The sequence below is a fragment of the Phodopus roborovskii genome, unplaced genomic scaffold (assembly GCF_943737965.1).
Source record: "Phodopus roborovskii unplaced genomic scaffold, PHOROB, whole genome shotgun sequence".
NCBI lineage: Eukaryota > Metazoa > Chordata > Mammalia > Rodentia > Cricetidae > Phodopus > Phodopus roborovskii.
This window is the reverse complement of record NW_026125059.1, coordinates 776,656-845,111: the sequence shown is the minus strand read 5'-3', so window position 1 is coordinate 845,111 and position 68,456 is coordinate 776,656. Positions and strand designations below refer to the sequence as shown.

Here is a 68,456-nt window from a genome sequence, read left to right as displayed (position 1 = left end):
CCCTGTAAGGACTCCCGACAGATTCATTGGAGCTGTTTTTAAACAGTACAAACTGAAGCCTCCAATCTGAAGCATCCCATCTGACTCTCCCGTCACTGCTCATCAGCTTCCTGTCAACATTAACTGACACCTGATACGGGCTGCTAATAAAGTGAAAGTCTCATCTGCCTTCAGCTTTGTGATTCCATGGTGAAATATGAACCATGCCAAGGCAGCATGCTGTGGCGGGAATATGTCAAGGAACAAAATTGCTCACCTCCTATCCTGGAAGCAAAAGGAGAGAGAGAGAGAGAGAGGCCCAGGCCTCCCAATCCTCCTCAAGGGCACATTCCACCATTCTAAAGGCCTTCTCCTAGACCTCCCTTCTAAAGAAACCACAGTCTCTCTCACCTTAGGGTCCAAGTCTTCAAATACATGGAGCTTTGAAAGCGTCCACCATCCACACACACTACAGTGTACATCATCGTGGCTGTGAGACTCAGCCACACTGTGTCAGATGCCATAATTTGTTTTTGTGGATGAATATTATCCCACACAGTTTTAAACCTGCTACAGGCAAACCTGTCATAAACAGGTGTGCGTGTGCCATGTGTCATAAACAGGTGTGTATGTGCCACGTGTGATAGTTCTGAAACACAGGGTCAAAGGTGTCGGTGTACTGCTTCTTGAGTCTGAATTCAATCCCTGTAAAGGTGGACAGGATGTATACCGATATCCCCATTGGACCCAGGCAGAATCTATTCCCCAGGCAACAGTGCCCAATCATGAGCAGCCAGAAGCCCTTAGTGACTGGCGACTGACTTCCCTCACCATGCATGGCCTTCGCTCCTCACACGTCTGGGTTCCCTTCACTGTATACAGAGCTTTGGGAGGTGACTCTGGGCTCTGTGACATTTTTGAAGATGGTTGGCCTTTGTTCGATTGACATTAGGCCACCAGACTTCCACAAACTGCTTTCCAAGGTGTTAGAGCCACCGTGTGACTCCTCCTGAGAGCCAATCAGTCTCCAGCCTCCATCTCCCCCATAAGTTCTCCAGTGGGCTTGCATTGAATCTGTGCTGGATGTATCTAGGGCAGGCATTGCTATAAATTGAGGTCCTTTATCAAATAAATAAATAAACAATCAAGGAGGCCCACACATGCTGGCAGAACCCATTGCTGCTCAGTGCCGTTTGCTTTCTAGAACTTCCTCTCTATTCGGCAATGTGGTGGCCTTAGCCTGGGTGAAATCCAATGATTCACACACTTGAGTATTTCTCTGTCTTAGTTCGCAGAACCCTAAGACTGTGAGCAGCTGGAACGTGAGAGCAACTAGTACCTCCAGGTCCCATCTCATAGCCCACATAGCAGATGCTCCTGTTGGCTGGGGGGAAGCAGGGAAAGCATGTGCTTTACTAAGGAGCTTCTAAGCTATCAGCCAACGAGAAGAGTAAAGTTTCCCTAGTGATCAGAGGCGCTGAACATCTTTTCACATAATGACTGGCTGTTTGTCCATCTCTGGAGAAATGTCTAGTCAAGTCCTTGGCCTAGTTAAAATTGAGCTATTTACCCTTTTGTGTGTGTGTCAAGTTTTGATAATTCTTTGTAGATTTGAGCACAAGTCCTCTGTCAGATGAATGATTTGAAAATAGTTTCTTTTAGTCTATAGGCTGTGTTTCAATCTCTTAACAGTATGCTCACAATGTGGTGTTTTTGTTTTCCCCCCCAGCATGGTGGAGTAGCCCTGCAGGCTCAACAGATACAAGGCTGACAATGTGAGGCTCCCTTTGACCCCAGTCTTTGAAAAAGCAATATTGATGATATAAACTAAGTTTTTAACTTTCACGTAACCTAGTGTGTACATATTCATCTGGACTGGCATGCTGTTTCTAAATTGGCTGGTCCCACTCACAGTCATACTTACCCATTTGTGTATCTGAGTTATAGCAATGATTTTATTTGTTCTTTGAGAATTGTTTTTTGTTTTGTTTTGTTTTTATTTGTTTGTTTTCTTTTTTGAGACAGTGTCTCAATCTAGGTTATTAGACCAGGCTATCCTGGAATTCACAGAGATCTACCTGCCTCTGCCTCTCAAGGGCTGAAATTAAATGTGTGTGCTACCATGCCTAGTTTATTCTTTTTGTTTGTGTGTGTGTTTGTTGGGAGACATGGTTTCTCTGTAGCTTTGAAGTCTGTCCTGGAACTCACTTTGTAGCCCAAGCTGGCTTTGAACTCACAGAGATCCACCTGCCTCTGCCTCCCAAGTGCTGGGATTAAAGGCATATACCACCACCATCCAGAACCTGATTTATTCTTTGAGAATTTTATGCTATATGCTTTGATCATGTTGACCTCTCTGTCTCAACTCCTTATAGATTCTTCCCCTCTTCCCTATCCACCCAGCTTAATGAACTCTCATGTTCTCTCTCTCTCTCTCTCTCTCTCTCTCTCTCTCTCTCTCTCTCTCTAAAACAAACAAACAAAAATTTGAATCTAATTTGTATTGGTCAACTACTCCCAGGCTCAGCGACAGCCCAATGTTAACAGCACCTTACCAAGAGTGGACTTCATGCCAACCTCTCATGCTCCATGCTTAGATTTTGCCTGGCTTGAGTTACACATGTCTGTTACCTGGAACAGTCTCCACATGCTGTCAGGGTCTCATATGTGCAACTGCCCTTCTGTGTTTTGGAAACATTGTTTCCTAACTCTAACCTTGTGTATCCACCACCTCTTGCTCTTACAATCTTTCTGCCCCTACTCCCACATAGGTCCCTGAGCCTTGTGGGGAGAGGTGTGACATAGATATCCCATTTAAGGTTGAGCATTCTAGAATCTCTTCTCTGTACGATGACCAGTTATGGGTCTCTGTTAATTGCCATCTACTGTAAGAAGAAACTTCTCTGATGAGGGCTGAGCCAGGCACTGACACAGGCATATCATATGTCACAACAATAGTTGTGGTGATGCTTTGTTTTTGCTCTAACAAATAAAGCTTGCCTGGAGATTAGAGTGTTGAGCTAGCCACTAGTTAATCATAGAGGCCAGGCAATGGTGGCACATACCTTTAATCCCAGCTCTTGGGATCTCATGCCTTTGATCCCAGTACTTGAGAGACACAGGCCTTTAATCCCAGCACTAGGGAGGAGGAGAAAAAAGGAAGTTGCAGAAGTTGCATGGCTAGGCAGAGAGAGGAATATAAAACAGGCTGAGATAGGAGCTCTTCTCCTTTTTTGTCTGAGATTTACTTGAGGTAAGAACTCTAGTGGCTTGCTCCTCTGTTTCTCTATCTTTCAGATTTCACCCCTAGTATCTGACCCTGGGTTTTTATTATTAAGACCAATTAGAATTCAAGCTACAAATAGTGCTGCGTTTTACCCTAAGGTCCATGTCCTATCTAGCCTTAGGTGTGCTGTTGATTTGTTTGTTTTGTTTGTTTCTTTGTTGAGATAGGGTCTCAATGCATGGTCCTGGCTGGACTTGAACTCACAGAAATCCACCTGCCTCTGACTCCTGAGTTCTGGGATTAAAGGAGTATGCTACCAAGCCTGGTTTGTAGTTGATTTTGTGTAGATCAAGGTTTGGGGATTTATTTGCTTGTTCTACTTTTTCTTTTCATGTGGGTGCTCACTCCTCCCAGCAACATTTGCTGAAAAGATGGCACCTATTTAGTCAAGATGGCACACTCCTATGGTCCCAGAACTCAGACCACTGGTAAGAGTTGGGTAGCAAGCCTGGAGACTAACCTGAGCTGCATCATAAGCCCCATCTCAAAAAAAAAAAAAAGAGAGAAAAAATAAAAGATGATTCCCCCATTGAATTGCTTCTGCAGCTTTCTCAAAGCACACTAATTCATTCGCCATGCTTTTTCTAAACTCCATTTGGTTTCATTGACTGGCAAGTTATTTTGTACTAATCAACACCTTCACTATCTTGCCTATTGTTTTATAGCAATTCCTAAAATCAGGTAGTATTTGGAAGAACAGTCTCTTCATAAACAGTGTTGGGACTACTGTGTAAAAGAATGGACCCTTACCTCACACCATACATAAAAATCAACTAGAGGAGCCAATGAGATGGCTCAGCAGGTATAACACTTGGCACTTGACAGTGCAAGTCTGATGACCTGGGTTCAATCCTTGGAACCAACTCCACACAAGCAACATGTTCATAGTATCAGTATTCATAACAGCCAGAAGATAAAACAATTTGAATATCCATCAACATATTGAACTATATTACATACAGTTAAATATTTTTTAGCCATTACAAGAAATGAATTTCTTTTGTTTGTTGGTAGGTTTTGTTTGTTTTCTGCCTGCATGTATGCCTGCAGGCCAGATTACAGATAGTTGTGAGCCATCATGTGGATGCTGAGAATTGACCGGGACCTCTGGAAGAGCAGTCAGTGCTCTCAACCTCTGAGCCATCTGTCCAGCCAAAGAAATGAATTTCTGACGCTAGCTACAATGTAGAGGAACCTTGGAAACATTTTGCTGAAACACAAAAAAAGTCCAGGCAATCCTGGACAAGAGCTCAGAGCTAGGACCCAGAGGCACAAACCTCTGTAGAAACCAGGGACTTAAGAGTTCTAGGCGCTCTGTTTGAAGGTTTATGGCTCTGGGCTTTACTCACCATCAGCCTGGTGCTTGGTAGCTTTCTAACCCTCTGCTTCCAGGAGGAGTTAAATGGCTACAGCAGGTGGCAACAAATGGCACTAAGTAGCATCTTCTAGTATGACAGCTGTCACACAGGCTTTGAGTAATGGACTCAGCTCCACAACAAGCATTACACCCCTAGCCTAGGGTGTCTGTCTAGGGTCTAGCTTTTGGTATAGGGTATCTGAGACCTTGGGCCTTGATGGGTCTCTGGAACATCTGCAGCTACCCAGGCATGCAGTTTCTCTTCTGTCCTTGTCTATCAGCTCTTACCCTCTCTTACCTACCTTTTACTTTCAACGTCTTTCATGGTCTCTACCACCTCTCTTTTCATTGTTTCTTCAGCTCACATTCATCATGGTACATGCCATCACCAGCCCTCCACGCTGCAGCCACCTCTGCCGTGGCCTTTGCACTATTTCCAGCTCAGCTCTCTCCACCAATGGTGATCAAAAGTAGGCCAGAAAAACCACCGGGAGAGAAGCATTTTATTGGGCCCTGTATTATTAACACCAGGTGGCGGCATCTCCCTGCCAGACTACAAAATCAGCAGATAGCCTGCACCTAGAGCTACAGAAGGGTTCTGGCCAAGGTGTGTGCATCAATCACAACATTCCTTCATGCAAATAAAAGACTGGGTCTGTATCAATTCCAAGGTTATTCTGGGATACCAGGGGAAGTGTCCACTTTGGGTCTCCATGCAAAAGTGTAGTGTCACCGTCCTCATGGCATCTTAATCTTTTTTCAATTTTCCCTGGTCTTGGGACTTCTCTCCCTAACTACCAAGACCATGGGCCTAAAAGTCTCAAATGTACACCTAAGAAAAAAACTTTCCCCTAAGCTCCTTAACTTCCGGTCTGTCTGTGCCAGTGGATTTCAAACCAGCTACAGACTGCTCCAGTAATTCCCCAGCGCCAGGCGTTCCCTCAGAATCTACATCCTCGATGGATCCAAGGTGGCTAACCCCAGTTAATCCAGCCTCACAGACTTCTCCAGTTTGGCCTGTACTTTCCCTAACCCTAGATGGTCCCACAACAGCAAGTGAAACAGCCTGTTCTTCCTGACCTTGGCCAGCATTCCAGCTTTCTTGGGGTCCCAATAACAACACCTCCATGTTCTCAGGAAGCAGTCCTAGAAGATTATGTCTCCCCTTATCATTTATTATCAACAAAAAGGCTGGGTATTCAATCTCAAACCATTGGACAAAGGGCTGAGGTGCCTATTTAACATATCAAAGCAGATCTGGCCACCAGGTTCTCCCGCTCCCTCAACCCCTTCCTGGTGTAGGGAATGGTGGCATACTCCCCCCGCCCGCCCCCCAACCTCACTCCCAACTCTACAGCTGAGGGTATGGGCTCCTCCTTCCCCAGAGGCTCTTCCCTGTATAATCCAGACATTTTGGTTACCTGATTTTTTTTTTTATACCTTTGCCCTCTTGGCTGCTGTACCTGTTCCTCTCTCTCTCTCTTCCTCTCCCTTCCCCTCCCCGCTCCCCTCACTTGGCTTAGGATCATGTCCACTCTGAACTCTCCCAAACATCTCTTACTCTGTCTATACTCTCCTTTTAATCAACGATAAACTTTCTCCTCCACCATATCTAGGAGAAGTCATGTCTTTTCTTCTTTCTCCTCCTCCTTCTTTTCCCACTCACCTTATGTTTCTTTTGCCTTGTGTTTTTGGCCTGCTTGTGTTTCTACCTTTCCAAGCCTGGAAAATCCTGCTTGTATCTTTAACAGCTAAGAGGTAAAAAGCATTTCAGGTTGTCTGCTCCCATCTGCAGACACATACAAATGGGTATGAAAATGTAGAGCACTAGGTTCAGCCTTACAGAGGTTCAAATACGTTTTGGGTGTGAATACTATTGAATTTTTATTTCATGCTATTCTACTTTAGAGAAGTAGCCCATCCGCACCGGACCCAAACATGTCTGTTTAGAAGTTTCCTCCAAAACCTGTCCTGGGTCAGGCTAGTCACCTGACTGTGACAGGAGAAGGAGAAAAAAACAGAACAGGCCAGGAAAAGACACTTGAACTTGAGAATGACTAAGAAGCAAACTTTTCCCATTTTGGACTTTATGAGTCATGCTCAGCACAAATGTAATTCATTTACATTGTCTGTCCTCAATCTTCCTAATGTTGCAACTTTAAAACAGTTCCTCCTGTTGTGTTGACCCCCCCAGCCACAAAATTACTTTCATTGCTACATTGTAACTATAATTTTTGTGTTATGAACCGCAGTGTAAATATCTGATATGTAGGATGGTCTTAGGTGACCCCTATGAAAGGGTCATTTGACACCCCCCCATCACAACCCACCACTGAGTTGCAAGGACAAGCTTGAAGGGGAAGGTCAACATTTATACATACATTGTCAAATTTAAGCCTAAAGCAAGTAATCCAAAACAAGTTTAAAGTAAACTTAAAATTTGCTTAAAGTAAGATAATTTTCAAAATCAGGTATATTCTAAAAATTGGTTATAAAAATCAAACAATTCTATTATGTATTATCATGTTTTCAAATACTAGTTATGATTGTTTAAGGTAATAGCCTGGTTTTTTAAAATCTCACTTTATCAAACTGTTTCTAACCAAGATTTTGTTTTACTTAAGATACTCTTTTGTTGTTGTTGATATTTAAAATAAATATACAAAGTTCATTTTACGTAAAAGCAAGGAATATCACTTACATCTCTCTGTTCAGATTCATTCCTTAGCTGCTGACTTTAGCTGACTTCTCTTACAAGGCTTCCTCATGTAGGAGCCTGATGAAACCGCTCATTACCTTATCCTTCTACAGTACATGGTCCAGTCAGTTATACAACTGGATTTAACCTTATGTTAATTATATATTTAACCTTGTGTTATATTGATTCATGCTGACATCGATGTGTAACTTTGTCTCTTAATGTTCTCCACAGAGTTGTGCTGTTTTTACCTCCTGACTGATGTTCTGCATCTTTGCCAACTGTTAAGTTTTACCATGGCCCCTCTTCTGAGGAACTCAGAAAAGCACTGAGAACTGCAGCTCCCCCTACTTATCAGCCTTGAAGCAGTTACTGAGAGATCAACACCCCCAAACTTCTGAAAGCAGTTTGGGTGGCCTCTAGAAGGGAGGCTAATAGGCCATGGGCCATCCAGCTCATCCCTCTTCTTGCCACTCTGGACACTGATTTGGGGACTCAGAAGTTGTACAGCTAGACTGGAGGCTTCTTTGGATCAGTTCACCTGTCTGTCTCACCATCTTAGATCAGCTTGACATCCTTCAAGGCGAGCTGACTCCTTGACATAGCAGTACTCCAAAATTTCTCCAACCTTTCCAGAAAATCTCTCAGTTCTAATCTGTAACCAGATTGTCTGCTTATAGCCCTCTAATAACTGTTTTCTTCAGGAATGCAGGACAGCACTCAATGGTCCATTGTAGCTGATCAAGTTAAGACTCTTTCCTGTTAAGTCACCAGACTATGTCTTCAATGGGCCCAGAACCATCCCCTCCGACAAAGGCCCTCCGTAGCAGAAATCAGCTACAACACTCAATGTGAATAAACATGGTCCCATCTAATATTAGACCACACCTCTCCTTCTGCCTTCCGTTTCTCTAGAGCTGCATTTTAATAATCTAACAGTTTAGAGGCCAGAAAGGACTTGGGTCTCCTGGATCTGGAATTACAGGCAGTTGTAGTCCACCCAACACAGGTCCTGGGAACCAAACTCTGGTCCTAGAGAAGAACAGAAATCAGCCTTGCCTACTGAGTCACCTCTCCAGCCCAAGGATTTCGTTGTTTTTGTCAGTTAGCTGAGATTGTAAGGTTCTATGAGGCATGCCGCTTAGATTTAGGGATTAGGGGAGCTTTAGCAGTTAAACTGAAGGGCACACACATTCTGACCCCATGTAAACACAGTTTGTTGTTTCTGATATCCCCTTTGAGATGTCTCTAGGACAGGCACTGTTTCCGCAGACAGTTCTGAGTTTACCAGCTGTATTGAAACTGCTCAACTCTCAGGCAGCAGGAAATGGAAACTGGGTCCTAGGGTGGAGGGGCTCCTTTCCTTTCCTGTGCTCCCATAGTTTTTTCCTGTCTCTATCCTAACCCAAGTATCCCTAACAGCTGTTTTTAAAATCAAGCATTCTAATACAATACAATCTACAAATATGCTAACTTGATATGTACGTGCTAAGAAATGACAGTAAGAAAATTACAAGCCTTTGTTGTCTGTAAATAAACCATTGTTTGCATCCCCAGAATTTAATAAAAGCTGGGTAGGCATGGCAATCACTTAGCCCAGCACTCGAGAATCAGAAACAAAAGATCCCTGGAGCAAGCTGATTAGCTAGAATAGCCAGAATTGACCAGCTACACACACACACACACACACACACACACACAGAGAGAGAGAGAGAGAGAGAGAGAGAGAGAGAGAGAGAGAGAGAGAGAGAGAGACTTCTTGAAAATAACTAATTTGTGTTAATGTATGTAAATTTGACCTCAGTATTTAAAACTGGAGTGGCACAGTTCTCTACATTCTACTTAGGTGACTTTAATTCTACTTCCAACTTAACTTGTTTATATCGTTAAAACACCTGGCATCTCTCTAAGTCAGCTTGGAGGTGTTAACATCTGATTGTTGCAGTCCGTGCTCATGGGCTCCTTCCAGTTCTCTTCTCAGCACATAATTAATTTATTTTTCTATTCCTAGGGGCTGCAAAGTTGGCAAACATGAGGACCTGAGTTTTATTCACAGCACCCACTTAAAAAGCAAAACCCAAGTCTCAGTGAGACACTGTCTCTCCCTCAAAACCCTTGGTTTTTAAAGATAGAGCTTCCAAGTATAGCTTTGGTTCTCCTGGCTGTCCTGGCTGCTGGAACTCGCCATGTAGACCAGGCTGCCTCCCCAGGCTGGGATTAAATTAATGCACCACCCAATTTAGGAACCTCTCTCTCTCTCTCTTTAATTAATTTATTTATATTTTATGTATGAGTGATCTGCATGTATACTTGTACACCTGAAGAGGGCATCAGATCCTATTACATATAGTTGTGAGCCGTGCGTGTATGGTTACTGGGAATTGAAGTCAGGACCTCGAGAAGAGCAGCCAGTCCTCTTAACTGCTGAGCCATCTGTCCAGCCTGGAACCAATCTCTTAAACAACAGTTCCTCTATGCTATTCTGGACTTTGCACGGTCTGAGGCCATGGGGCTCTTCAGTTTGTCAATTGCCCTCATCCTCTTTGCCATGTGAGGCTCCATGGGGTCACAGCTTCAACTCTGCTAGTCCTGGTGCTAGAGTGTGCTAAGCTTTAACATTAAATTAACCTCTCTCTCTCTTTCCCTTTCTCTCTCTCTCTCTCACACAGACATCTCATCTATCTATCTATCTATATCTATCTATCTATGTATCTATCTATCTATGTATCTATGTATCTATGTATCTATCTATCTATCTATCTATCTATCTATCTATCTCTTGGTTTTTTGAGCCAGGGTTTCTCTTTGTAACAGCCCTGGCTGTCCTGGAATTCACTCTGTAGACCAGGCTGGCCTTGAACTCACAGAGATCCGCCTACCTCTGCCTCCTGAATTGTAGGATTAAAAGTATCCCCCACCACCACCCGGCCAACATTTCTCGTTTTGAAAAAGAATGACATCCAAGGTTGACCTCTGACATACACACACACATAATTTTTTTCTGCTTCCGACTAGATGTGGTTGATATCTATAAGCACATTGATTTTTGGGTATGGACTTTGCATTTTGCAACCTTGCTGTCCTCAAAGATTCATTCAATTCTCTTCTTCATAGATTCCTTGAGACCCTCTACAAAAATATCACATCTATTACCTGTTAATAGAGATAGTTTCACATCTCCATCTACAATCTGCATGCTTCTCGTCTCCTTGCTTTACTTTTCTGGCTAAGATGTCTTGTGAGTATGGAATAATTATGGCCAGAGTGAAGAGTCCCATCCTGCAACCAGGCCAATGCAAGTCTGGCTGTCAAAACTTCACCCACACTCCTACTAGACTGAAGATGTCCCTTTCTGGTGGCGGCGAGCATTTGTCACGAACTGACACTGGACTCCATCCAGCCCTGGTTCTCCACTGTAAATGTTTATATGTGGTTGCTGATGCTTTTTTTTTTTTTAAACAATCATTGCTTTATGAGATAATGCCAACATCTGTGTAGTCTCAGAGCTGGTGTTTCCTGCTTGTCACTTCCTGTGTGAACTGAAATTTCCCTGGTTCTTTCCTGCTGAGTTAGCAGGATAAAATCCAAAGGTTTTATCCTGTAGTTCAGCATTTTTGATGATAAACATCTTCGGTTGAAATTCAGAGCACTAGGCTATGTGTGGTGACACATGCCTATATTCCTAGCATTCACAGGAAAGAACAGGAGTTCAAGGTCATCTTTGGCTACAGGACAAGTTAGACACTAGACTGTCTCAGAAGAAGAAAGAAAGGAAAGAAAGAATCTAGAACCTTGAAGTAGAGGCTTGGGATAACCTTTCCCAAGGCTAACCATTATTTTTAGGTGGACATGGTTTGTAGATTTCCCAGCCTTTATGACTTGTAATATTTTTGCAAGTACATGTATAAGTGATGTGTGTGTGTATGTATGTATGTATGTATGTATGTATGTATGTATGTATGTGGTGGTTTGAAGGAAAATGGCTCCCAAAGGGAGCCTATTAGGGGGTGTGACCTTGTTGGAGGAAGTGTATCACTGTGGAGGTGGGCTTTAAGGTCTCATATGTTCAAGTCACTCAGTGTTTCAGATCACTTCCTGTTGCCTGTGAGTCAAGATGTAAGAACTCTCCTGACCCAGTGCCCAAACCTTGCAGATGCTGAGGTCTTCAAAATCCACCAACCAGAGCAAAGCTGGTATTCTCTGACCTCATCCTTTCTAGTCGGCTGGCATACACTCTACCTGTGGTAATTCATAGAAGATGAATCATAAGTCAGCTTCTGGCCAGATCAAGCAGCCAGTGAGAAGCCACACTTGAGGGCTCCTAACTCTGGCTTTCCAACATGAGCCATGACCCAGGGACAGGCCATTAGCTGGAGCTTAACGGTGATGTAGCCAGCTTCACTAGGCACCTCGGAGGAGATAAGAAAGGGCTAGGTGTCTACTCTGAGGTCACAGCAAGCTGTCTGCACAGAGGCTGGGGACTAGCTGAGGACTGACTAGCATGGGTAGAGGTCAGAGGACAATTTTGTGGGATTATTTCTCTTCAACCACCTTCATGTGGGTTCCAAGGACCTAACTTAGAGAAAGATTATCCATGCTCCCTTTGGCAGCACATATACTGAAACTGGAATGATTCAGAGATTAACATGGCTCCTGCACAAGGATTCCATGCAAATTCACAGAGCATTCCATATTTATAAGAAAAAAAAAACATCCCAAAGCTGTCACAGTGGTACATGCCTAGGACCTCTGTCTGCACTTGGGATGCTGAAGTAGGAGGAACACTTGAGCCCAAAGGTCTGAAGCCAGCCTGGATAGCAGAGTGAGAGCTCATCTGGGATAGCAAAGAAGGGAGGTAGGGAAGGAAGGGGAAATGGAGGGAGAGGGTGAGGGTGAAGGAAGGAGAGGGACAGACACACACAGATACAGACAGATGGAAGAGACTCACTTCAGAGTCTACTACAGCTGTTGAGAGGTGAATGAGGGGGATCATTAGGCAGGCCCAGCGCACAGTCAGAGGTAGTCAGGGAGAGACAGAAGGCCTTATTGCCCAGCTGGGGATAATCAGCAGATGGCCCCCGTTGTCAGCCTCCCCACTGAAGCCTTGCCCAGCCACACCATCCAAGCGAGGCAGCTAGCTTAGCCCAGTGTGGGACATTCTCGTGGTCCCTTTCTCTCCTTTTCCAGGTGCTGACCTACAGTCTACACACTGGACCACAAACTCTACTCCCAAGAGGATACTATTGGGGGGGCTTCCTGCTGGGAAGTGGCCATAGCACTTCTACAGTCTTAACCTGTCCAACCAGAGGAAGACTGCACCTCCAAACTCCCCAGCCCTGAGACACCCAGAAAGGCCCCAGGTGGGACACGACCTTGGTCCTACTGAGCAGATTCAGAGAGGCTGCACAGCCCCAAGACAGGACAACACAGGTTGTGAGGCTCAGTCAGTGACCACAAGTCACACACATCCCCTGTGTCCTGTGGGAAGTAGTCAAGGCACCTCATTGTGTACCAAACAGGACCTTCTTAATGAACCAATGTACTATAGCTCCTGCCATCTCTGGACCTTTGCATATGCTGGGCAGGTGCTGAGGCTGGTCTTACTCAACTTCCACTTTCTGAGGGGCCAAGGGAAGCAGCTGCTTCTCCACTGAATGCGTCTCTGCATTCTGACCTCCCATTGCACACAGCACACATGAGTATCCATTCGGTGACTAGAGAGAAACAGGTCACAAAGCTAGAGGCATTCTGAGAAGCCCTGTTCCCCCATGGAAACCCTAAGTCCCCGACTGTCTGCCACTTCAGCCCCACTCTGGGATAGTACTGTGAATGTTGCCTGGACCCTTAGAGGTGACACATTCATATCTGACCCATCTGTGTCCCTGCTGAGTAACCACCGTGCCCCCAGATCAGGGCAGATAGGCAAACGGCTTTAGTCTAATCCCTGACCCAACCTCAGGTCTGTGCAAGGTGTATACCTTCTTCCAAAGTTCTTTGCAGTTGGGTCCTAGCAGTCCTTACCCTCAGCCTGGTCTCTCTAGCCTTGAGCTGAACCACACAGGTGTTGCATGGCTTTTCCTGGGGAACAAGAACAAACGTCTGTTCACCCCAGGTAGGACATCAATGACAGACCATAGAGAAAGTTCCGAGTCTAGCTTGTGAACCAATGAGTTTATCAGAATTACCGACAAAAGCATGGATGTGGTGGTTAAGCCTGTTAACTTGATGGGATTTTTGAATCACCATGGAAACAAGCCTTTAAGTACATCCATGAGGAAGTTTCTACATTGGAGCTGAGGTGGGAAGACATTCCCTAAATGTGGACAGCACCATTAACATGTGCTGTGTTGTCCAATAAGCAAAAAACGGAGAGAGTGAGCAGAGCATTTCTCTTTCTGCTTTCTAACTGCAGACATTGTTTAGATGGAAGCCCTACTGATGCCTTGTCTATATATCCAAAGAGGCTGGGATGTTTGGGAGCCCCATTCCAAACCCCGCCCTCAGGGTGCCAAGCGGAGGGTTCCTCCCCCCCCCCCCCCCGAGTTGCCTCAGTCCAGACTTCGTCCCTAAAAAGCCTGCCATTTGGCAGCTCCATCTGAAAGATTTTAGTTTGCAGAGCAAGGATGTGGGAAAGGGGCAAGAAAATAATTCTTGCAAGTGGAATATAGAAAATCATAAAGAATGGATGTTGACATGGGAGGAAAAAACAGGAATTATGAGAACAAGAAAGTTACCATGTTGGGGGGGCTAGTGGTTATATGCTAGGCTGATCTTGTTAAATAGGGCTAGTAACTGAATCATCAATCTCCTGTGAAATAACTGAAGTCTCTCCCAGGTTGTGGCCCACATCAAGGAACAGATGGGTCCAGATGAACGGTCCTGGCCGGGTCATCCCTGACCAACCGACAGCCTGGGGTCTCTCCCTGTCATTATGTTGTTTTTCCTTTAAAGAAGAATAGGTCACACCTGGGTGATCTCTCAAACATGAATTTATACTTTGTACTTCGTAATTATACTCTGTAGTCAATCACCTGGTGCCCTATGCATGTATGCCGCTTTGCACCCTTTAAAAAGGGCCTGGGCCCTCTGAGGGGTGTGCAGCTTTCCCCGAGATTGCTGACACCCAAGTGCATCGGTCCAATAAACACCTCTTTCTTGTTGCATCACCTGGTTTTGGTGTTTGTGTCGCGGGGCTCTCCCACCGGCCCATCAGGACCCCAGAATTAGGGTCCAACACACCCCCGAGGGCATCAAAAAACCCCACCTCTGGGTACACCTCGTGGTTTTCTCCTACCCCTGGGGCCACCCAGGAATGCTTTGCTCATCCATTTTAATAGTTTATTTTCTCATTCTTATGACAAACTACCTGACAAAAGAGGCTTAAAGAAATGTGCAGTCCGTGGTGGAACATCACGGCAGCAGGAATATTAGGCATCTTGGTCACTATTAAAATGGCTGAGGGATTACTCACAAAAGTGTGTAGGTGACTCAGGCATCAGCCAGGATGACAAGACATGAAAGCTGTATGGCTTGAGTTCCCCACTTGTAGGCAACTCTGCTGAAACATCTCCTTGTCTCCAGCAATTATCTGCTCTTTCTATAACCTGGAGAAGAGTGGGGAAATCTCTTGTGAGTTCCTGTAACACTTTCCTTGTATTCTTTGTTTTGGTTTTGGTTTTGGTTGTTGCTTTTAAATATTTATTTATTATGTATACAGTGTTCTGCCTGCAGGCCAGAAGAGGGCACCAGATCTCATTACAGATGGTTGTGAGCCACCATGTGGTTGCTGGGAATTGAACTAAGGACTTCTTGAAGAGCAGCCAGTGCTCTTAAACTCTGAGCCATTCAGAGTTTGGTTTTGGTTTTTCAAAACAGGGTTTCTCTGTGTAGCCTTGGCTGTCCTGGAACTACTTCTGTAGACCAGGTTGGTCTTGAACTCACAGAGATCGTCCTGCCTCTGCCTCTTGAGTGCTGGGATTAAAGGCGTGCACCACCACCAGTACCTCCAGCAACTCTCTTGTTTTCTTGAGAGATTCCTCAATTTCCTTCCAGAGGGGATGTTTCACTAGAACAAACAGCTAATAACCATTGGAGATGCCCACACACTTGGTCAGTGCAGTCCAGGGTAAATCACAGAGTCTGAAGCCATGAAGCAAGCCTGGTTTGGGCAGAAGTCTCACCCTCCTGGTGTCACCTGGACTGGCCAATCTGCCTCAGCAGTCGTCTTACCCACTTCTGCTGCTGTAATGTCAACTGCCCCCAGCTCTCTTTCACTATACTTGGACTCAAACCTTACCCTTATCCCTATTGCCTCTGAACCAGCAGCACCCCTTCCGGGTCTATTCTTGTCTGGTTTCCCGTGCCTAGCTCAATGTTTGCACAGAATGGGTCTCAACAAACCCAAGCAAAGGGTCTCAGCCAAAGCCTCCTTGAGACCTCGGGAACACAAGAGCACCCCTTGGGTCCTACTAGTCCAGGTTCTATGCCAGGAAGGCAAGTTAAGCATCTCTGGTTAAAGAGAAAGATGCTGTCTGTGCAAAGCTGGCTCATGGTCCTCCTAGTCCCCATGGGGGTCTGGCAGAAAACTGCCTGGGAAGGAAAGAGGATGCTGGCCAGCCCTAGAGCTCCAAGCACTTGATTCCTCCAAACACAGGACTCTGACCAATCATGCAATAGTTGCAATACTGCAGGCCTCTGCCTGATGCTAGTAACAGTTCTCCCCGCCCCCAAGCCTTCGACTGTATCTCATCTCCAGTCACTCCTCTCCAAACAGAACATAGGCTGGGACTAATGAATAGGAAGAACCACGACTTGGAAGGGACACCGGTGAGTCCTCAGCTTCCCAACAGCGGGCTAATCCCTGAAGGGCCACTTGGGGGCTCCAGGCACTATCCAGTGCGGCAGAAAAGGGGGATTGCGATGCAGGGACACGCGGAGGGGGCGTGGGGAGTAGCAGCTATCCCTTGTGCTTACTTATGTTAGACAAACCCACTCTGCCAAGAGTCGGAGTGGGGCACTTGGAAAACAAAGCCTGCGGGGACCGGCGCAGGCAGCGGACAATAGCAAGTAAAGGGAAATAGACAGGCTGGGCTACGGTGAGGCCACATCCGTGCAAAATAGTACGGTGAGGCACAGACTGAGGGCACAGGTCCCGCAGGAGATACTTTAACCACTTCTATCTATCTAGGGCAAGGTGTTCCCAGTCCTAACACGAAGGAGAAAGGCCGCAGAGCCGGACTTTGCGTAGAGGTGGACCACTGATGTTTAATCAAGGTTGTTTGGGCCAGGGTGAAACCTGCAGAACCCAGCATTGCAAAAGGTGGGGCGGACCCTCGCTCGGCTTGGGGTGGAGTCTAAGAGGGAAGGGCGGGACCTCATCGTGCTAGGGCGGATCTAATAGAGCTCAGGCGGGCTCAAAGATCTCAAGGATGGGGCCTCCGCGATGGAGGCGGGGCCTTGCCGCTTGCTCCGCCTCACCGTGATGCGTCTGTTGTGGTCGGTGCAGGCAAGAGTAGGTACGCGCGTGCGCATAGCGCATGGGTCGTAGCGCTGAAGGCTCCCGTGGATTATCCCTGCAAATGGGTTCCGCGGCCTAGCGCCCCACGCATTACCACCCGTGATCGTGCACCAAGGTCTGCGAGGAGGGGTCGCCGCCGAGGTGAGGGTGGCGGTAGTAGTGGAGGTGGTGGCAGCCGGCTGGGGGAGGCGCGCGCCTTCTAGGGGCCGGGCGCGTACAAAGCGCCTTTGTCTCCCGGTGCAGCCGGTCCGGGCTGGTTGGAGCCACCCGGAAGCCTGGCGGCTGACAGGGCTGAGGGACTTGGAACCCACTTCTCTGTAGTGACCAGGCCCACGTTTTGCTCAGATCTCTCCACAGCGCGCGGGTCCTGAAGTATGGCAGCCATCCCTTCCAGCGGCTCGCTCGTGGCTACCCATGACTACTATCGGCGTAAGTAGCCCCTCGCCGGCCCCGCCCAGAGCTGGGCCAGCGCCCTGTGGCTGACCAGCCTCCCCTCCCCAGGACGCCTGGGCTCCTCGTCCAGCAACAGTTCCTGCGGAAGTGCAGAGTACCCCGGGGACGCCGTGCCTCACCCCCCGGGTGAGTGCAGAACCAGCCAGCCTAAAGGCAAAGTTCACATCCTGAGGTGGGGAGAGCGTGGGACAGGACCCCGCTGGGACGGCAACATCCTGACCCTCCTTTGCACCTCTCAGGTCTCCCCAAGGCCGACGGTGGCCACTGGTGGGCCAGCTTCTTTTTCGGGAAGTCCACCCTCCCATTCTTGACCACAGTGTTGGAGTCTCCTGAACAGTGAGTCCATCTTCCATTAGGTTGTGGGAGTGGTCCCAGTTAAAACAGCTTCTGACTTATCCTATCCCTGCAGCTCGGCAGAATCCTCCCAGGCCTCCAGAAGCCCGATCACCCGTGGCCTGGCTCCTGAAACCATGAAGCAGCAGCAGCCAGTCATCGACCCTGACCAGGCCAACACGAGGGCCCCGTCCTGACCTAGCAGAACTTCAGCAAACTCAACTTCAGCGGTGCTAGGCCAGAGCCCGATCCATGCACCCTACCCTGTAAAGTAGGAAGGCTGTAGCAAGCAATAGACACCAGCTGGAGAGAGCCCCTCCCCCACACACACACCTGGTTCACAGCACTGAGCTTTCCTGACCCCATAACTGTGCCTTGCACCGAGCAGAAAATAAACTCCCAGCAGCCCTCCTCCCCGTGATGTGTTTGAGACCTTACTGAATCCAGCCTTTCTTCTTGCTCGGTACTGCCCAGCTCCTAGGTCTTACTGACAGCTCCTTTGAGACCCTTCCTGTCGGGAGTGGTCTTTGCGGGGGCTGCAGTTGGAGCCAGCCAGCCAAGCAGTCCCAAGTCCGTACCTGACTGAGTGGGGGAGTGTGGATGAGGGAAAGGCTAGCTATAGATAATAAAAACAGAATAAAGGTCAGGAGGGTAGATCAGTCAATACTGAAATGCCACGTTTTATTTTTCACCACTCATATATCATAACCAAAAAGTGGAACACAGTATCATGTATATGGAACAGACTTTTCTTGCTCACTCATTCCAAGGGTTCAGTAACACCACCTTAACTCTAACTTCTTGTTCCCTAGCCTTGAGAGTCAGGAGTAGCCACACCTCAGATTCAGGTCTGTTGTTATTTAGACTAAGATACCCTTCTGTAGCCACACCTTTGACCTTTAGGTCTTACGACTTGCTGAGGACAGCTTTGAACTCTCTGTCCTTGTGCCAAGATGGAGTGCAGCCATCTTTATGGGCACCCATACCTTCCCAGTGATATACCCAGATCTGGTGAGATGTCCTCTCAAGTGGGCCTGGCCAAAGAAGCTGGGGTACCTCTGTTCCTAGAGAGCTTAGGGTAGCAGTTAACCTCTAGGTAGACAGTCCAGAGGAGACTGGGCCTGTGGCTGAGTTTGGGAGCTCTCAGCTGGAGGCACCCTGGCAGATGACCTTGCTGCATGGATGGCTCCCCAAGATTGGAGATGCTGGCACAGACTGAGAGGGTATTCTAGCCACAAGTAGTCTAGCCTCAGAGTAAGAGGGTATAGGAACCCTGGAGGGTGACTTCAACTAGCAAGGGAAGCAGTCTGTGTATGGCACACCAGGCCCTTCTGCTGTCTCGCCCATCTGCCATAAACAAAGCACTGTCCCTAGGGAACTGAAGGCCAGTGCCTTGACAACTGAGCCTCCCACCTGCCTGCCCTTGGGGTGTCCAGGTGGCTTGTGGAGGAGGAGGAGGAGGCTCTTCCCACCTTTGGGCTTAGTACAGGAAATGTGTTCCACTGAGGCTGCAGTATCCAGACAATGCCCACAGAGCTGCTGATTGCAGCTGCTCATTGTCAGAGCTGGAAGCCGGGACAGCCCACAGCTCTGGGTAGCCTGTAGCACTGTTCCACGGTCACAAGACTGTTCCACAGTCACAAGGGTTCCTCATTTGTGAGTTGTAGTTTCTCTGAAGCCCTGTCGGGTTGTACAGCTGCAGCCGGCAGAGCTGGGAAGTGGCTATTTTAGTCACTGCAGAAGGTTTAGGAAACAGCTGGGGATAGCAGCGGTATAAAGCGTGATCCTAAGAGAGTAAAGAATGTGGGATCCACTCTGGATCTTGGGTGGTAAAACATCGTAAGAGATGGGCCTGGTGCTGGGTACACGGTAGCTTCTGGAATAACCCCTTAACGATTTCAGACAAAGTAGGGCAGATCTGTTTACAAGTGGTCTGCTGGTTTACCCCATGCAAGGAAACTTCGATGTCAGGCCCCTGTATTTGTGACATGGGGACATGTCTCAGAATCTCAGGTTAGACTTTGAAAGTGTGTTCAAGCCAGGCAGCCACAATCCATGCTATACATGCCACAAAACTTTTTGCCAGCAGCTCCTGTGGGTTTGGGTAGCTCCCTCTTCAAAAAGTCCTGTGGCTTCTCTAGTCATACTTTCTCATGGTGAGGCAGCCATATATTAAAGAGCCAGGCCAGTACTCCGCACAAGGCCTTGCCACTGTGAAGTCACCCTTAGTTACCCAAGTTATTCACTACCTGGAGCTGAGGAATTAGCTCAGTTGGTAAAGAAAGGCTTACCCTGCAAGTGTGAATATCTGAGCTCGACCTTAGATGTGGTAGTGCCTGTTAACCTCAGCCCCGGGGTGCAGATCCTTGGGCTTAGCTAGCCACCTACCCTAGTCTAATTGGTGAGAGCTCCTTTCTTTTAGAATGGCACTGGAGGAACAACACTTGAAACTGTCCTCTCACTTTCTCGTGCAAATACAGAGTACCAGATAGTAATGCATAGAAAAGTCAGGAAGGAGAAAGGGACACGTTTCACCTTTCACAAAGTAAGGTAGAGAAAGGGGAAAGATCACTTAAGACAGCGATTCTAAGACGATATGGATGCCTGTGTAACGTAAACACCCTGGAAGAGTAGTTGATAGATACTTCTCATCTCCAAGAGGCAAACATTCGTGAAAGGAAGCCACGGTTAAGGAGCTGTTAATTTTCTATGACACATGTTTAAGTATAATTTAATTATACCTGGATATACCAGATTTTCAGGAATTTTCTACTGCTCGTATGAATAACACCTGTAACAAATACAACCTAAAGAAGGCATTATGTTTTAGTATTTGACAAAGCTTCCCATGGCATCAAATAAGCCTAGTTTAATTGCTCTCTTTTCATAAAAGAGAAATCCTGAGGCTGCAAGCCCCCCTATGGAAACTTAAAAGTTAGGAGAATTGAACCTAGAGTTGGTTTCAGAATTGTCAAGCACTTGATTAGGTATGACCTTAGTTATCTATTCAAGTGAACTAATAAGATGTTTAAAGGAAATCTAGGTTATGTGGTTGAGCAAAACTTGTCCTTCAATAAAAGACTGAGTTATACACAACATGAAGGAAACATGAGATTCAACACAAACTCTAGGCTGGTTACCTAAGTTAAACTCATTTAAAATTGCAAGAATTGGGAACTTGTAAATAGACATCTTTCATGCTAAACTAGTTTTATGTCTACACTAAATTATTCTTTTTTTTTTTTTTTAAGGGTGGGGCGGATGTTTAGGACAAGGTCTTGTGTTGCCCCAAGTTGGTCTTAAACTTGCCATGTTGGAGAGGATGCCTTTGAACTTTTGACCCTCCTGCTTCCACCTCCCAGATACTAGGATTTCAGGTGTGTATCACCATGCCTGATTATTCGGTGCTGTGGATGGAACCCAAGACTCTTATGCTTATTAGGCCAGTGTGCTACCAATTGAGCTACAGCCCCAGACCCTAAGCTAATTTAAAATAACTAAATTGCTGGGCAGTGGCTGTGGCACGCCTTTGATCCCAACAGTTGGGAGGCAGAGGCAGGTGGATCTATGTGAGTTGGAGGCCATTCTGGTCTACAGGGTGAGTGCCAGGACAGACTCCAAAGCTACACAGAAAAACCCTCTGAATAAATCCTTTTAGTCCTTAGCTGTGACATGAGATAAGATTCCATTCTATCAGGCCTTGAGTATCTAAGAAGTATCAACAAGCTGGATGTGGTGGTGCATGCCATTAATTCCAGCACGGAGGCAGCCTGGTCTGTAGAGTGAGCTCCACCACAGCCAGAGCTACACTGAGAACCCTGTCCCCAAAAATGGGGGGGGGGAATCCATCAGCTTTTTCTCCCTATTTTTCTTTTTCATCATCTGTAACACTCAGTGGTTATCTTCCTCTCTGAATGCAGTTTTCCTTGTCTGCTTTGCACACAGGTGGTTTTTCTTGTTATTTCCAGTGGTTCTAACTACATATATTATCATTCTTAACTCTTACATTCCCCATTTCTAGTGCAAACTGGGAAGTAAGCATCCATGAACTATGGCTGTCAGCATGCCACTGAAGAAAAAAACCTTGCAGGCACTGTAGCAGCATGTCCTGATGGGAGATGTCATTCTGTATATAAGTTTCTCATACTGGTTAATGAATAAAGCACTGTTGGCCAATAGGAAAGCAAGATAGGCGGGACTAGGAGACAAGGAGGATTCGAGGAAGTAGTAGGGAGGAGTCAACATGGAGAGACCTGGGAGACCAGACACCTGCCCCACTCCCCAGGAAGGTGAAACCACGTGGAAATACATAGATTAACACAAATGGGTTAATACTTAAGACAGAGCTAGCCTATAAGAAACTAGTACCTGGCCAACAGCATTATATCAAATACAGAATCTCAGTGTGTTATATGGGGCTGGCTCGACGGCGGGACAAGACCAGCGGCGGGCGGAAAAAACCATACTCCTTACATCCTTCAAACTGCACAGGTTCTCATACTTACTACAGGCCCAAGCACACCTAACTCCTCTGCTCTGTGTAATATCAGGAGGCCACAGGCAGATCAGCTTAAGTTTATGTTTCCTTAAGAATTACTGCAACAACGCTGAATTAATGACTAAATTTCTCAAATCTGAACAAACTTAAGGATGTAAGATGACTTTCATTGTTAAAAAGTTTATTTGAACTTTCACCCGACTTACATTCCTATTCACTCATCAGCTATGGGCATGAAGGTTTCACAAGGTGTCACCACAAAGCTGTTCTTGGTGACAAATCAAGCAAATGTCACCAACACCACAGAAGCAAAGACCACCATCCCCTCAAGTCCTTCCTCTGTATGCTGCTCTTGGGTTCCATTTCTGGTTTCAGAATGTTAAATACTCAGTGAAATTAACAAACTTGTTTAAACCCTGGAAATGGAAAAAAAAAAAAAAAAAAAGCCTAGTAGTTCAGTGATTCTCAACCTGTGGTTCATGACCCTCTTGTCAAACCTCTATCTCCAGAAATATTTACATTATGATTCATAAGAGAAGCAAAGTTATAGTTATGAAGTAGAAACAAAAATAATTTTATGGTTGAGGTTCACAATATGAGTAACTGCATTAAAGCATTAGGAAGGTTGAGAACCACTGGTGTAGCTGTATTGTATTTAGGGTTGACATGTCTAAAAACATACCTGTTTTTAATTTTACCAGCACTCATAAAAATTATTCTAAATCATAATATTAACATTTGACCTTGTTTCTATATTTCTGAAAGGTTTTAGGGATACTTAATGAACACTCATCTTTAGACCAATCTGAACAGAAATATAAGAGTTATTTTTTTCTTTTGTTTTTTTTGTTGTTGTTTTTATGGGTTTTTAAAATGGTTCTGTATTGTTTTGTTTTGAGAGAGGATCTCTCTATGTAACTCTGACTGTCTAGGAACTAATTATGTAGACCAGGCTGGCCTCGAACTCACAGAGATCCGCTTGCTTCTACCTCCCGAGTGCTGGGATTAAAGGTGTGTGCTACCAAGCCTGGCCCAAATTCTGTTCTTGGCAAAACAATGAAAGTTTCAATTATTTAGAGAAAGTTTTCGACTAATGTCCATACAAAAGACTTAGATCCTAAGAATTTTCATTTGCCCTGTTTCCAAATGTTCCTCTGTGTTCTCCCTATCTAGTGACAGTTATATCTCTGAGAACTGTGTTTTTAAAAGACAGCTTGACTTTACAGGAAGCAGAATAGACAGACAGCGTCATCTCTCGGACACAGAGAGGACATTTCCTCAAGAGAGTTTCGGGCATGTTCACCCATCTTGAGATATGTGCTGTGAGGGTTATGCCCACTTCCAGTAAGGCAGCCTCAGCTTTTAGGGTACTCTCTCCTCCTCAGAACTGGGGCCCTAATGTCCAAGCTGACATGGAGAGCGGATAGTCTGGCTGGGATTAAGGGGTCAAGCGTGGGTTCAAAAACACTGGAGACACATGGGGAAAGCAGACTTGGACCAGAGCTATCTGGGAAGACTCAGGTCCAAACGGGGAAGGGTGAATGGAGGAAGAGGCAGAGCACCAAGGCAGTAGTTTTTCTGAGAATGTTCTGTCTCAGGAGCTCAGGAAGGAAATAGCTATCTCTGAAGGGAAAGGACCTAAAGTTCTGAAACTTGTTCTGTGGCACAAGAACCAGTCAAAGCAAGGGGCCAAGGGGTGGGGTGCATGTGGACAATTGAGCAGAGGAGTGACCAAGGACAGGTATGCTCTGAAGGTCAGGCCTGTTGCTTAGACTCTTGATTTCTCTGTCACGTGAAGTCTTCACAGGAGATGGGAGGAAGAAGCCAGGACGGCTGTCTGGATTTCGTGGACTGCCTCCTGGAAGCGAATAGATGGGAAGAGAGTATGGCTCCTTCTTCACTCCTTGACAGCATGCAGTATCTGAGGTATGTTTGACACATTGCCTATCCCAGTAAGATGAAGGATATTGTACACCTTCGATGGAGGTCCAAGGTAATCATGAAGCCTCTCTTCTGTGGGTCCTGGCCACGTCCAAGGAGCTCAGACCAGGTTCTCATACCTGGTGATGCCTAAGAGTTTCTCACACAGTTCTTTGAAGCAAGGTCTCTGCTTGGGGTCCTGGCTCCAACAGCTGAGCATCAGCTTATACATGTTGGGTGGGCATTCCAGGGGGCATGACATGCGGTAGCCGGCATCTACCCTCAGGAAGGCCTCATGATTGGACATGCCTGTGGCCCATGAGAGAAGAGAAATGAGAGTTAAGAGGCTGGTATCCACCCTCCAATCCCTGGAGGCCACACCCAGCTGCCCTTGGCCCCTTCCTGGATGCTGCCTCCAACAAGAATGACCACCACATGCTCGGGACATTTTCCAGCATACTGTGGCTGTTGCCTTCCCTGAGGACAGTGTCTCCTGGAGGTGATCTCAACAGCATGCTTCTGGATACTCAAGGAATGGAACAGGGGTGAGATCTGGTTGAGACTATGGAAAGGGCCTCCAGTCATCTCAGCCATTCAAGACCTGCCCCCACTCCACCTCACTGCCTATCAAGATTTGGGGGGGCATTCTTGGGGCAATACCTGGGTAGGGCATCTGCCCCCTGCTGAAAATTTCATGAAGGAGAACCCCGAAAGACCAGACATCAGATTTGATGGAGTAATGCCCTCGGGAGAGTGCCTCAGGTGCTGTCCATTTGTAGGGGATGTTGTGGTCGTGGGAAAGGTAGATGTCTTCCTGTAATAAGATGGCTTATGGTAGGGCCCTGACACTGGAGAGAAGGCCACTTGTACCCTTCCTGTGCAGCATGGACAAGCATGGATGCCAAGGTTCTAATGGGCAGGTGTAAACACACTGCCTTATCATCTGACCTATTGACATCACCCCTCTGCTACCAAAGGCAGCTGCCACCAATGCTGCTAGAATCACAGCCAGGCTCTGTGTATCAAAAGTGCCAGTTAGTTCACTGGGATTCTGGGCACCAGGAGGGCACGACAAGGAGACAGCTGCAATGTGTGGGGACAGGGAAAGCTCAGTGTATGTGGCTATGTCCAGGGTACCCAGAGCTGGACCAATGTGGCGTAAGCAAGGCTGTGGCTATATGAATGAAGCCATTGCTTACCTATTAACACCACCCTATCAAGAACTCATCTTGCATGTGGCTGGATTCAGCTCAAGGCTTGGGAAATAAAACCCCATATCCTGCTGTAGGCTTCTACCTCTGCGAGTCCTACCTTGACAAGCCTGGCCAGCCCAAAGTCCCCCACTTTGCAGAGATTGTTCTCTGCAACAAGAACATTCCGAGCAGCCAGGTCACGGTGGATGTAATTCCGAGATTCCAGGTAGCACATGCCCTCAGCAACCTGGGATGCAAAGTCCACCAGCTCCGAAATAGGCAGGGCTTTCTCATCAGAGTCTAAAGGGTGATCAGAGGCCAGAGTCAGGTGGCCAGAACTCAGTCCCCATTTGTTGGGGCTATAAAGGCTCCGACAAAGGGCAGCTGGTCTGGCTTATTTAGAAAGTGGACAGTCCTAGACCTTCTGCAGTACTTAGAGACAAAGAGCACACACGCTCTTTGTCCCACACACTTTCTGGGAATTGCAAAGCAATCTGAGGGCAAAGATGTTGCTGCAAGATATTCTTGGTATAGTGTAGCCACTGAACTCTCTAGATGTTGCGCATCCAACAAGCGCTGCTACTGTTGTAATTTAAGAAATTACATTGGAGAAAGGTGCCATGAGGCAAGGTTGAAGCAGACGTTTTTTGTTTGTTTGTTTTTTGTTTTTGTTTTTTTTTTTTTAAATAAGGACAGAGATCATAAAAAAAGGGGGAGGGTGGAGACCAGCCTCCGGGGATGGGAGGAGGAGAAAGGAATGGGACGGGAGAGAGAAAAAAGAGAGGGGGGCAGACAAGGAGAAGAGAAAGAGAGAGGTAGGGAAAATAGTGAATACACACAGGTGGTGCTCTGAGTGGCTGCAGCTGAGAGTGTATCCTGTCAGAACCCCAAGGACAGGCCAGTACAGATACCTGAATACTAATAGCTACACCTACAAGGGGCATTTAATCTCTGAAGACTACACAACCTTACTCTTCCAGATGCTAGTGATATGTTAATACATATACACCCAGGCATGATTGGCCTACACTGCCACATTCCCTTTCCCTGTTGTACGAAGTTGGTGGCATCTTAGCACAGAATCTCAGCTGGCGGAGATGGTCTGGTTTTGTTTTGAAGAAAACAGTGGTGTGTGTCCTCTTGTAGGTGAGATGAGCTGTATCTACATGTGTGAGGGTATGCCTATGCCATGTGTGAATGTCTGTATTTGTGTATGGCAGTGTTTTACATGTGTTTGGGTATAAGGATGCATGGGTATGGCTGGGCAGCAGGTCTCAGGAAGAAGAGAGACGCTGGTGGGCTGAAGCAGATCACTAGCAGGCTACATAAAGCCTATAGTAAGTGACCTCAGTTAACTGAGCATATAGAAATTGTGGCTGGGTGTTCTTTTATGTGTTTATCTATAGCTCAAATATTATGATCAGTGACTGGTAGGTTTGTCATACTTTATTTCATTTGCGTTTTTATTTGTTGTATATGTATGTGTATGTACACATGTGTGTGGAGGTCAGAGGACAGCCAAGGGTGTTAGTCTTCACCACTGATATATTCAAGGAGGGTTTTTGTTGTTTCCTGCAGAGCCAGATAAAACAAGGGTTTTCCCATTTCCTCCCATCTCACTGTAGGAGCCTCGGGATAACAGATGTGCGCTTCTATGCTTAGCTTTACGTTAGCTCTGGAGACTCAAACACAGGTCCATGTGTTTCTTCATGGCCTGGATCTCAGGCTGGAAGGTGTGCTGGTGCAGGAGGTTGTCTGAGAGACACCAGACTCAGTGAATATAGTTTTTGAGACCTGTGCCCCAAGTAGGAGGTCCAGGCCTCCTGCAGCAGCTCAGGATACCCACTGGGCCATCTCTCCAGCCAATTAATTTTTCAATTTGTGTGTATAAGGGGACATAGTATGCACGGTTGCTGTGGATACGTGCACATGTATACATGTGTATGTCTTTCCTGGATTGTTCTCCATCTTTAGGTTTTTGTGGGAGAGAGGCAGTGTTTCTCTGCATAGTCCTGGCTGTCCCGGAACTCGCTCTGTGGACAAGCCTGGCCTCAAACTCGGAGATCAGCCTGCCTCTAGCTCTGAGTGCTGGGAGTAAAGGCATACGGCAATATGCCTGGTTTCCATCTTTAGTTTTTAAATACCGCTTATATGTCTGAGTATTTTGCCTGCATGTCTGTGTACCACGTGCATGCCTGATGCCTATCAAGGCCAAAAGAGGCTGTCAGATCCCCTTCAACTAGAATTATGGATGGTTGTGAGCCACCATGTGGGTGCTGGGGACTGAACCCTAGTCCTTTGCAAGAACAATAAGTGCCCTTAACTGTTGAGCCATCTCTCCAGCCCCCACCCTACCAACCACCTCTTAAAAAAAAAAATAAGTAACTTCTTAAACAAAAAAGCAACAAGCTCATCTGGGAGCTCCTGGCTGTTTTGTGTGGGTCAAGCAGGGATGGGTAGGATCTGAATGTCCGGTGGGTCTTTTCTTTTTCCTTATAATTTATTTATTCTTTCAAATTTCATTTTACATTCCAACTACAGTTCTCTCTCCCACCCCCCTTTACCTCCCCCCAAGCCCACCCCACTCCACTCCTCCTCACGGGTAAGGGCTCCCATGAGGAGTCAACAAAGTCTGGTACAATAGGTTGGTGTGGGACCAAGCCCCTCTCCCATGCATTAAGGCTGAGCATGGCCTCCCACCACAGGGAATGGGCTCCAACAAGCTAGCTCGTGTACCAGGTTTGTATCATGGTAGTACTGGTCTATCGGCTCTTTTATGTATGTCTCCTGCTTCCTCTAACACTTTCACCTTAGGGAAAGGAGGGTGGAGCTTGCCACTTACCCCGTAATAGCTGCAGCAGGCTCCCCTTGGGCATGAGCTCCGTGATGATGTAGACAGGGTCCCCTGCAGATGCTACAGCATACAGTGCCAGGATATGCTTGTGCCGGAGTTTCTTCATGGCCTGGATCTCAGACTGGAAGGTGTGCTGGTGCAGGAGGTTGTCTGAGAGACACCAGGCTCAGTGAATATAGTCTTTGAGACCTGTGCCTCCTGCAGCAGCTCAGGAAATACAGTCTGCCTAGGAAGACAAAGGCTAGCCCCCAAGCTACAACACTAAAGCCACCACCACCAAGGCCTTAGTGTCCCAAGCCTGATGTGTCCATCTGCCCTCCTATGCCCCACTTGGTCACAACGGCCAGAGTCAAAATTTTACAACTGGATGTTTTCAAGGTCTTGACTGACCTGATCCTTGAGGTATCATGTATAACCCTGTGGTTGAGGCTGGGATTCTGGGTGAAACTCAAATTTCCAGTGACGTTTCAATAAAAATTGGGCGCAACTGAAAGGAATTACTTCCACCATGAAGCTGTAGGTCCCCCGTAAGACTAGAAGTGCCCACTGGTAGGACCCAGTGGGAAAGTAGCGCGAGACCAAGTTGAGTTGGGCCTGAACCTGCTCACCTCTAGAGATCACCTTCACAGCCACACGGACCTGGCCTTTCCAGAGCCCTTCGAAGACCTCCCCAAAGTAGCCGGCCCCCAGCTTCTTACGGAGTGTGAACTCCTCCCTTGGCCTCTCCCAGTCATCCCAGTGGGGCAAGGGCTCAGTTTTGTGCTGGAGAGACAGAAAGGGTGATCAAGGGTGGTGGTAGGAGTGGTGATTGGGTCACCCGGTTTGTCTTCAGGAAGGGTTTTCCCTGAACCCCACATGAGGAGCCCTATTTACCTTTAAATTTAGAGCTACACCCAGCATAGTAGTATCTGAGCATCCTGCATAAAAAATGCAGCTGTCTTTATCCACCAAGGTCAATAAGCCCCCTCAGGCAATTGGCCAATGACTCTTGTCACCCAGCCTACCATGGGTTAGAATTTAGCAGGAGCACAACTGAGCTCTGGTGAGTCAGAGTAAGAAGAGTGACTGACAGCCAAAAGGAATATCCCCTTCTGAGCCCTTCCTGCCCGCACACTGTACTGTGGCCCCCCGAGCAACTATGTCACACATGAGCCAGTGGCCTACCTTCCAGCAGGGCATGGTCAGTTGCAGGCCATGGGACAGGCTCTGCGTCTTGTGGTAGTCCACAAGCTCAGATAGGCTGGGGAAGGATACCGCCTCATTCAGATGCAGCCGGCCCACATCATCCTTCCAGATCCTGTAATGTCGCACGACCTGAGAATCCCGCACTGGGGTGGGTGGCCGGAGGAAGGAGGCATAAGCAGGCATTCTACCTTGTATGTCCCCCACTTTGCCTGCCCCTGCTCCCACCCTGGACACTGCCTGCACGCAGCTACCTGGCCTTCCTGTCATAAGCCATGGTTGTTCTGTTTCCTGCACTGTGCACAGTGGAACACCCCACAGAGCCTTGGCTTCTATGACACACACAGGACATGCCAGAAAGCACAGGGAAACAACCCAACCTGGAGTGCCTGGCTTTGTGCCTCAAAGGCTGAAAGTGAGTAGCTGGACCACAGGGAGGGGTCAGGGCTTCCAGTGGAAGAGGAAGATGTCCCAGACTTCACAATCAGAAGAAAGGCAGATAGATCACCATGCTGTCAGGAAAGCCAGCATAGATGAGGGAAGGTCTGAGAAGCAGTACCAGAGAGAACATAGTCTGCTCCTGGCTTCTGGCTGACTCTGACCAGGAAGGCACCCCTTGAGTTGTCCTCTGCCTGTAGCCTGTGCTTGGCCTCTAAGCGGGAGATGCAACCAAAGAACCACCTGCAGGGGAGAAAGTCAGCCTCAGCCTATTGATTCTCACCCCAGCCTCGCATCCACCCGGTTTCTCAACAATCTAACCTTTGCCCTGCCTATCTGGAGTCCTATCTCACACTCCCAACCCCAACTAAGCAGATTCTCTCTCATGCTGCTCCCAACCTCTCGGTCCAGCGTGAGCCCTGAAAGACCTAAATGGCTAGTTCTAGACACCAGTACATGTCCTGGTGGCCCAGCAGTGGGATCATTGGGCAAGCACTACCTACCATCCTGCTCTGAAAAGATGACCACCTGTGGATCAGTCTATCCCCCAAGGCCTGCAATTCCATCGTGTGGATGTCTGGTAACTGGTTGTGGGTCCAGAGCCACAGACGCCAGCCTTGGCCCAGAAGTAGGAGGGAGAGATAGCTCAACAGCATCTCCCCAGTGCTGCTTCCTGGCTTATACTTTCAAACATGCATTTACATAATGCATTTGTATAGCCATTTGCACTTCTGTGCACAGACACGAATTCCTAGCCATGCATTCACATTTGCATACTTGCACAAGTACATAAATTCTTACGAAAGTACGCACACCCTTATGTGCTTGCACAGACACAGTGGCACATGTTTATTCTCCCATTCAAAAGCATTTGTACACGCTGGCTTTTAACATGAGGGGTGGGACCTGCCTGAACTGAACTACAGGTAAAGTCCTTGGAATTCCATAGGTGATCTCTGTCCATGGCATCTCCAACGCCCTCAAGAGCAGATGGAACATGGGCTCCGTGTAGGAGCCTAACATTCAGCTCAGGCCCTTGAAGCCCACCTCCTCAGGTCCTGCAAAGCTAAAGAATCTCGCCTACTCACCCCTCTGACCACTTTGCCTCCTCTGCTGTGCTCCTCCTCTGACTCATTCAGACCTTAGGGCCTTTGCTCTTACCATGTTGGCCACATGATCTCTACTCTCTCCTCCCTCTCCTCTCCTTCCTGTCCCTTTCCTCTTTCTCCTCCTTCCTTTCTCTCCCTCTCTCTCTCCTCCCTCTCCATTCTCTCTCTCTCTCTCTCTCTCTCTCTCTCTCTCTCTCTCTCTCTCTTCCTCGATAGAACTTCACTATGTAGAACAAGCTGCCCTGGAATTTAGAGACCCATCACCTCCTGAGTGCTAAAGGCTTATGCCACCACCTGGCTTTTCTCAGTCTTTCATATACACCACCCATGCCTACCTTGTTCCCATCATGAGCCCTGTCTCCGTAACTGTCTAAGGTACCATTTATTACTCTTGCTTCTTGTCTCCTTGTGTGCTCATAATCTTCCATTGAGCACAACAGATGCTCACTGTGAGATGAGTTGGGGGGGGCTCTAAGGAGCAAAACAAGAAACCCCTCCTGCTAGACCCTTCCCAGCCTTAGCTCAGAGCTAAATAGCTTGGGTACTTACTTGGGTGGCTGTGGCCATGCCAACACCAGGTACTACTGTAGTTCCTTAAAGACTAGGGGCTCAGGTATGTGTGTGTCCAGGAGCAGTACTCTAAGGTGCTTGAGGGGACATGAAAAACTGCGTGCACCACATACCCCCAGCAGGTGACACAGACAGGTGTGCCCCAGCTCACATCTCTTTTAACTAGGTTGCAAATCTGGTTCTGGCTGTTTGGAAAGTGAGCAAACTTCACACCCCCAACAGCCCTTGAATTCCCACACAGATGTAGTCTCTCACAGCCAGCATCCTAAGAAAATCCATACTAGGCCCTCTGTCCTATCTGGGTCCTAGCAGAACAGCACATATGGGAAATGGTCATGGGTGGGTCAAAAGGAGAGGTCCCACTCCCCAGTGTCACACAGAGGTCTGGCCCCACCAGCAACCCTGTGTACCAGAATGTCAAGGATCAGAGTACGACCTTATACCTCCCAACTTCCCCAGTCCAGCCCAATGTCCACCCCACCCCCAGCCCTGTGCCAGCTCTCCAGGGCCACTCACGGCTCAGACTCCACAGTTTCCTTCTCAGCCAGGTAATTGTGGGGCACGTAGCCCTCAGCCAAGGCATTGCCTGCCGCATCCAGCAGGGTGGCCCACCACCACTGGTCCTCCTTCCTGATAACATGCAGGAGGTCTCCTGCCCGAAAGCTCAGTTCTTCATCTGTTCGTGCCGTGAAGTCCCAGAGGCCCATGTATTTAGGGCCCAGGTGGGTCTCATCCCAAGACATCATGGCAGGTTCAATGGTGGCAGAGGCAGCTGTGAGCTGGGAGGGGTAGGCAGGGCTTTTCCCAGCAAGCTAATCACACCTACTTCCTCATGACGGGAGGGCAGCCACACCCGGCACCCACTGGAGATCGACTATCCTGTCTCCACCCCCAAAGGCTCCTTTGCCCCCTGTATGTTCTTTTGTCCTCACTATCAAACCATGGTGAGTCAGTGGAAGTCTGCCACCTAAACAACCCCTTGACAAGACCCAGTCATGGGTTACATGGAATAGCCCACTAGATGGTGAGCACAAGTATCAGCTGAACCCTTAGCCCCTGGGGTGTGAGTCTTGGAGCCAAAGAATGGGGAGGGGAGTGGGTGGAGGGCAGGTTGCTAGAACACACAAGAACAGAATAGAGAGCAAGGTGCTGCCTTTTCTACAGAAAACAAAACAAACCTCTCCTATACTGACTGGTGCCTCCTGCACACACACTAATAGAGTTATGAAGGACTTGGCGGTCCTGACAGCCACCTCCCTGGGAAGATGTCCACCCACCAGATAGGACTACATCTAGGGATGACATCAAGAGAATCAGGCAGAGCCTGTGTTGGAAACAAGGGTAGGAGGGACCTGCGTGAGCCCTTCTACAAAACTCTGGTTCCTTGAAGTGAGGACACACAGATGCCCATTTATCCTGAAGAAGCCACCCAGGACAGCATGCTAGACCACAGCCTGACATCTGGGGAGACAAGAGCCAAGGGATATGAAGGCATGAGCATCCATATGGGTTATGGGCTGACTTGGAGGACTTCCTGGTATCTTCAAACATGACTGTAGTCCATAGACCTCAGCTCAAGCAGCAGGCACTGTCCTGTCTTTCCAGATAAAGACACAAGAGGGCAGCCACAGAAGGTAATGACTAGGAAGTGTCCACACCGCCAGGGCCTCTGCAGCACCACCTCCCTCTTTCCCCAGGCTTCCCTTCTGCTCGGTGCTCGATACCCATACCCCCTGCTGTGTCCCTTTTCCCCTCATTTCCACGCAATTCTCAACAGCTCTGCTTGTGACTGCTCCCGTCTTCCTGCCTCCCCCCCCTCCTCCCCGCACCATGAAAACTCAAGATTCCCTCTCTCCAGAGCAGCCCTAACCACCTTTGTCACTCAGCAGACCCACTATGGGGTGCTCCTACTTAGGGGTCTGGAAGACAGCCACAGAGAGGGATGGGGAGGGAAAATGGCAAGTCTATAAGGACAAGGGACATGGGAAATAACACTGTGGGGCTACCTATTTGAATATATATGCACACACACACACACACAATTTTTTAAGGCGGGGGAGTGTGGTGGTGGTGCTGCTGCTTCATGCTAAGGAGCAAATCCTGGTTCACATGCATGGTAAACAAACGTTCTACCAGTGAGAACTAGGCCTTGAATTTTCTTTCATTGAAGAGATAATAGCACTACTCACCTACTACCTATGGGGATCAAGAACAGCCACATGTTGTTAGTAGTAGCTCCACACCTAACCAGCCCAACTCGGTTCCCAACAAGGTGTGGGGGGAGGGGTATCACAGGAAGCGGAAAGGAGGGAGGGCGGTACTGGCATAGGTCAGCCTCAAGAACTCCATGGTTGCCTTCCCTGTCTGCTCCAGAGCCCTCGAGTCTTAAATCTCTGAGTTCAAGCTGTATCCCAGAAAGCCACATATACCTAGATGAGACTTGTGGACAGCTCTATAGAAGATATAGAGCTCAAAAGTCCCTGACCTCTCCCAGGAGGGCCAGACCTGTTCATCTTTGGCTGACTAAACACACAGGAATGTGCCAGGACCCAGCCAAACCTGCTTCCATGGCTTGGCCACAAGCCCAACACCATCTTTCTCCCCAGGCTGTGCCATCCTATCTCTAGTGTCCTCCTAGTGTGACTCATGGTAGCCCCTTAACATCACAAAGCTATCATCTTATGCCATGCAAGCCCTTGAGCCCACATTGCTGCTCTGTGCTGGCAAAGCAGGGAGCCCACAGCAGCCAACTGTCAGTTTCAGATTCTTCTGCTCAAGAGGTCAGAGCTTCAGTCCCATTTCCCCCTTCCCCCTCCAAAGACCAATGTTAGCACACTCTGTCGGGCTGGCCTCCACAGCTCCTAGGAGCATCCTGTTCTGAACCTGCAGCCGGGTTGATGTGGGTCCCATAGTGACTAAGCCCCACCAACTCTGTGGTGCATCCATGCCTTCAGTGCCCCCCATCCAGCTCTGCCTCCCCATGAGAAAGCCTGTGACTGACTAAGACCCAAACTCCTTGTGTAGCTAAGGCTCACATGAGGCTCAGTTCCCAGCTCCCTCTTAGCCAACCCACAGATGAGGTTGGCGATGAGGTTAGCAAATGCGTCTCCGTGAGTACAGAGCTGGCCCCAAATTCCAGCCCTTCTCAGGGACTGCCAGCCTTTCTGCCTTATAAACCTTCTATATACAGCTACAGGGAGAGTGAAATGACCTTGGATCCCTGAGCACAGCCCCCAGCGTGCTGCTCCTAATGCCCAAAAGTGTTGAATGACTCAGGACCCAACTTCTGAAGGTGTCCCGCTCAAACACAAAAGTGACCCATGGGGGGCTTTGCCCCAGAAGGTAGATTATCTGGTTGTCAGCATTCTACCTATATCTGCCTAATCCTGCCAACCAGAAAATTCTGCCTCCTAACCACTGCTCTTTCTAGAAATTCCACCCTTCTGCATCTGGAAAAGGCCTGGGAGTGCTGACTACCAACCAACCAACCAGTCTGCCCTTTCTGAAACTGAAGAGCCTTCTGGCTTCAAGTCTGGGTCAGGGAGCTGGAAAGGGCTGTTCCCTTGGCTCCAGCAATCTCCACCATTAACGTCATGGGGGTCCACACTGTAACGCAACTCTGGCTCTGGGGTGTGGTTCACCTCTTCCTCCCATCCTTGAGAGCCCCCAACACTTCATTCTGGGAGCTGGTAGGTGAATCCATTGGAGCATGTTTATTGAAGCTGACTCTGTGTGCCTAGGGTTTGTCAGTACCTGTGGGGGCAGTGGGTATGGGCAGGTGATGCTGCTGTCCCCTGTGAGTACACAGCACGTACTGGTGAGATATGCTTGGGAGCCCTAGCCCTGGGTACCTAACCAAATCCACAGTGAGACCAGAGAAATCAGGCTTCTCATCCTTGATCCTAGGAGAGGGCTGAGGGAGGGCAGGGTGTCAATTGCTGCCTCTGCTGGTTCTCCTTTGCCCAGCATCTCCTCACAGACCCTCCTCTATACTTTATCAACAGTTTGGAGACACCAGGAATTCAGACTACGCCAGGAGGAGGGCATCAGCCTTCATTCTAAGTGAGTGCTCATGACCAGGTCCAGTCCGCATTCGTCTGTCCATCTGGTGTGCACACACCAGCACACCAGCCTATGCCAGGGAAGGAGCCCCGGTGTTGCATTCTCTGAGGCTGTTGCCATTCCCAGTTGTACAGCATCTCCCATGTGTGTTGGTGACAAGCGAGACGCCCTTCCGGAAGCAGTTGCCATAACTGCTGCATGTGGGGCTAGAGACTTGGGTCACGTGAGGCTCGGATGGAGCCGTCTGTGTATGGCACTCATCTTCTCCCTCAGTGTGGCGAAGGTGGGGCGCTCTTCGGGGCTGCCCTTCCAGCACTCCACCATAAGCATGTAGACCTCTGCTGGGCAGGCAGCTGGGCGTGGCAGCCGGTACCCACGACTGATCTGCTGTAGTGTCTCATGGTTGGTCATTCCTGATAAAGGGCCGGCAAGAAGAGGAGCCAGGCAGCAGCTGCCCTTGTTGATTCTGCCTGGGTGTCACCAAAGAGATTCCCCCAACCCTATCCTCTGCATGACCAGTCTGTGCTGGTACTCCAGCCCACTGACTTTTGGGAGTCAGTGACTCCCAGGGCAGGGTATATCTCCTCCCTCAGGATGGACCCCAGGCTACTTCCCACAGACTAAACTTTCCCTGATGAATCATGGTTTCCTCTCAGATGGCTCACCTTCATAAGGACACTGGCCATAAGTGAAGACTTCATACAGGAGGATGCCAAAGGACCAGACATCTGATTTTTGGGAGAAGATGCGGTAATTAGCGGCCTCAGGTGCCGTCCACTTCACAGGGATCTTGGAGCCACTGCTTGGGGAGTAGACATCATCCTGGGGATGAGGGGTAATGGAGGGGAATTCAGAGTAATGCCTTCCCCTCTGGGGAGGGGGGCTAGGAGCCTAGAGCCCCACTGACCTTGAGCAGCCTGGCCAGGCCGAAATCAGCCACCTTGCAGGTGAGGTCATCACCCACCAGCACGTTCCTGGCAGCCAAGTCCCGGTGAACAACACGACGTTCTTCCAGGTAGCTCATGCCCTCAGCTACCTGGCAGGCAAACCCCAGTAGATGAGGTAGGCTCAGAGCCTTTCCCTCAGGGCCTGCAGAGAGAGGAGCTGGGTGGCAGTACTCCTGAGGGCACAGGGTGACGGCTGACAAGTGTGTGTGTAAACATGCGTCCTCTGTGCTTTGGATCCCCCCATCTGAGGGAGTGAGAACAGCACCACCTACTAAGGCCTAGTAGGCAATGAATACAATTTTAAAAAGGAAGTCCTATAATCACCACAGGCCTCAGTGCAAGCTGTTTTTTGGCACCTGCCTGGATCCTCAGGGGAAAACAGTACCCAACCCGGACTCCAAGGCAACAGATCAGAGGTGATGCAAAGGAGGTGGGGGGGGCTTCTCCTGCTTGTACTGCAGTCCCAGCCTCAGAACCACCAGGCTTTGATTCTCTCCTTTAGCCAATCTAGGTCTGGCCCAGGTGCCTCTTCTGATCAGAGGTCCAGTAAGACCAGGTGTCTGCAACCTAGGCCACATGTGTCCCTTCCAAAGGGCTACGGACTCTTCTTTTTGGACCCAAGGCATGAATGTTATGAGGGTTAGTAGATGTGGCTGCACAGGGTAATGTCAGAGAGTGTATTCACTGCCCAAGTGGAGGGTTCTTACTGCCCAGGTAGACCTGCAAGTTGCCCTTGCCCATGAGTTCGGTAACGATGTACACAGGTTCACCGACGGAGCATATGGCATGCAGCCGGATCAGCCGCTCATGCCTCAAGCTCTTCAGTGCCTCAATCTCCTTGGTGAGGTCTGCCAGTTTCATGTCAGCTGTGGAAAAGATGCCGCTGTAGGACTCTGCATGGCCACCACTGCCCCCAGGCTCCAGGGTCAAAGGGCAGTGCTGCCCAAACCTGGCTGCAAAGCCTCACCTGATTTGATAACTTTCACCGCCACAGGCATAGAGCCCAGCCACAGGCCTTCCCACACCTCCCCGAAGAAGCCTTCACCCAGCTTTCTCCGAAGGACAAACTCTGAGCGTGGCCGTTCCCATTCGTCCTGAGCCAGGGGTATCTGCAGGAAGGGACACTCAGTGTGTTGCCTGAGACTCACCTAACAGAGTGGGCAGGAAGGCTGAGCTACCGTTTGAACCTAGCCTCCAGCATCAGACCTCAGTCTCTCCCTCCCAAGCACACCCTCACTCCAGGCCCAGGCAGAGACAAGGGGGAGACCAGAGATGACCTCCAGGAAGGCCAAGCCAAGAGCTATGAAGCTAATCGCTTCAGGGACCTATGAGGCCCCTTTACCAGAGCCGGACATCCGTCTACAAACACTCATTACAATCCCTGGCTAGGCTGTCATTACAGAACCAGAGGAACCAGATTGCTGCCCTGGACCCAGTAATACCAGATACTGAGGGAAACAGTATCTCCTCTCTCAGCTTCTGCCCTCAGGACTTGAAGCAGCTCTGGGTGCCTTCCCACACTAGCCTTGACTCCTCCTGATGCCCTACAGAACTGGGTGCATCTTATACCCCTCGAGGGTCCCTGCTCTTCCAACAGCCTCAGAGGAGCTAAAGCTGGTGAAGGGGACCAACTCCATCAGATAAAGAAGCCATTGGACACTGGGTATTCCTAGCCAGACCTAGCCAAGAAACTCTAAGACAGGGTCCTCAGTAGTCCCCAGATATGAGGAATGTCTCAGATCATCCACCTGGGGTATGCAGGGCTGTAACAGAGGGTTCTGGATCAGCTTCCAGTTTGTCTTGTAGTAATCCAGTAATGCATCCAGGCTGGGGAAGAGCCGGCCTTCCTGCAGGTAGAGGCTGCCACTGGGTGCCATGCAGATGCGGTAGTGGCAGACTTTGGTCTGGGCCCGGACTGGAATCAGAGATGGAAAACATTGCCTTGGCTGCACCTGCTTCAGGCACCCACAGCCCAGCATCCCAAGTGGCTTCACTCAGATCGGCCATAGGGTCACTGAGGTGAACAATACTCTGTGCAAGAGAGGACATGGGTAGCTGTAGGCCACAGGACAGCCAGAGGACCCTGGGGACAAAAAGTGTTACATAGGTATGTGTTGAATGAAACACTAAGTCCACTAGGTGGTGAATGGAGGAAGTGAGGAGGAAGAGAGGAAGGGAAGGATGGAGGAAGTGGAGGAGGGGGGAAGGAGAGAGGAGGAGGGGAAAGGAGGGAGGAAACTTGGTGACTACCATGTCTATAGGAAGGGCTACCAGTATAGGGATTAACCCCTCCAAGGCTGGCCTGGTAGAGCTTAGCAAGATAGCCCAGGATGCGAAGTTTTGAGGGGTTGTCTGGGTACCTGACAGAGAATATCCCCCGATGCTGCTTTCGCTGGGCCGGATGAGGAAGGCCCCTGGGGCGTTGGCAGGAGACAAGAGCAACTGCTGGGCCTGAGTCCTGCTGATCCCACTGAAGTACCAGCTGCAAATGCAGAACACAATAGTCATCTTTCGGGCCCAGCGTGTGACCCAGGCAAGATGTGAGACCTCACCTGTCCTGCTGTCTCTCATGGAGAAAATGTGCCCAGCACCTGAAGCTGGGGTCCCAAACTACCAGGTGACTGGCATCTCCTTCATATGGGTATGACTGTCCACTAACTCTGATATAACTCTTGTTCCCTGATCAGAAGGTAACCACCAGGCATCACCAAAAAGCTAACAGCCCCAGACAAAGATCAAAACCCCAAGACAGGATCTCATTGAGTAGCCCTAGCTGGCTTGGAACTCACTGTGTAGACAAGGTTGGCCTCAAAGGTCTATCTGGCACAGCCTCCAAGTACCGGGATTAAAAACACATACCACCATGCCTGGCTACTCCCTTCATTCTTAGGAGTCAGAAACAACCTCAGGAAAACAAAGTCACTCCCAATTCTATTCCATTGTAAGCAGCTCTGCTCCCCAAGGCCCAGACAATGTTGCACAGCTTGCTTGACTTCACATCCAAGCTTTTCCACTTCCAAGAGCTTCCAGAAACCCAGTGGGTTGGGGACCACAGCAATGCAAAAAAAGGCCTATGAACTTAGTCCTTCAGTCCCTTCAGATGGAGGCAAGGTAGTAGGGGACACTTGGTGTGAATCAGGTTAGCCCATAAGAGCAGACAGCCCAGCCCCACTCCTAGGGATACACGGGATATACAGGGTGTGGGCCTGGGCTGGATGGAGCAGGAGGGATGAGCATGGCTGAGACAGAAAGATTAGCAAATAAAGGGACAGAGGCCTGAGAAGCAGGAGTTAGAATCGGAGGGCTGAATGAGTGTAAGGGGCTGTCAAGGATACAGATGGAGCTGGACAACCAGCTCAGGGAAGTCCACAGATTCATTTCAGAAGCTGCAAGTTTCCTGTCTTTCTACTTCTAAGGGCCAGAGCCCTTACTTAGAGGATCTGTACTCCGGGAATTGAGACCTGTCAGGAGAAGAACCCCAGGACAAGACTATGGAGAACCAGAAGTGGAAGTTTCTCCAACATAGCCCCAGCCTTTCCTTGAAGCCATGACAGGGCACAGACCACTGTGGAATACAGCTGGGCTTCTGTGGCAGCCTCAACTATGGAGAACATGCCTCAAGGGTCTCTCTCTGGATTATAGGGCCAGGCTCTGGGACTAATGACACCATAAGTGTGGTCAGCTCTTTGATCTCCAGGCCCAGCCAGTCATTAGCTCTCCCACCAGCAGCCCTGCCTCCAGGAGCCCAGCCCTGCCTGTCATGCCAGTAGCCTACAGGACCTGTTCACAAGTTCTTTCTGCCACACCTGAGAGACCCCCTCCACCAAAACAGCTACCTGGCCTAGTCTACCCACTGCTGAGGACCAGCAAGCAGGCAAGGGACAAGTACCTAGATTCCTTTCTATGGCTCCATTTCACCTACCACACAAAACCTCCTGCGAGGCTGTGCTCAGGGATCCTCAGGATCTGAGCGATGCTAATGCCTGAGGTTTGTATGCAGATGACTCAGGCTGGGACCTGCTGAGTGCAAGACCAGAGACAGTTTCCTAGAAAAGTTCTTGAGCTTTCGACTGGTTCCTGCCCATGACCCTGCTGCATCTTTGCTGGTATGCAAGAGTTGAGCATCGAAACCAGCCACTGCAGTGACTTCCCAGCCTTGGGGGGCAAAGAGTAGGCTCTCCACTGTACCCACTCACCAGAACAAATCAATCAGGGGTATATCTGCCTCACACTCAGACTGTTTGAGGTGGTTGGGTGAATATGAGTAGATAAGAGGGGCGGGTGAACAATTGGCTCTGGCCTGGCTTGCAGTGCCTGGAAGGACTGAAAATGGCTCAGGTGTAGCCCCCAGCTTTCCAATCAGTGCAACAAGATGTCACCTGGCAAAGACATCTCAAAGCTCAGCTCCTGGCCTGGAAGCAGCAACCATTCACTGCATAGTGTAGCAGCCTCTGTATAGAGGCAGGGTCCTGCAGGGACTATGCTGAGTGTCTATCTGGTCTATCCAGCAATTGGTTCCCTGGACTTGCTCACTCCTAGGCCCCCCTCCCAGCAATGTAGTGATTCCTGTTTACTGACATGACACCCCTGTGTCAGCTCAACCCAGTGTTTGCAAGCCCTCAATAAGCCCTTACTGACTGTAAGCAGGTTATTTCCTACTCTCAAAACCCTGACATACTCCACTGGGCATGGGCAGCCTTTTAGCCTTACCTCCCAAGCCCAGATACTTACGGTTGGTCTGAGGGTGTCTCAGGGGTGGCCTTGGCAAGATAGGTGACTGGAACCAGTCCCGTACTGGGTGGCCCAGAAAGCCTTTGTGCAAAGATGTAGTCACCCTCCTCCTTGAGGGCGTAGAGCCTGTCCCCGCGACTGACACTCAGTTCCTCTGCACACCGAGCAGTGAAGTCGTAGAGCGCACGAAAGAGTCGGGCACGTGGGGCGGGAAAGCTGCAAGGTTCAAAGGCAGCGGGCTGCTCCAGCACTGAGTTGTCGTCGAGTCCCTGGAACCGGGGGATGTCTTCCTCCGAGTCACCCGCTGGCCAGATCTTATCCCAGAAAAAGGACAAGAAAGTAAGCCTCTTCCGGAAGAAGGGCTCCATGCCTAGGGAGCCTGGTTGTGGACGAAGGCGCATGGAGCCGACTTGGGTCGGTTTTCTGAGTTCTCAGTGCTGCCGCTGAGAAGGCTGGGCACTACAGCCATGCACCAAGGAGTCCAGGGTATGAGTGAGAAACCAGAAAGGCTAGGGGGGCAGACAGGGCAGCCTGTGCTCTCTGCCCACGTCCCTACTTGCCACAGGATGGAAAATGACAGGTGACACAGACCCTAGCCCTAACCCCGGAGGTCATTACAGAGGGCTCCTCAATCAGGCACACAGCACGTGTCAGCTTCCCGAACGGCGTATCAATGCGTGGGGCCGAGAGTGACCTCCGGCCCAGGGCCACACGGGCTGCTCCTCCTATCTTTCCACAGCTGTGCAGTCTGGTGAGTAGGATTTCAGCTAGGGTTAAAAGCAGCTGAACTAGCTCCTAAGGCTAGACGGAGATGGGCGGAGCCTATGGGAATGGGCGGGGCGGGGCGGGCCTACTGGGACACGCTGCTCTTTACCTCCCCACAGGTTACCGGGGCCTGCTCTGCCCTGCTAGCCTGGCATTGGCAACCAGCAGCGTCCTAGGAGAGTGGGGTCTGTAGAGGAAGCAGCTCATTATCACTAGCTAGATTTCTGTGAAACACTATTCGGCTTTTTAAATGTTAGCTAATTCTTTAACATAATCCCACCCACCCCCGTCCCCTCCCCCCAGGATTCAAGGGCAGATGCCAGTGGGTATGGGCAGCCTGTCCAACTTGGTGGTGGCCTCTGCAGCAAATGCTCAACACACAGTAAGCTCTTGGCATCCTGATCCCTGGGTTGAAAATGCTGGCAGTAATCTCAGGGGGATCAGTGAGGGGCCAGGTACATAGGAGGTGTGGCTGGAGAAGGGTTTCTGAGCCACTTCATGGTCAGATGATGTTTAACACCACTGAAGAGAGGAGATGTGGATATCTAGGAGTCCAGCTTGCGGATATGGTCAGCAAGGAAAGAACAGTGGATAAGCCTCAGACAGACTCTCACCTAGCTCTGAATTCTCTTATGTGTAATGAAGCAAGCTGCCTGCCACCCAATTTATTTTTTAAATTAATTAATTTATTCATTTTTACTAAGTCAGGAAGTGGGGACCAAGCTCCAGCAGAGCTCAGTTCTTGAATATGTTCCTGTCTGAGTCTGAGGAGGGGGTCTTGCCTGCAAGCTCTCTGGCACCCTTGCTGGCTTCTCTCTTCCAAGCTACTAAGCTTCCATATATAATTGCTGCAGACCCTTCCTCCACTGTTTATCCTTCAAACATATCCAACAGGTTTCTTCCCCACCTAGCCTAGAGAAGTACAGACTTTTCTCTAAAGCACCTGGGGCAATTTTTAAGTTTATGTGTACCAGAGATACCTATGAGCCCAATGGTTTTGCCATCACAGCAGCCCATGTAGCTGAATCCCAGTTCCTGGCTTGAGCAGCCAAGGACAGGCTCCATGTCATAGAGATACAGCCTGGTGGATGTCCAAAAGAGTAACTATAAATATAAAATTTGGGGCATTCCCAAAGGGGCCTTGATGCTCACATCCACCTGCCTTGCTGTATAAATGGCGCCCTCAATATTATCCATGTACCTCCCTGATAAGAAATTAAGCTTCCTGGGGGCTGGATTGATGACTCATCGGTTAAGAGTCCTGGCTGTTCTTTCAGAGGTTCTGAGTTTAATTCCCAGCAGCCACATAGTGTCTCACAACCGTCTATAATGAGATCTGGTGCCCTCTTCTGGCCTGCAGGCAGAACACTGTATAAATAATAAATAAATAAACCTTAAAAAAAAAAAAAGTAAACACAGAAATTAAGCTTCCTATCTTCTGGCTGTGGAGCCACAAGGGAGATCCTGTCTGCACAAATCACAGTGAGGTCAGGCTCAGGGCATTGATGTAGATTCCTCCTGGACACTCCCTTGCCCCTAAAGCCACTGGATTCTGGTCTCAGGGAGTCAGCACATTCTGTGTGTAGCTGGGGCCAAAGGCAGGCTGATGGTCAGGAACAGAGGACCCTGCCCTTCCCCCTATGACCTGCTCTCCAGTCCTCATCCCCAGACCTTTCATCAGCTCAAAGAAATGCTGACAGTCAGGAGACTGACAACTGCTGTCAAAAAAGCCTCGAGGTAAAGGAATCTTCCTCCTCCTATAGATAAGGAGCATTCAGTCCTTCCCCAAGAGCAGAGCAGGGAGAGAATTTGTAGGACCCAGCTCTCAAAAAGCAAAACGGAACAGAGAGTCCCACCCATTCCAGGAACCAGAAGAGACAGGATTGTATATTCTGTGCCATTGTATGTTGCAAGCATGTAATTTGCCTTTTGGTTTTAATTTTACCAGGGGCTTACAATTAAAGAGAGACTATCTTGAGTCCCTTGAGACTAATTTTCTAACTGGGTTGACACTCTGAAAAGGGTATGAGGACTTTTAAAGCTGGACTAAGATGCATTTTGCAGTATGATGTGAACACAAGCCTGTGGTATTCAGGAAACGGAATGTGGTGGTTTGAGTGAGAATGACCCCCATTGGCTCACATATGTCACACTTGGTCCCTAGTTAGTTGGATTGTTTGGGAAGGATTCGGTTTGCCTGGTAGGAGGAAGTGTGTCATGGGAGTGGGGGGGGGGGGAGTGAGTGAGGTTTCAAAAGCAAGCCTTAGTTAGCTTTCTCCACCTCCTTCTGGCAGATAAGAATGTTAGGCTCTCAGCTACTGACCCAGCACCATGCTTGTCTGGATCATGGATTCACCCTCTGAAATTGTAAGGCCCAATAGACTCTTCTGTAAGTTGCCTTGGTCATGGTATTTGGTCACAGCAATAAAAACTAAGACAAGGAATGACTTGGAGATGGGCTGGCCCTGCTGGACTCCATGAGGTGTCTCTGTGGCCACAGACCTTACCCTGTGTCCTGGTGTGATCTTGTACTTCAACTTTTCAAGAACTTGCATCTTGGAAAATGGGTGAAGGATAAGTGGGATTGTAGGGTCATCACTCTTTACAACTGCAGTGAGCCAAGGGAGATGGTACACGCCTCAATCCTAGAGTTTGGGAGACAGAGGAAGGTGGATCTCTGTGAATTTAAGCCCAGCCTGATCTACAGAGTTTCAAGCCAGTGAGGGCTACATTGTGACACCCTATGAAAACAAAACAAAACAAAAACAAAAACCCAAACAAACCAAAAAGCACAGCAAAGCCTGCATGTGACTCTGCAAATCTCAAAATAACATTTTAAAGATTAGAGGAATTGGAAAGATGGCTCATAAGTTAAGAGCAGTTGTTGCTATTGCAAACCACCTAGGTTCAGTTGCCAGCATCTACATGGTGGGTGGATTGAAAACCATCCCTAACTTCAGTTTCAGGGAATCCAATACCCTCTTCTAACTTCTGTGGGCACCACGCATACACATGGTGCACATATATACATGCAGGTAAAGTAAAATGCTCATGTATATATACAAAAGAAAAAAATTAAAAAGTTAGTGGGGGATAGAGCGGGACTGAGGAGTTTGTATAGGTCGAGAACAAGCCCAACCCACCTCCTTTCTGAGGAAGCGCTGGGGGTGGGGGGCTGGTATTCTTCCTGAAGCTTTTCATTCTCCTGCCTCCTAGGGACCAATTTTCATCCTTTGAGATCCGCAGGTTACAGCTTGGTGGAATGTCAAGCAGTCGTCCCTTCCCTGCACTCCATTAGTGCCTCCGGGCTTCTTGGGCCCCAGGAGCCAGGGCTTTCTCGTTCAAAGACATCATTTCCCTTCAGGGAACCCCACTTCAAGCCAAGCCGTAAACCCAGTCACGGAACAGTTCCACTAGCCGGTGGGTCGGGCTAAGGTCGAGCTTGTTTCGAGTCCGTGGGACCCTGGCTATAAATCGCTGCTGCCGCATATCTGAGTTCGGCCCTCAAATCACCAGTTCACTACACCTGGGCCGGTGCACAGCGTCACAAGGGCCAGTGGTTCCCACGGCAACAGGTGGGCCTGAGGCAGGGGGAGCGCTGACCGGACAGTGCACCCTGCGGCTCCCGCTGGGCTCAGCAGAGGAGGCGGCGCCAGGCACTTGCAGAAGGGGATCAGGGCTCACGAGGTGATCCGGAAGAAGAGTGGTAGGTGGAGGATTTGGGGAGGTGTGCCCAGGGGCTCGGGGTGGGTAGTCTCCACAGGGGAAATAGAATAACTTAGATGGGGAAAGTAGCTTTGGAGAGCTCCATAGAGTTTTGTAGCTGCAAGGAACTGTGTTAGTTTAGGGTCCTGGAGCCCTGGTATCAGCTTGCATTCAGCCAGGAACCAGTCTTTGCTGTCCCGGATGCCTGTTTTAGCCCTCCTAACTCTTTGGGAAAGTGAAACCAACTTGGATCAACCTTACTAGCAGGGACCTGTGTGGTCATCCAGTCTCTTAGTTCTGGCTGTCATTCATCTAACCCCAGTTCCCACAACCTGAAATCTCCAAGTGAAGCCAATGGCCCAGTGCTAGGGACAGCTGGCAGGATGTTGGTCCCTTCTCCAGGGAGCTCTGGCATTTTGGGCTGTGTAGCACATCAGCCTCTCCACAGACAGCCAGATTTTGGGACCAGGTATGCAGACAAAAAGAGGAGGGCAGACTTCAACGATTCCAACATTGTGGTAAACTGGATACAATAGCATTCACCCCTGAAGTCTCAAGAGGGTGTGATGAGAAGGCTTTTAGCACAGGAGTTGGAGGTCAGCCTGGACAACAGAGCGAAAGTTAACCGTGGAGGAAGACCAGCCTACCAAGCTTTCACCCCTATCTGTGGGATGGTGGGATGGAATCTGCTCTGTTCCTGGGCACACAAGGCCCCTCTCCATGTGAGGATGATGTAGAGTCCAGTAGCAGTGCTGAGGTATACCAGATCTCTGGAGAGTATTGGGATGCATGGGCAATTAATCAGTGCCCCAAGGGTCACCCCAGAGGCAGCGTCCATTATCCATGGTAGGTGAGGAACCTGAGGCTTGGACCCGTCTCATCTCAGAGCCTCATTCCAGACCACAGCTGACCCTATAGCTCACTCTCAGCCCTGTTAGTTCATCACCATGAAAGACTGTTGGTCCCTTGATAGAAGTTTCCCGTCCATCATCTACTCTTGTCTGGTACCAAGCCTACTATTCTTTCCCTCCAGGGGTCTCTACTCAGAAGGCTGTGGTCCAGGGGAGAGCAAAGGCCATTTATGGGGCAGAGGCTGATGTGGGGAAGAAGGCCTAGGTTAAGGGAAGAGCCAGTCTGATTGTCACAGCTGATGCCTAGTCCTTACCCTCAGCTCCTAGACAATGAACTTCCAGGTGACAGGCCTGGCCCTGGACAAAATGAAGCTGGACAGTCCACATTCCTTCCTGGACTCAGAGGAGGTGGAGGAAGCAGACGACCAGCAACTGCTGGAGCCAGAGGCTTGGAGGACATACATGGAGCGGCGCAATGTGCTGCGTGAGTTTCTGACCACAGACCTGAGCCCCCAGTTGCTCAAGCGCCACCATGCCCGCATGCAGCTGCTCAAAAAGTGTTCCTACTACATTGAGATCCTCCCTAAGCACCTGGCCCTGGGTGACCAGAACCCACTGGTCCTACCTAACACCATGTTCCAGCTCATCGACCCCTGGAAGTTTCAGCGCATGAAGAAGGTGGGCACCGCACAGACCAAGATCCAGCTCCTGCTGCTCGGGGACCTGCTGGAGCAGCTAGACCATGGCCGAGCAGCACTAGATGCCCTGCTTGAAGCCCCTGACCCGCGCCCCTTCCTGGCTGGCTGGGGGCTTGTGGAGCAGCAGCTGGCAGACCTGTCAGTTGTCATGGACAACTTCCTGGCCATGATGGTACCAGGGCACCTGCATGTCAAGCACCGCCTGGTATCCGACATTGGAGCCACCAAAATCCCACACATCCGGCTTATGCTGAGCACAAAGATGCCAGTTATGTTTGACCGGAAGGAGTCAGTGGCCCATCAGGACTGGGTCAGCCTGCGCTGGTTTGTTACCATCCAACCAGCAGCACCAGAGCAGTATGAGTTACGCTTCAAGCTGCTGGAACCACGGACACAGCAGGAGTGTACACAGTGTGGCATAGTCCCTGTGGCTGCCTGCACCTTTGATGTCCACAACCTGTTGCCCAACCGTACCTACAAGTTCACTATCAAGAGGGCAGAAAGCTACACCCTGGTGTATGAGCCCTGGCGGGACAGCCTCACCTTGCAGACCACACCAGAACCCCCTGAAGGGCCTGTCCCCAGTCGACTGGGCAAACCCAGCCTGTCCCTGACCACACCTTCTGAGAGATGATTTTCTAATATTTATCCACTAATAAAGAGGAGTATACACACACCAAATTAAAGACACAACCCTACTTAGGCCTTAAGGCAACAGCAACCATATAGTTTCTTCCTGATGGCCCAGTATCCCACAAGTCCCAGAACCCCTGTGCCTTCTGTTTTTTCCAGGACAGCCCCAGACTGGACATTTCAGCACCACTGTCCACTGGAGCAGGAAGTGCTGGCCGCTGGTACCTGGCTGCCACCTTCAATAATGCGAGCTGTCCCAAGGGAACTCGGCTCCCTCAGTCTCAGCACCTCCTATGCCCCTCACCCCCACATCCAGAACCAGATTTCTTTACCTGACTCCTAGCTTGAGACCCCTGAGGAAGAGGATACTTTGGTCCTGTCTGGACACCACTGAGGGCAGTCATAGCCTTGGTGTCAGCATCCCAGATGCCTTGGAGCAAGGATGCCCAGGACCAAATGATGTCTTACTTTTACAATAAAGGTCTTACATTCTCTCCAAGTAAACTGAAGTTCATGGGCACCCCAAGTGTGTGAGGGTCCCAGAAAGGAAGCCTGGCTGGGAACTTCTCTAAGACATTCAATGATGCCACCCCTGCAGCATTTACTCTCCTTGCTAGTGGGTATTCAGCCCACATAGGTGACCACATTCCTCACTGATGTCCAGAGCACCTTGACATTAAGGTCTTCACACACACACACACACACACACACACACACACACACACTCGCGCACGTGATCACTTGGTCGAAGAGGTAGATGCAGGCTTGATCACCTCTGGGTCCAGAATGATAGCACCTTGTACCCTGGGCAAAGCAGCAGAGCCAATAAAGGGAATAAGAGCTGACACAGCACTATGAGCCCAGCTTCCTCTCCACCACAGGCACCGTGGGTGATAGTCATCCTGAGATTACCAGGCCTGGCAGGAGTGGGTGGTCAAGTGGTCAAAGACAGGGAATCCTCCTCCACTGGCAGAGGAGTCATTTTCTGAGTCAATGGATTGGGTGGGTAGCAAGTCAGATACTTCCAGCCATTGGTGGACCAATCAGGAGTGTCATTCCCTGTGGCATCATGTGGTCAAAGTGCCAATTGCTTGCAGGTGTCTCACGGGATAGGGTCATCCTAGAGATGTAGGATGGACCCACAATGGCCTATGTGCTATGAGTGGAGACTGGGTCTTGGTCATGGCAGTTCTACCAAGAGGGGAGGCCTAGAGTGAGGGCTGGTTGAGAGAAGCAAATGTAGGTCTAGTAGCCTGGCATGCTTACTGAGACCACTCCCATCCCTAGCTACGGCCCAGCCTTGTGAGGAGCTGCTTCACGTAGCCCACTCCTCAGCCCATGCACTGCCCACTGGAGCCAGCGCCTTCTCAAGATCCGTTGTCCTACCCCCACCACACTTTGCACCTTTATTCACGATGGATCTGGGCTTCTTCTCATCTTGAGCACCAACAACCAGCTTAAAACCATTCCTCACTACTTCCCACCAAGTTCAAGGCCTCTTCCTCTAAGAAGCCCTCCCTGTCTCTTATCTGAGGATGCTTTGCTTATTTTAGTACACATCCATCCCTAAACTCCACCACTTAGTAATGGCTGCTCTTGAACTGCTCTTTGAGCCGAAGGCACCCCAACCTTTTGCTCATTTTCCACTATTACACCCCTAGTACAATCTGCCCCCAGGGACCCAGCCAGGACACTACATCCCTGCCAAACAGCTCAGACCTATGGGGATGAGGGAGCAGGTGGGGCTGGTGCCCTCTGCTGTTCCTCCCTAACTCTAGAAACAGGCAGGCACTTGGGGACCTCTTTTCCTTTCGGTGTCTCTAGGAACTTCCACCATCTTTTCCTGGGCCTATGTGTCAGCTGTGCTAGGATAATCTTGTTTGGCTACAAGTCAAAGGCCAAATGAATGCATGTCACAAGATGACTTGGAGGGGTCATGGGGCCCAGACCAGGTAAGTTGTCACTGATGTCACAACCATAAGGACTTTGGACCTGCCTCAGCCTGGGGACTAAGAACAGTGAGCCAAACCTACAGGAGCAGACTTAGCTCTCTAGTTCCAGTCCATCTCTGCTAAATTATCCACTAGCTTCCTAGGATTGTGCAGCCTTGTTCTCATTCATTAGATGGGATACCGCTACCTTCTCTTCTCACCGTCCTAGGTTCTGTACCCACCTCCTCCTCCTCCTCTGACCACCTCAACAACTGCAACACAAAGACCAGTCCTGTTTACTCTTGCCCACACCACAAAACACCCATGAGAACTTTCAGAGCAACTTTTTATAATAAAATTATCCAGTTACAGAAGGCATAACCTGAGAAGAGATTAAAAGATGGAATGTAGAAATTGAATTTATAGAAAACTCCAGTGGTCATTCCCACAGGAGGTTCTGCAGCCAGGCCTTAGGAGCCCCTGGTGTACAGCCTGCTTGTAGCATCTCTGACCTCGGGAGAGGGGAGCCATGTTGAGAAGGGAGCCGGCTCTGGCATGGGAACTGCCAGGAGGTGAGGTATAAGGGTGAGGCATGAAGGGGAAGATTTTTGCCTGCTCAGTCCTGCAGGAAAAAAAAATTAGGTTTAGGTTGTCCTACAGCCCTAGATACAGACATGAAAGCTTGGTCAAGAAGCATGGCCCCAGTGGTACTTGGGTACCTCGTCCCCAGCTGCCTGCCCACAGGCAGGGCTGCTACTTCACAGTCCAGGAGGCAGGGCTGTTGTGTTCACTTGGCTTGGCTCTGCCCTCCCTGTCCCTACCCTAGCAGGCAGCCCTGCAGGATATAAGGTAGTTAAATAGTAAAAAAGAGAAAGCTTTTCTTCCAGGAAGGCTTCCTTGCCCATTCTGTGTGGCCCAGTAAGAGGCGCCAGCTTTAAGTTATGACAAATGAACATATATAGTCAGTGCAACCATAGATGGATCTCATTGTCAAACTGCAGCCTCAGAGCAGTCACATTCCTGTTTATGCGCCTAGAAACGGCAAAGGTATACCCTAGGGTCTTTTGTGGCCATTGAGAGGTGTCCCAGTCACCAAATGCCCCAGGAAAAGCAGCACAGTCAGGAGCAAAGGGGCCCATCTCCAGCTCTTTCTCCTCCACTCGAGTCCAGGCACAAACAGGAAGGTCATCGTTATTAAGTCTGCTTCCGGCCCAGGAAGAGGCCACCACCCATAAGATTGTCACTGCTACATTGACACTGCAGCCAGTATCAGGGCCTTTCCCAAGAGGAGAGCAGAGGTGGTTGACTAATGTCCAGCTGGGACTGTGTGAGCTGTGGCAATCCACTGTATGGCCAGGGCCTTGGCAGAAGACTGAGGGACAGACCCTCAGCTGCTGGCACATCAAAGGCTGGGCAGGTGGGAGCTCCTTAGGAAGATAAAGCAGACTTTCTCTGGACCCGCACCTTCTCAGCAGGTACAAGGCTGTGCTGGGTCTCACAGAAGTCCAGGAGACGGTGCCAGAGTGGGCAGCATCTTAGCAGTACATGGTCCCCTGCAGAGAGAATCAATGTGGCTCTTAGTTCTGCCCTGAGTGTGCTTGACACTGCCTCACCATAGCTTTCCCCAGAAGTGCAAACCCTCACCAATGAGGCACAGCCCCTCCTGGGCCCGGGTGATGGCCACGTTTACTTGGTGGGGGTCCACAACAAAGCCCAGGAACTTCTTGAGCCAGCTCTTGGTTGGCCGCTGGTCCACATCACTCTTGGGGCATGTTCTGACTGTGCTCACTAGCACATAGCGCCACTCACTCCCTGGAAGGAGGGGAGGGAATGGTAGATGAATTCACAGCTCTATGCTCACCAAGCCCCCTGCTGACCCCCTCCCCCTCCCCCCCCCCCCGCACAAATATGGCCTCCTTAGAGCCGGCCTCACCCTGGCTCTTGGTTATAGAGGTCACAGTCACTCCGGTGACCCCTCTTTGCCTGAGTCCCTTGCTGATTGCAGCAGCCTGTGCATTGTAGGGTGTAAGGACGGCGATGTCCTTGGGATCCACTGTCCGGTCTAGGGTCAGCTGCTTGGTGATGCGGACCTAAGTAGATGAGAGCGCAGATGGAGCTGGAACCCAGTCTTCCTGTCCTGAGCACAGAGGTCTCTTGAGCCCAGCCTTCCTGACCACTGAAGCTTTCCTTGGCCTTCACCCTGCTCTAGGAAGCCTTCCCTGACCCTCTGGGCACCAAGGTGAGCTGCTCTGACACTTACCACCTCTGTTACTTCCTCTGGATTGGCCCTGGAGTTCTCATTGCCATCCTCGGTGGACACCAGCAGCTTCTGCTCATGGCCCTGCACATAGCCAAAGATGACAGAGCAGCTTTCCTTGCCAGCATGGCCCAGGATGCTGGGTGGGCGCTTCAGGTCAGGCCAGGTCTTCAGCTTTCTCCCATAGAACTCCATGGAGGGAAAGGAGCAGATGTCCTTATGCATACGATACTGTGTGTCCAGCATGATGGCATCCCTGTGGTACCTCTCGAAGAGAGACCGCTCCATCCCCAGGTTGCGCAGCTGTTCATTCTTGACCATAGGCTGCAGCTGCTTGTGGTCTCCAAGGAGAACCACCTGGAAGCACAGACAGACATGATCTTGACATCGTTGTAGCCAGAGGCATCCCAGCTTCTTGGCCATCTTCAGCCAATAGCAATGCTCACCTATGACACCCTTAACACCCCAGCGTAAGCTGCCCCCGGACACCCAGGCAGCAACTCTAGAATCCTTCCAACCTTACCTTCTTGATCTGTGAGAAGCGCACCAAGGGGATAAGGGTTTCTGGCTCAGTGGCCATGCCTGCCTCGTCAATAAGGATCTGCTGAACATTGAGGTTTTTCAGGCTCCCTGATGCCGCACAAGAGCAGGTACACAGGATGACTGAGTGTTGGTCAAGCTCGTGTTTACGCGCCTTCCCCAAGACTCTCTTGTACCTGTGCGAGGTAACACGCCATCCAGTGAGCTTGCTGGTGGGCAGCTGCCATTCTCATTTTCAGCTGTTTGTGCCTCTTCTGCCACCGCTGTCTTCAGCTGTCGGCAGCGGTTTGGCTGCAAGAGCTGCTGCCTGAGGGCATCCTGTTCCCTCTTTCACAGCTACAAGGGAACTTATCTAAATCCCTGTCCCTCTAAAGAACCCAGAATTCAATGGTTGAGGTAGAATTCTGCTCCTCGGAGAGGCTGAACAGCAAGCAGCTCACCCCCTTCTCGAGTCTCCCCAGAAGCCCTTGGGCTTGTTCTCGCCCCTCCTTATGAACCCTTCTCCACCTGGCTCCTCCCTACAGCTTCCTGTCAGCTAGTTGTTGACCCAGCCTCCTGTAGGCAGGTGAATTTTATTTAATCAAACGCATCTTTGCATCTAAACAAGCGTTCCAGACCATAAACAAAAGTAACACACCTTAAAATGACAATCATTCAAGACAGGCAGTTCCACCTCAAGAAGCCCACCACTTACACCACAAGATCTTCCTTTGTGAATGTTTTCCCTTCCCGAACCTGGGTATCAAATTTTCTGATCTCTGCTGCATACGGATTGGAGGCCTGACGGATCCGGTGGTGAAGGGTAATGCTCCTAGAAGGCAGGACCTTGGTGAAACCCTGTACCGTGGAGGTTCCCTTGCCTCAGTACCAGCACAGACAGACAGATGTGTTGTACCTGAGGTTCTGATTCGGCTTCCCTTCCTGTGAGGTCTTGCCAAATAGACTCCTGTTACTCACTCCTGGCATCGGGAACTCAGTGGCCTCTGCCTGCTCCCCATACACACGCAGGGGCCTCAACTCTGTCTTCCTACTCAGGAGCAGTCCTAGGGCAAGAGAAGATGTGAGAGACTGCACCTCAATGCCCAGCACCCTTTGGCAGTCCCACACCTTATCCCTAACTCACCTCCCATGACATCCACGGACTTGTTGGAGGGGCCACAATATAAAACACATGGGCCCCCCAGCTGCTCCTCTGTGCTACAGTTGCTGCCAGTTGGCACTTGCTGCTGGTTTGACCTATGGAACCAGTATATAATGTGGAGCCCCACAATGGTCTTCCCTGTGCCTGTGGACAGAGGACAGTGTGAGTCCCTATAGACACACCTGCCTGCCCAGGGCAGCCCCTGGCTCCTGCAAATGAACTCCACCTGGTGGGCCCTGGATGATGGTGAATTGCTTCTCCAGAGCACTCCTGATGGCTCTGTTCTGGCTAGGGTTCAGCTTATGCCGTCCACCAGGGATGTTGTAGTTCTGTCGCTCCAAGAACATGCTGGTAGGTGCTGGGGATGGAGCAGAAGCCAAGGGTCATTTGAGCACCATGCATTGGGGAGAGGTGTGCAAGCTAAAGAGCAGACCTACCCCTGAAGAAAGAGTGTTGGTAAGGCCAGTGTGGCCGGTGAGGCCGGTGAGGCCGGTGATGCCGGTGATGGGGCTCAGGGATTGGCAGTCCCAAGGCAATGCTGATGACCAGTGGGGATGCCCCTTTCAGTCTACGCACAGCTTCTTCCTTGCGGCTGGGGATGAGAAAGGATGCCAGAAAGTGAACCGGATTCTCTTAGGGAGGGGCCCATGTCTTCCCAGGAAAGGGGAGCTCAACAAGGTCCTGGCACTGGATGGACCTCTGCCCAGGGACCTTCTCCCTGACCTCAGCTATAGAAACCACTCACAGGTCAGGAAGCTGCTTAGATATCACTTCCACAGTGAACCGAGCACTAGGTCTCAGCACCTCTTCTGGAACCTTCTCCATGGCCATGTGGTGGATGATGAAATGTACCTGCCGAGGAACCTCTTGCCGATCCTCCACACTCTCCTGATCCCAGTCACCAGCTAGCCCATGGGCCCAGTCACCAGCCAGCCCGTGGGCCACCCAGGTATATGTATCAGGGTCAATGCTCAGGAAGGGGCCAAGGCAGCTGGGTTTAGGGAGTGGGCTGGCTAGAGGGAGAGGGAGCCCCTCAAGCCGAATGCAAAGGTAGCAACAGTCAAAGTGGATGTCGATACAGTTCTCCTGGAGAAAAGCAGCTTCCAGCTGGAAGGTGCCCTTCAGTTGTCCCCGTGATGTCCGACCTGTGTCCCAGGAAATGTGCACATTCTGCAGCACAATGGAGTCATTTTCTGCAACAGCGTTGACAAGTGACTCCAGGGCACAGAGTGGCTCCCACACGCGCGAGTACTCGCTTACTTTCTGGTAGTGGTCCTGCAGAGCCTGGTGCACTTGGCCTGAAAAGCAGTCACCTGGCCGTTCCATGTGCTCCAGACAGAGGCTGAAGCCAGGTACCACAGTCCACAGCTGCAGGGTTGGTGCCAGGAAACCCCGCTGCAGGCTGGCACCAAGCTGTACTTGCAGAATATCTCCCTGGCTCAGCTCATAGGACACCTCTACAAAGTGTCCACAGCGACTCTGGCGTGTCTGTACCTTCTCCCTTCGACGAGGAAGCTTCTTACCTTGCTCCTGGATGAGGGCAGCAACCTCAGGCCAGCGCTGCTCCTTCACCAGCACCAGGAGCTGAGTCCACAGGGCTGCGTCTATAATCTGGGTGTGTGGGTCACAGCCCATGCCCAGCACTGGTAAAGGTGGCTTGGATGCCTGCACTGAGTACATACGGCGCCGCCATACAAGCCGCAGGCCCGTCTGACTCACTAGCTCCTGGGGGTGTTCGGCCAGCTGCAGAGAATGGTAGTAGATAGGGCAGGGGTCGGGGAGGGTTTCTCGGTTGACAGGGAAAAGCATTTTGAAGCATCGGGAACCTATCTCAACATCCACCACGAAGCCCAGCTTCTCTTGAGGCTGAGCCTTCAGCTGGATGGCCAGGTGCAGGCTATAGGCCCGCCTTTGGTAGCTCTGAGCACACGCATACTGGCGACTAAAGTCCTGGCAGAGCCCATCAATGTCCCTGGTAGAGTACGTACAGCCCCTGTGGCCCAATGCCATTAGGATCAGCCGCTGCAGCACCACATCTAGATACCTGCGGATGGGCGAGGTGGCCCATGTGTACCAATCTACCTGCAATGAGTAGTGGTGGCCAACAGGTTGCTGCTCACCCTGGCTGGAGCGACTGAAAACAGAGCGGCCTAGAGCCTTTCGGAAGTCCAGGCACACAGGAGCCAGTGAGGGGTGCATGTCATCTGCAGCAATCAGGTCCACCATCTGGCTATAGTCCTGCGTAGCAGCTGCAAGCTGCACTTGTTTCCAGAGGGAATCCAGGAGACACAGCTGCTTGCTGGGGGTGTACTGGGCATTCAAACGGTGACGCAGGTGCAGAGACAGGGCCGCCAGTCCTCTGTGCTTCTTAAAGACAGTGTCAAGCTGGTGCCCATTGGGTGTGGGCTGCCACCTTAGTGGTGTCAGTGCCTGTGTATGCTTATTGCCCACGAGGAATTCAGCTACATGGCTGTTAAACTGGATCATGTACTCTTGGACCATGATGTGGGCTGTGCGAAAGCCCAGCACACTGTCCTCATCCGGCGGCTCATAGTAGCAGGCAGCTGGCAGGCGCTGACGACGCAGCATCCAAGAGAAGTAGCAGGCAGCCACAACACAGGCGTCCACAGAGTCCAGGTGGGCTGGCAGCTCCAGGCCAGCCCCAGGGTGCCCCCTGATCAGTGCTTCAGCTTCCTCATATGACAGCTGGCGGTCAGAGCAGATTATGGAGGGTGCAAACCGCAGGCTCTTGATCTGGCCGCTGCCCTTCTCCATGGTGAGGAAGAGGGAGATGGTGAGACGATCCTGGCCTGGCAGAAGGCTGAGGGCATCCTGGCACAAGCTGGCTGGTAGCATGAGTACTGGCTCCCTGCTGGGAGCATAGAACACAGAGCCCTGCTGGCGGGCTTCCACATCCAGTGCTCCATCCTTGGGCACCAAGCTGGCCACGTCAGCAATGTGCACGGCTACCTCATACACAGGACCTAGATCCCGGACACTGAGAGCATCATCAAGGTTGCAGGCACCCTGGGGATCTACGGTGAAGGTCAACAAGTGTCGGCAGTCCTCTCGGTGACTGGTGGCCACGTTTAGCTCTGAGTGGCATCTCTGCAAAGCCTTGGAAACAGAGGCTGGGTCTGGTGTGTGGACTCTCCTCAGGCCATGCTCTAGGTCAAGGATATGAAGACCCTGCTCCCAGGTGATGGCCTTGGGCAGCACCTCTAGGACAATGCCTAGTGGGTAGTAGAAACGCTCTCTCCAAAGGACAATTCGGACCCAGAAGAGCCGGGTGCTCCGGTCCTCAGGCATGAGACTCTCATGCCTTACACGCTGCACTTGGCCTTGAATGAGGCGGTGGATGGGAACTTGCTGTGGGTCCTTCATCTCTGCCACAAAAATTTTGGTCACAGAACCATTGATGGGAATCATGATTCGGGGGTCCCACTCATCCATCCGACATACAAAGGCCAGTTCATGTCTCCTCCTCTTCAGCACACCCACCACACGACCCTGCAGGCTTCCTGAGGTGGCCCTGTTATTATCTGCTGGGTCTAGGACCTGTACTAGTACTTCATCCCCTGTAAAAGCCATCCCACAGTTCAGGCGACCCCTGACCTGGATAGGGCTAGAGGTCATGTCATCCAGTGGAGTGGCCAATGCTCTCTCGAAAGTCTCCTGTAGGAAGCTGCAGCGGCGGTATTGCTTGGGGTTTGAGCGCAGCAACTTGCGCAGCACAGCTGAGGGTAGGTTTGTGTATTGTCGGGCCTGTTGTGGGGACGTGGGCCAAACCATGGTGTCCAGAAGCCCATCCTCCCGAACCGTCACAGTCACTTGCCGACTTTCATCGAGGAGCTCCTTCAGGATGGCATCATCGGCGTTGAGCTCCCAGTCAGAGGGCCAGAAGTCAGACTCGGAGTCCTCAGCTTCTTCAGCTAGCCCACCCTCCAGGGTGGACACTCCTGCTCCTGCATCTCTAGAGGCTGAGTCTCCTCTTGCAGGGTCCTCTGCTGCTGCTGCTGCTGCCGCCACCCTGGCTCTAGTCTCTGTCTTCACTGTGACTGGGGTCCCTTCCGCTATGGGCCATTGCAGGTCCTGTGCCACAGCTGTGTGCTTTGCATCTGGGCCCTCAGCTCTGAGTGTCAAAGAAGTCCAGTGCTGTCTCTGGGCCACGCCCTGCTCAATCTGTCCCAGTGACAGGTCCTCAGGGAAGACGCTGCGATGCTCTATGCACTCACGGATGAAGCTTTTCCAGAGCTTTCTGCACGCTCCCGAGGAGCAGAGAGCCACAGCATCTCCCACAGCCACCAGCTGAGACTGGGCACGGGTCATGACCGTGTTCAGTACACGAGGCTCAGTGAAGAATTCCGAGGTTGGTGCCCCGGGGCTGAGCAGACTATTTCGGTTGTGGACACAACTCAATACTACCACCCGGAACTCACGCCCTGTAGGAGACACGGGTCAGATGGCCAAGTAGGACCAGCAGACTGGCTAACCTAGTCCCACCCTACATATGCAAGTCTGAGCAATGGGCTGCAAGCTCCCTCCCTAGTAGGCCAGCCCCTGGCCCACATTTCTGTCACCTACCTGGCAGGATTTCAAAGCTGCCCACAGACACCTCACCCAAGTTCCTCCTCCTTAGCTCCTGCCTCAGTGCACTGACCTGCAGAGAAGTCAGGGGTTCTGATAGTCTGTCACCCAGTAAGAAACAGGTCCTCTTGCCAGTCCTTATAAACCCTCACCCCAGCATGATCACATGGATCAGACTGGAAAAGGAACAAAGCAACTCTCACAAGTAAAGAAAGTAAAGCTGTGGGAGCCCGAGGAGACAGCTCACCTGGGCACCATGGGACACAGCACAGATGTGTCTCTGCTCTCGGGGTCCCCAACAGTGAGGCCAGGTGTTGTAGATCTCTTGCACCTTCTCCACCACTTGGGTAACCTCAGCTGAATTAATCCAGGATGTCATGGACATGTCCTGCTCAGGGCTGCCTGCCACATGGCAGAACATGAGTGGGTAATTTTGGGGGTGACATGGGACTTTGCCGCTGGCCTGGATGGGGTTGCCTTTGGCTACATAGAAATGGTGGGAGACAAAGTTGATGATGGCTGCGGTTGAACGGTAATTCTCATGGAAGATAATGCGGCTCTGCTGAGCGATCTTGTGCACCTCCTGCTGGTAGTACAGGAAGAGGCGATACAGCAGTGTGTGCCCAGCTGCCTTGGTCCTGGGCACACTGAAGAGCCTAGGTGTGACCTGCATGTGGTCCCCTGCCAGTACTATACGGGTTAACGACAAGGCATAGGCCAGTGGGATGAGGGCCTCACACTCCAGCATTTGGGCTGCCTCATCAATGAAAATGTGGGAGAAGAAGCCAGCTGGCACCTGGAGCTCACGAGCCTGGGAGGTGGTGGTAACCACCAATCGGTGATGTACCAACTCTGCTCCTGTGGGTGGGCGGAAGGCCTGGCGGTCCTCAGTTAAGCAGCAGTACTGCAATGTGGTTGAGTCTGTCTGTCTTGGAGGACGATCTGTGTACATCACCCTGAGGGGAGCTGCCTCTGGATGGCCACTGTTGACATAGCTGTGGAAATACTCCCGAATGTAGATGTCTGCAGCACTGTAAGAAGGGTGAGGCACTGTGAGACGCTGCTTCGGGACTCAGGCTGCTGGCTGAAACGTGTGTTCAGCCTTGCCGGGATGCCAGGGACACTCATAAGGCAGACAGACAGGGGTCTTGCACAGGGGCCCAAATGCCCTCAAAGGGAACAAAAAGCAAAGACACAAGGAAGGTCAGAGCCTGGGTGGCCAGGGATAGCGTAGAGAATGTAGGCTCTGAGTAGAGGCCAAGAGGAGAGCTAGCTGTGGCCTGAGACAGCCCACGGTGGCTGGGGGCTGGCATTGATCTGAACACAGCTTCTGGGTACTGCAAGCTTTGGCAACAAGAACTGGTACCCAGCCCTCAAGAGCAGAGCCTGAGAGTTGAGAGGCCAAGGAGGCTGCATGGCATTTTCCAGGTAAGCAATAGCCTTGCCACTCACATCTCCAGCTCAGCCTAGAAATTGCCTCAGGGCACATGGCCATCATTCTGGGCTCTTCCTTCCACCCCCTTCTCTGGGCTAAAGAAGAACCCTATGCCTGTAATAATATGTGGTATTGGGGAACTAAAAAAAAAAAAAAAAAACCACATTAGTCAAAGGGGAACTTCTTGGTTGACTAGCCAGTTTCTATTAAGTATAAATAAATAACTAGATAGATAGACAAATAAATAAACAAATAAAATAAATAAAGATTCTTGACCAGGAAACATGGGGTAGGCCAAAACACACCACTATGACTCCGTCCTTGGCCCAGGGTTTGTGAAAAGGCACCCACCTCTCATTACCCACACAACATATTCACTGATTCAGGGCACCCCATTTGGGTTTGAAAAATGCAACCAGCCACCAGCAGCATCTTCATAATCAGAGAGGCAGCATCCTAGGAAGCAGGGCAGTTGTATGCAACTGGAAGCAGCTCTGGGCTCACCTGTTGGTGTGTGTACAGATGAGCACCTTGGTGTGGGGCTGCTGGACAACCTCAAGGGCAGCCATGGCCAGTGTGTAGGTCTTGCCAGTGCCAAAGGGGCCATAGATGAGAAGCGGTGGAGTGAGCTTTGTGCCCTCAGGCCTTCTGCCCGCAATGAGCCCCACAGCCAGCTTCTGTTTGTGATTGCCACGGAATGAGGGTGGGGTGGGCCAGGGGTCGGGCAGGGAGCAGGTGGGCAGGTCAGGAACCACCAGGCGCTCTTCGGGCAGTGCATCTACTGCCTGATGCCAGAAGCGGAAGGTCAGGGGGTCAATCTGGAACTGCACCTCCAAGATGGGGCTGTCCTGTGGTTGCAGCCCCAGAGCCACGCAACATCGTGCTGGTAACAGCAGCCACAGTGCGTTCTCTGAGCTGGCCCGTGTCTCCAGACGCACTTGGTATACGGTATTGTCAGGCGCAGGCACAGGAGCCACAAGGGCTGTGCTGACTGCTCGGCCCAGCAGGAAGCCCTGGTCAGTGTCTGGCAACAGAGAAGAGGGGAAGGGAACCTCGGCATAGAGGGCTCCTGGTGGTGCAAAGAGCATGCCAAGCGCTGGTGTCTGCAGTGCCGTCTTCAGGGATACCTGACCCTTCATGGCCAGCCTGGTGGAAAGTTATAGGTCAGCCGTCTATGCCACACACAGTCTCCAGACTCGGGTCACTCCTGCTAGCCCACTGCCCCACTTACTTGGCTACCAGCTGCTGCTGAGCTGCTTCCTCCTCATAGAGAAACTTGTGCATCCTCTGCCGGTAGTTTGCACGGGAGATGGGACCCCAGACCACACCACCATGACTGAACTCCAGGGCCAGGGAGGGGACCTTGTACTTGGCCATCAGGGTTTCCTGCTCAGGTGTCCAGTCTACCTCAAGCACCACACGGCGGTTGCCTGTGTGCCAGCAGCCCAGCTCCTGGGAGTGACTGAATGCTGGCTTCCCATTGAGCCCCAGGCTGTGTGCCTGGCCCAGCTGCAACTTCAGCTTCTGGAGCAGCACTGGCCTGTGGCCGAAGTCAAAGACCACCCATTGCTCAAAGGTGCCAAAGGAAGCAGCCTGGACATGTACCCCTACCTGGAATTGGCCTGGGGAGTTGGGTACACGGAAGTGCTTTCCCTGTGCATAGAGCTGGTCTGGTGGGAGACTGGGGGCCACCAGTGAGAAGGCTGCTCCAGGCTCTTGCTTGAGTAGAGCCACATGTAACAAGGGATCCTGGAGAAGGAGACAGGCCATGACGTGTCAAATGGGCCCTCAGACCCTTCCAGGGCCCATGGTGACTCCTTCAACCCTGACCACCCAACCCTCCTTCAGGCAGCTTGCCACTTTCTGAGTGTGGGACCCTCAGATTGTTCAGTCTGCCCTGGTTTCCACCTCTGCTCATAGACCTTGCCTAAGGCTCAGAAGACATTAAAACAGAGATGAGCAGCCGGGATTTTCAGGGTCCTGTAATTACAAGTCACATTCACTCTCTGGGTGCCAGACATTGGCACACTTGTTTCTTATATTAATTAATTTACTCAACTGAGTGATCCCATAGGGTGAGGGCGCCATGATCACCTATCACTGTGGGAGGAAACTGAGGCAGAGAGACTATAAGGTTTATCCTAGGTCACATAGATGCAGAAGTGGAGCCATTGGCAGCATCAGCTCCAAATCACAAGCTTTCTCTATCTGCCCACATGTAGTCCTTAACACCCTGGGCATCCCTCCACCTAAGTCAGGGTCTGCCCATGAGATCTGAGGTCTCAGGGCTGTTGAACCCTCACCTCAGAGTGGATGGTGAACTTCCAATTGTGCTGGGCCGTCTTCTCCTGGGCCTGATGCACTAGTGGCTGGTGGCAGGTGACAGATACTCCACTGACTGTCTCAGCCATCTGCACAAAGAAGCCTGGCTCTCAGAAGGGCAGCCCTGGACCCATCCTCACCTTCTCACAAGCCTCTACTTACCACCAACACCTCTTTGCTGCTGCGCCGATACTCCGCTAGCAACCGTGCCTGGTAAGATACCAGCCCATCCTGCCAGGCAGCCTGTTCTCGCAGCTCCATGGCCCGTGCCCGCTGAACCCACTCCTGTAACTCCTGTGCTGAGTGTGCCTTGATGCAGACATCTCCATACTCACAGAGGTCAGGCCTGGAGGGATGAGGAGGTCAGCAGGGCTTCATGGAGGTACCTCCTCAGGAGCCAACCCTCTCAGCCCAACCCCGGCCTGAATGGGGAGCAGACATGGATTCCAGGCTGGGGGGGAGGGGGGGCAATAGAGGTTTCATTTGATTTACACCCTAAATCTCCAGGGCAAGGACTAGCATAAGGAAACTTCTTCAGAGGCCACTGCATTACTAGGCTCACATGCATAGGGCACAGCGTATGATAGGCAGGTCTCGGGTCTGCTGGGCCTCACAATCCCTGGTGCTGACCCGAGGTGTGTGTGTGTGGGGGGGGGGGTCCTTCTCTTATCCTAGGCTCCTATATAATTCCCCTTACCTAGGGCAGAGCTCAAATTTGGAGAGTCCCATTGGTGGGGCTCGATGATTCCAGGACACAGCCTGATCAAAGGCCACCATCTGTGCATGCTCCAGGGAGGAACAGTGGTTCTCAAATGCCTCCTGAGAACTACAGGTGACCAAGCAGGCGTGGCAGTACAGTTGGACCACCGGGGGCTGACCCTGGCTGGCTTTCCATTTGTCCTCTCTAAGGAGAGGATATGTGAGCAGATCTCCTCTCTGGAGCCCATCCAGCTGCTCCGCCTTCCACACAGCCATCTCCACAGCACTGTGCGCATACTCACAGCGCGAGGGCCCGTGGCGGCATGGTACCCCACGGCCCACAAACCTGCAGTAGTTTAAAGGATGTCTGTTTTGTGGCTGTGGCCGCACTTCCACAAATTGCCGCTTTCGGCCCTCAGTTATAACATGGATGAGGAGTGTGGGGCAGCTTTGGTGCCTTGGGCAATGGCCCCTGGGATCCACAGGGCGGAGGCATGCAGGACGGCACTTGAAGCAAAGGGCACAGAGCAGCTGGAAATGGCCACCAAACTCTGCTCGGATGGTGTCAGCTGGGGTGTGTGACCTATCCAGGGCTCTAGTGCCCTGTACAGCAGCTTTCAAGTTCAGGCGGGGAAGGTTGTGCTTGCGCTCAAATGTCCAGACCAGTGCCTCCTCAGAGCTGCTGGCAAAGGTGCATCTGTTTCGGTGGCGCCTACAGCCCAACCCTGGGCTATAGTAGCGACAGACTTCGTAGCGGCTAGGTCTTGGGAAGCTGGGCCGGCGGCCTACCTTACGCCAGACCTTGCCCCTGGCATCTTGCTTGTAGCGGACCAGCAAGATCTCCCTGAGGCAGTCATGCTGCACTTCACGAAGGATGTAGGTGCTCTCGTTGAGGCACTGGGTGCAGTGGGGACAGCCCAGGCAAAGGTCTACCTGAGCATAGAGTTCTGCCAAGGATGGCTCTGTGGTGGCCTGTGTGCTGGCAGACTGCAGGCGACGCCCCAAGGATGCCATCTTAGATGAAGGCCAGGTTCTTCAGGGTTGTGGGTAGGCTTCTGGGCAGCTGATCTACTGAAACCATCAGCCCTGAAGAGATGATAGCAAGAGGAGTAAGTCAACCCAAGATCAAGAAGAACCCACACAGCCTCTGCCAGGTGAAGGGCAGGAACTTCTATCGTCTAACTTTGTTCCACCTGAACCCCAGCAAAACCTCTCTTCCTGAAAGGACCCCAAGTCCCGTCCACAAGGAACTCAAATGACAGCTAGTAGAAGGAAGGGGCTTTGAGGCCAAAGGATCCTCCATCTGGTACCTCTGGGGCTCCTTCACCCCTCAAGTTTCATATCTCCTAGCTGTCTAAAAGAGTACACCCTTTCTTGAGAGCTGTTGGTCAGCTCCTGGGACTACCGTCACCTACCAGACTTAGTAACAGAGCCACAGAGGGAGAGGGCAGAGCCTTGCAGAAGTCTTGCTCTCCCTAGGTCGGATAGTCCTTATGAGAGTTCTCAGAGATGCCAGGAGGAGAGATAACATCCAGAGCCCAGAGTCTGAGTCAGTGCCACCCCAGCAGGGACAGCTCGCCCCCCTGCAAACACCTGGGTCAGGCCTTGGGAGTTTTCCTTTCCTTTCCTTTCTTTCTTTCCCTTCCCTTCCCTTCCCTCCCTTCCCTTCCCTCCCTTTCCTCTTTACTTTTCTTTTTCAGTGTTGAGGATGAAACCCAGACTTCTTACACACGCCAGGCAAATACTCTACTACTGACCTACACCCTAGCACTCTAAAGACAACTTTCAAGGAAAAGGTTGAGTTACAAAGACTGAAAAGAATGAGCATCAGGCAAAGCCTGTGGCCCCTGCACTTCTGAGGAGGTTTCTAAATCGTCAGAGCTAGAACCCCATCCCCCCCCACCCCGCAGCTGGAGAAGCAGGAGGAGGGGGCCATGGGGTTGTCCGATACAGGAATCCATCTGGGGCAGCTGGTCCTGCCCATTTGTAGGCAAGGGGATGGTCCCCACACCTTTCCGGGTGGTCTCTCCAGTCCCCAGCCACCACCCCACACTTACCCAGTACACCAGCATCGACTTGGAGCAGCGATCACTTTCGATTCTGCCCCTGGGGCGACTCAGACCTCTGACGACAGAGCACGGAAATTACCTCACTGCCCCCCCTGCCCCGCCCCCGCCCCGCCCTCAAGTGATAGCCTCCCTCCCAGACCTGGCGGAGCTCCCTGGACCTGGTAAGATTTACCCCCCACTCACCTCCCACAGTTTCCCTGGAGTCAATACTGCAGAATTTGACCTGGCCCTTTCCTGTCCCTCCCCCATTCACAGTTGGATGTCTGTAGCCTCTTGTGTGGGGGAGGGTGAGATGAGCCCCTGGGGGGTATGGCTTTAGGGTTAAAAGATGCTCGTATCAGGAGTGGGAGGGCCCTCGCCTAAAGAGCCGTGACAAACTTGTTCGGTGTGCTATGGCCAAGGGCTAGGGTCCCTGGGAGCAGGGCCAGACAGGTCAGAAACTAAAAACTTTGTTCCTAAAAGGCACTAGGCTTCTCGCTAGAGGTTCTAATGATTATAGTCAACCCCTTAAGATACAGAGATGTTGGGACTGTGCCAGAACTCAGGGAATTAGAAAACTTCTGGCCTCAGACCAGGAAGGGCTGGGTGTAAGGAGCTTTCTCATTTGAGCAGCCTGACAACCTGAACTCTGTGGAGAAGTGCTGCCAGCCACCAGACTCAAGGCACTCTGATCACCACCCTAAAGCTGAGTAAGCCCGCTGGGCTAGGGTGCCGAGGCACAGGAATCCTGGGCTCACAGGCTGCAAAGGACTAGCAGAAATGACCAAGTAATAGAAAAGTCAGCTTCCTCTTTTGGTTTGGGTCATTCACAATAGGGAAAGACGAGGGGAAATACTGGATGATAGCTCCTCCTCTGTGAGGGGTGGGGCTTGTGGGGGAGGGGCTGAAGCTGCTAAACTCTCCCCCACCCATCCCACCCCACCCCCGCGCCCCTACACACAACTGTGAAGTTGTGTTAAGTGCACTGATGTGTTAGAAGTAAGTTTGGGGCTGGGTGTGGTGGCTCACGCCTTTGAATAGCCCAGAGGCAGGCAGATCTGAGTTCCAGAGTTTCTGGATAGCTAGGACTACACAGAGAGAGAGAGAGACCTGTCTCCAAAAACCGAAAAAGAAGTGTCTAAACAAGGCAAAACTTTGCTCTGATCAGGTGTGTTCAGAAGAGGAAACACACAGTGACAGGAAATGGACTTGGGTTTCATTCTAATTAAGGTGGTGACTGTCTTTTCTCCATTGGCTAATCTGAAAAGAACTGGTGCCCAGAAAATTATGGGGGGGGGGGTAAGGGACTGTTGATGGGGGTAGGGGACTGTTGATGGGGTGGGGGGGTAAAGGAACTGTTGATGGGGTGGGGGGGTAAGGGACTGTTGATGGGGGTAGGGGACTGTTGATGGGTAGGGGACTGTTGATTGGGTGGGGGGTAGGGGACTGTTGATGGGGGGTAGGGGACTGTTGATGGGGTGGGGGGTAAGGGACTGTTGATGGGGGTAGGGGACTGTTGATGGGGGTGAGGGACTGTTGATTGGGTGGGGGGGTAGGGGACTGTTGATGGGGGTAGGGGACTGTTGATGGGGTGGGGGGTAAGGGACTGTTGATGGGGGTAGGGGACTGTTGATTGGGTGGGGGGGTAGGGGACTGTTGATGGGGGGTAGGGGACTGTTGATGGGGAGGTAAGGGACTGTTGATGGGGGTAGGGGACTGTTGATGGGGGGTAAGGGACTGTTGATGGGGGTGAGGGACTGTTGATTGGGGGTAGGGGACTGTTGATGGGGGTGAGGGACTGTTGATTGGGGGGTAGGGGACTGTTGATGGGGGTGAGGGGACTGTTGATTGGGTGGGGGGTAAGGGACTGTTGATGGGGGTAGGGGACTGTTGATTGGGTGGGGGGTAAGGGACTGTTGATTGGGGGTAGGGGACTGTTGATGGGGTGGGGGGTAAGGGACTGTTGATTGGGGGGTAGGGAACTGTTGATGGGGTAGGGAACTGTTGATTGGGGGTAGGGAACTGTTGATGGGGTAGGGGACTGTTGATTGGGGTAGGGGCTGTTGATGGGTAAGGGACTGTTGATTGGGGGGGGTAGGGGACTGTTGATGGGGAGGTAAGGGACTGTTGATGGGGGGTAAGGGACTGTTGATTGGGGGTGAGGGACTGTTGATTGGGGGTGAGGGACTGTTGATTGGGGGTGAGGGACTGTTGATTGGGGGTGAGGGACTGTTGATTGGGGGTGAGGGACTGTTGATTGGGGGTGAGGGACTGTTGATTGGGGGTGAGGGACTGTTGATTGGGGGGGTGAGGGACTGTTGATTGGGGGTGAGGGACTGTTGATTGGGGGGGTGAGGGACTGTTGATTGGGGGGGTGAGGGACTGTTGATTGGGGGGGTGAGGGACTGTTGATTGGGGGTGAGGGACTGTTGATTGGGGGTGAGGGACTGTTGATTGGGGGTAGGGGACTGTGGATGGGGGTAAGGGACTGTGGATGGGGGGTAAGGGACTGTGGATGTTATTGCTCTAGGTCATCAACTCCTGGAATGTAGCTGGGGTCTTTTGTTTAAACAAAAGTTTAACTAGGTGGGGGAATGAAAACATTTACAAGAAAGTGTTATACACAGTAGGGAGGATTAAAAGATTTTAATTCCTTTTATAGTATCTGGTAGGAAAGATTCATATTTAATATTTATTACGGATGGACAAGCAGATCTCTGGGTCAGGGTCCACAAACTGATCAGAATATGTTTGTAGGAGTCTAATATATGGGGTGAAGCAGCATCCAGACTCTGGAAAAGGTGGCTGGCTCTCGGCTTACTCATTAGGACCTAGTTATCCTGAAGCAGAAACAACAGAGCAGGACTGGCCTCTACCAATATCTTACAGCAGATAGTTCAACACCTTTAACAGGTAGAATATGTTCACAGTTGGTAATCTTTTTTTTTTTTTTTTTTTTTTTTTTGTGGTGGTGGGAGTGGGGAGGGGTGGTTCAAAACAGACTTTCTCTGTGAAACAGTCCTGGCTGTTCTGGAACTCACTCTGCACACCAGGCTGGCCTCCAGTTCAAAGATCCACCTGCCTCTGCCTCCGATGTGCTGGGATTAAAGGCATGTGACACCACCAATGGGCCAGTTAGTAATCTTATCCTTGAAGCCAGACAGGTGTCATCACTCCCCTACCTGAGCAGACATATTGAAGCTGATTCCTCCCAACTTCCCTTGAGGGGTGGCTTGAAAGGCCACCAAGGCCACAATGAAAGTCTCTTCCTTTTCAGAGAACCAGTTGTTAAACATCTACCAGCACACCATTGGTAAATTCATCACACAAAACTGAAACAATTTTGTATAGGAGGAAGATCTTCACTATCAATAAAGCAAAAACCAAACAAAAGAAAAAGAAAAATTGTAAGTATATCACAGGTAAAAGTCTAATTTCTTTAATAGAGTATATGTTTTAAATTATAAATATTATAAATTCAGAAAAAAAACCTCACAACCTATGAGAAAATAGGAAGAATATATGAACCAATATTTGCTATACAAACAAAACAGAAAATGGATATTGTTCCAAACATAGAGAAAATGTTCACCTTCATGCGAGGAAGACAGAGACCAGAACCTCCTGACTGAGTCTCCATTCTAGATCAGCAAGACCACACTAAGCCCAGGTCCACCTTGGTTCAAGAAGGAAAACCACTAGGTAGGCACATATAGA

At 50.5% G+C, this 68,456-nt stretch overlaps 5 protein-coding genes and 1 non-coding gene across 6 annotated transcripts; 3 read left to right on the top strand and 3 right to left on the bottom strand.

The window, feature by feature from the left end:
• The first annotated feature begins 11,914 nt into the window (after positions 1-11,914).
• LOC127225429 (U6 spliceosomal RNA) lies at positions 11,915-12,018 on the top strand. Its single transcript, XR_007834779.1, has one exon. It is a non-coding gene; the product is annotated as a U6 spliceosomal RNA (small nuclear RNA).
• A 4,791-nt stretch (positions 12,019-16,809) lies between these two features.
• On the top strand, positions 16,810-18,037 carry Ppdpf (pancreatic progenitor cell differentiation and proliferation factor). The gene is made up of 5 exons (XM_051184584.1): positions 16,810-16,978; positions 17,183-17,266; positions 17,339-17,416; positions 17,530-17,626; positions 17,700-18,037. Exons 2-5 carry the CDS (start codon positions 17,212-17,214, stop codon positions 17,818-17,820), a joined length of 351 nt encoding a protein of 116 aa, XP_051040541.1. The 5' UTR covers positions 16,810-16,978; positions 17,183-17,211; the 3' UTR covers positions 17,821-18,037.
• A 6,030-nt stretch (positions 18,038-24,067) lies between these two features.
• Ptk6 (protein tyrosine kinase 6) lies at positions 24,068-32,163 on the bottom strand. The gene is made up of 8 exons (XM_051184573.1): positions 31,904-32,163; positions 29,830-29,951; positions 29,253-29,416; positions 28,697-28,850; positions 28,077-28,238; positions 25,353-25,534; positions 24,702-24,855; positions 24,068-24,350 (listed from the first exon to the last, which is right to left on the bottom strand). The coding sequence occupies exons 1-8, from the start codon at positions 32,131-32,133 to the stop codon at positions 24,163-24,165; spliced, it is 1,356 nt and encodes a 451-aa protein (XP_051040530.1). The 5' UTR covers positions 32,134-32,163; the 3' UTR covers positions 24,068-24,162.
• A 3,469-nt stretch (positions 32,164-35,632) lies between these two features.
• Positions 35,633-41,782, bottom strand: Srms (src-related kinase lacking C-terminal regulatory tyrosine and N-terminal myristylation sites). Its single transcript, XM_051184561.1, has 8 exons — positions 41,128-41,782; positions 38,757-38,878; positions 38,145-38,311; positions 37,364-37,505; positions 37,104-37,262; positions 36,357-36,538; positions 36,115-36,271; positions 35,633-35,862 (listed from the first exon to the last, which is right to left on the bottom strand). The coding sequence occupies exons 1-8, from the start codon at positions 41,526-41,528 to the stop codon at positions 35,669-35,671; spliced, it is 1,524 nt and encodes a 507-aa protein (XP_051040518.1). The 5' UTR covers positions 41,529-41,782; the 3' UTR covers positions 35,633-35,668.
• Positions 41,783-45,289: 3,507 nt separating this feature from the next.
• Fndc11 (fibronectin type III domain containing 11) lies at positions 45,290-48,283 on the top strand. The gene is made up of 2 exons (XM_051184547.1): positions 45,290-45,598; positions 46,769-48,283. Exon 2 carries the CDS (start codon positions 46,779-46,781, stop codon positions 47,778-47,780), a length of 1,002 nt encoding a protein of 333 aa, XP_051040504.1. The 5' UTR covers positions 45,290-45,598; positions 46,769-46,778; the 3' UTR covers positions 47,781-48,283.
• A 1,756-nt stretch (positions 48,284-50,039) lies between these two features.
• Positions 50,040-64,820, bottom strand: Helz2 (helicase with zinc finger 2). The gene is made up of 19 exons (XM_051184535.1): positions 64,749-64,820; positions 62,690-63,777; positions 62,155-62,338; positions 61,974-62,081; positions 60,902-61,419; positions 60,175-60,816; positions 58,483-59,266; positions 58,233-58,308; positions 54,394-58,090; positions 54,086-54,240; positions 53,875-54,006; positions 53,631-53,792; positions 53,403-53,550; positions 53,202-53,318; positions 52,491-52,683; positions 51,971-52,324; positions 51,644-51,800; positions 51,355-51,522; positions 50,040-51,263 (listed from the first exon to the last, which is right to left on the bottom strand). Exons 2-19 carry the CDS (start codon positions 63,703-63,705, stop codon positions 51,139-51,141), a joined length of 8,736 nt encoding a protein of 2,911 aa, XP_051040492.1. The 5' UTR covers positions 63,706-63,777; positions 64,749-64,820; the 3' UTR covers positions 50,040-51,138.
• Between the last annotated feature and the right edge of the window lie 3,636 nt (positions 64,821-68,456).

Excerpts from the sequence above, each read along its gene's own strand:
- Ppdpf (XM_051184584.1), top strand. The coding sequence starts at position 17,212 with ATGGCAGCCATCCCTTCCAGCGGCTCGCTCGTGGCTACCCATGACTAC. Across the intron at positions 17,267-17,338 it reads TACCCATGACTACTATCGGC|GACGCCTGGGCTCCTCGTCC; the intron begins GTAAGTAGCCCC and ends TCCCCTCCCCAG. Across the intron at positions 17,417-17,529 it reads CGCCGTGCCTCACCCCCCGG|GTCTCCCCAAGGCCGACGGT; the intron begins GTGAGTGCAGAA and ends TGCACCTCTCAG.
- Ptk6 (XM_051184573.1), bottom strand. The coding sequence starts at position 32,133 with ATGATGTCTTGGGATGAGACCCACCTGGGCCCTAAATACATGGGCCTC. Across the intron at positions 29,417-29,829 it reads AGCAGACTATGTTCTCTCTG|TGCGGGATTCTCAGGTCGTG; the intron begins GTACTGCTTCTC and ends CACCCACCCCAG. Across the intron at positions 25,535-28,076 it reads CCTGCTGCAGCTATTACGGG|ACTCTGATGAGAAAGCCCTG; the intron begins GTAAGTGGCAAG and ends ATCACCCTTTAG.
- Srms (XM_051184561.1), bottom strand. The coding sequence starts at position 41,528 with ATGCGCCTTCGTCCACAACCAGGCTCCCTAGGCATGGAGCCCTTCTTC. Across the intron at positions 36,539-37,103 it reads CTTGCAGGTCTACCTGGGCA|GCCCTGAGGGAAAGGCTCTG; the intron begins GTAAGAACCCTC and ends CTCTCTCTGCAG. Across the intron at positions 35,863-36,114 it reads TGGCCAGTGTCCTTATGAAG|GAATGACCAACCATGAGACA; the intron begins GTGAGCCATCTG and ends GCCCTTTATCAG.
- Fndc11 (XM_051184547.1), top strand. The coding sequence starts at position 46,779 with ATGAACTTCCAGGTGACAGGCCTGGCCCTGGACAAAATGAAGCTGGAC.
- Helz2 (XM_051184535.1), bottom strand. The coding sequence starts at position 63,705 with ATGGCATCCTTGGGGCGTCGCCTGCAGTCTGCCAGCACACAGGCCACC. Across the intron at positions 59,267-60,174 it reads ATCTGTACACACACCAACAG|TGCTGCAGACATCTACATTC; the intron begins GTGAGCCCAGAG and ends CCCTTCTTACAG. Across the intron at positions 54,007-54,085 it reads CCAACACTCTTTCTTCAGGG|CACCTACCAGCATGTTCTTG; the intron begins GTAGGTCTGCTC and ends CTCCATCCCCAG.